General features: G+C 39.4%; 2 non-coding genes and 2 pseudogenes across 3 annotated transcripts; 3 read left to right on the top strand and 1 right to left on the bottom strand.

The window, feature by feature from the left end:
* Window positions 1-34,611: 34,611 nt before the first annotated feature.
* On the top strand, window positions 34,612-34,717 carry LOC148211294 (small nucleolar RNA R71). The gene has a single exon (XR_015791117.1). It is a non-coding gene; the product is annotated as a small nucleolar RNA R71 (small nucleolar RNA).
* A 7,942-nt stretch (window positions 34,718-42,659) lies between these two features.
* Window positions 42,660-44,192, top strand: LOC148211293 (uncharacterized; annotated as a pseudogene).
* A 3,344-nt stretch (window positions 44,193-47,536) lies between these two features.
* On the top strand, window positions 47,537-47,623 carry TRNAS-AGA (transfer RNA serine (anticodon AGA)). The gene has a single exon. It is a non-coding gene; the product is annotated as a tRNA-Ser (tRNA).
* A 4,611-nt stretch (window positions 47,624-52,234) lies between these two features.
* LOC111022891 (pre-mRNA-splicing factor SLU7-like) lies at window positions 52,235-57,007 on the bottom strand (annotated as a pseudogene). The gene is made up of 10 exons (XR_015790735.1): window positions 56,579-57,007; window positions 56,258-56,421; window positions 56,067-56,179; window positions 55,007-55,423; window positions 54,767-54,902; window positions 54,356-54,655; window positions 53,329-53,545; window positions 52,943-53,046; window positions 52,646-52,714; window positions 52,235-52,512 (listed from the first exon to the last, which is right to left on the bottom strand). The product of XR_015790735.1 is annotated as a pre-mRNA-splicing factor SLU7-like (transcript).
* Between the last annotated feature and the right edge of the window lie 15,082 nt (window positions 57,008-72,089).

Below are 72,089 nucleotides of genomic sequence, written 5' to 3'. Positions count from 1 at the left end.
AGTTTGGAGAGCATAAGAGAGGGAAAGAGAGAATCTGGAGATATCTAGGAGATGGAAATAAAATCTTAATAAGATTATATTCTTTAATTATGATAATAATCTATCTCTTAATTAAATCAAATTCTTCGATCAATCGATCCATATCCAATCATCTTCATATCTCCTAACCAGAAATTCTCAATCATAAAGGTTAACCACGCCTTTATCATGATTTCTGAGAATAAGTAGCTAGAAAATATCAAAAGATCGAACAAGAGAGATACCTAAATCTGATTTTATTAATAGATAGGTTAAGAATCATAAGAAAATAATGTAACCTTAGAGCGATATTAGATCCATCTTCGCTTCCACCCCCAGACTCATAGAGGAGTTTACTCCATGAAAGAGAAGAGAGAAGAAAAGAAGAGTCGGAAAGGCTCTGATACCATTGAGGGTTGAGGGCAAGTGCTATTTATAGAAGAGAACCAATAATTGCCATTAAAGGTTTTCAAAAACCTTTAATAAAATAAGAAATAATTTTCGAAGGTCTTCAAAATACTTTCAATAAAAAATAATACAATTTTCAAAGGTTTTTGGAATTTGTTGATAAATGTGTAGCTTTTCGAAGGTTTTTAATAACCTTCGATAAGAAGTGCATAATTTTTTAAGGTTTTCTAAAAACCTCAAGTCATATATTTTTCAAAAGCTTTAAATCTTTGTTGATAAATATATTATTTTTCAAAAGTTTTCAATAACCTTTGATAAAATGGCTCACTGTTCTTGTAGTGATTAGTTCAAATCCATTGGAAAAAATGGATCGTAAAAAAAAAAAAATCAAATTGTCATTTTTGGATGTATCAGAGAACTCTACGGCTTCAAGACCTAATAGGAAAAAAAAAGATTACTAAAGGTGGTGGAAGATATGCAAGAGTTAGTAGTACAGTTATATATTATATAAACTATATATTAACTAAGCTGTACAAGATTCATGAAAACTGTAATCTACTAACATGACTAATCTCGTAATATTATTGACTCGTAAGTCAATAAAATTTATGTATGATTTTTCCCTATTTACTCTCTTCTCCATCCATCCAACCTCCCTCCTTCATACTTTTTAGCTAATCACATGTCCTAAACAGAACTTGGATGTAGAATAAAAAAGAAAACACACGAAAAAATAAGATAGAAAAGAAAGACTTCTCCTACAAGGACCATTTCCGCTTTGGAATTGTTTGTCGAGGGTCTATCTACACTAATTTTTTGAAATGCTTGCTAGTACATTAACGAAGCTTAGTACACTTGTTATTTTGCTTTATTCCACCTGGTATTTTATTTACAACTTGTTATTAGCAGGATGTTGGAGCCTCAATCTAACTCCCTTCTGACTAGTTCATTCACTCAAGCTTAGTTAATGTCTTGGGTCCAACCTGATGGAGCATTTCCCCTTATTTTTCATTGTTAGCTACTATTTAAGTTAGTTACAAGAGAAATTTCATAAATATGTATTTTTCTTCTCTAAATTCAGATCGTGTGAGTTGAGGGTGAGTTGAATCAAGTATCCATGCTCTTGAAGAGTCGTAAACACTTGGATTTTCCAATTGATGTGAGAGAAGCCCATTGTCGCAATGTCATCGCGATGCAAGCGGTCGACATCCACTCCTAAAGAGTCTCTTACGAGAAAATATTTAGAGTCACCACCAACCATCGGTGAGGGTGTGGTTGGTCACCTAAAAAAGAAAACGGTTTGAGAAAATAGATTTTGGTTCAAGAGTCGATTGAGTGTAGGAAGATGACACTTTTGCCGATTAGTGGGTTCGACTAGGGCTCACACTCGGACGTACTTCCCACCTCGAGAGAACACTCAAAATTCCAAGGCTGCCTCTGAGTCCGGGTAGCCTACTTGGCATCCACTCAGCCGTGAGCGAGGCTCTAGAGAACTAATCTCCCAACGTGCTTTTCTCGAGTAGCGGATCCAACTATCTCCCATTCGGACGTACTTCCTGCCTTGTAAGAACACTCAAAGATTCAAGGCTACCCCTGAGTCCGGACAGCCCATGTAGCATCTACTAAGCTGTGAGCGAGCCTCAGGAGAACTGATGTCTCAAGGCACTTTCCCCAAGTAGTGGATCCGACAAGGGCTCCTACTCGGATGCACTTCCTGCCTTGAGGAAACACTCAAAGTTCCAAGACTGCCCCTAAGTCCAGATAGCCCACGCGGCATCTACTCAGCCGTGGGCGAGCTTCTGGAGAACTGATGTCTCAAGGCACTTTTTCTGAGTAGTGTGACACTTTTCCTAGTAGTGGATCCGACTAGGGCTCCCGCTGGGACGTACTTCACATTTTGAGAGAACACTCAAAGTTCCAAGGCTGCCTCTGAGTCCGGATAGCCCATGCGGCATCCACTCAGCCGTGAGCAAGACTCTAGAGAACTGATGTCCCAAGTAGCGGATCCAACTAGGGCTCCCACTCGAACGTGCTTCTTGCCTTGTAGGATCGCTCAAAGTTCCAAGGCTACCACTAAGTCCGGATGGTGGGATTTTAAACTATATGACATACTTTATGCAACATATATAACTGATTAAGTATACATTCACAATGCATAATAATTAAATAGCAAAATAAACCGGTTTTTGGCTTCCCATAAAAAATTAAACAAAAGCACAAAAAAAAAAAAACAGTGGACCCAGCATCTAGGCATTGCCCCTTCTGTTGTAGGCTCGAGCTCTCAGGTTTCTACAGCTCTGACGAGCCTAGGCACCGCTGCCCAACATCGAGGCGCTATTCGCCCGATTTCTCCGATTTGTCTTCACTTCTCTAGTACTCTTTCACAGCAACTCCTTGCCACAAACGACGCGGACTTACAGACTCGATTTACAGAATTAAACGCACAAAACAACGGGCCCTTACATTGATCGAATCAACGAAAAAACTGTAAATCTAATGCCAAAAACCGAAAACATATATTTGCAAACTACATACATCAAATGCAAAGCAAAAATCTCACCATTATTTTCTATGTAATTCAAAACAAAATCGAAAGCAGAGCCTAGGCTCTGATACCAATTGATGGGATCGAATCCCGCAGTGGAAGCGCATGAACGCGTGCGCTTCGATATTGTTTTGGAGTTACAATAAAGAAAAAACATAAGCATGATTAAAAGGAAACAATGCAACATACCTTTGAAGACACTTCTTCAGTGTAGACACCACCACCACCAAAAAGTCTTCATCGTTATCCTTTGGATGTTAAAAACTCGGTTTGTGGGAACCGTCTTAAAACTGAGAAGGGGATCGAGAGATTGAGAGAGAGAGGTTGAGAGTTTCTGAAACTCATTCAACCGACGACCAGTGGACCAAAAGAAAAGAGGAGAACCTCCATTTTATAAAGGAGGAAGAGTGAGGACTCCCCCACTCACCACCTCCCTACTTTCCACCATAATGGTGGGAAATAACCCGGTTATGGTCCGACCAATAACCAGAAGTCTCTCTCGGCCAATGAGAGGGTGGGGCCCCTTGTTCAAGTCCCGGAGTCAGCATTTAAGGGAACACTCATCTACTTCCCTAAACTCGGGGAGGAGTGAATTCCATCTTGTGAAGTTCTGTTCCCAGCTCCCCACTCGGTCTCGTCCCCAAAATGGTAGGAATGTTGAGTCGGCGACTCATGCCACTCTCACCCATATAGATCAAAGAACGAGCCCTCACGGGCAGGAGTCCATAACTCACTCAGGATTGAGAATGAGTTGCCTGGTCATCCTAAGAAATGGCAATCTATTAGTTAACGGTGTTACACCTAAAGATTGCCTATTTCGCGGTCCGGTCTTATACAAACTCATTGTACAGGATACCCCCACTCGCATGTCTCCACACGAACGACCTGGATCGAGTCGTCTGTAACCTTTACAGAGTGGGCCGTATCCATAGTGTTGCCAGGATAAGGTACCCAGCCTCATCCATATACTATAGACCGTTTAGGTTATTCACGGGATATTATCCACTTGTATATCAGGGTATATCAAATATATAACTCGTATATCAGGGGTATATCAAATATATCTAGTATATCAAATATATACCCAGTACATATACTGTCCCGGTTACACTAAAATAACCTCGGATGTTTAGTTTATTGGATTTTGGACAATTGACTGGGCGTTTATGCTGAACGCACGCACTAAGCGTGGTAACAATTATATAGATGCAAGCGCACACCTGTCAGAGTAATATAAAATGGATGAAGTATCCAAGTATCGATCCTCAAGGACTTCTAAATAATTTCCAAACTCTAAAGTTTTAAAGAATAGTGAATGTTGAAATGAGTGATTCTTGTAAAATGGGAAGTGGTCACAAATAATGGTTTTGGATTTGGGATTTGGACTTATAATGATAAAACCTAGCCCGAATTACTTCAAGTTAGCCAACAAAGAATCAAGGACATGCTAAGGATAATATGCATTTTACTTTAGAAACCAACGACTACGCTTCTCACTTGACTTATGTCTAAGCAAGTTCAAAGTCCTAAGACATTCCCTAATATGTCTATTATGAGAGATATCTTAGTTTTAGGATGGAAATAGTCGCAACCTCGGGTTAAGGTCCTATGTCTAGGCTACTTAAGCGGAACCCTTATGTCTAAGGCGCTCCTCTCCTCGGTTTAACCACTCAACAATGCAAATAAGCAACCTTTTCAGTATTGACTTGTTAAGACTTACAGTGGCCTTCTCTAAATCCTAACTTTTTGGGAAAACATGTTGAGCAATGAATGGAAAGCAAAAACACTAATTCTTAGCAACCCTTTTAGACATAAAAGGCTAACTATCCATAACCGGGCTAGAGACGGGAATTTAGAAAGACATATTGAAGAAAATACAGCAAGTAAAATGGTTGAATGTGGAATGCATGTGTGAAAAACAAAAGTTAACTAACGGAGAGTTTTTATCGGGATTGAGAGCTTCGCCCTTCTCTTTCAAGCAAGGGGGAGTGTCACGTGCTCTTTCCTCCAAAAACACAACTCTCTTAACTAAAAATAAAGTAAAGGCAAAGAGAAGAGAAGCAAAGTGCTGGATTTTTATATATTTGAATAAGTAGAAAATAACTAAGTACAAATGGAAACAAAACAAAGCTCAATAAAGGAATGTAAAGTACTCGGGATTTAAAAACCAAAAGCAACTAATGAAAGCAACTCAAAAGTACTTAGAAAGCAACAAAGAAACACTAAAAAATGATCAAGAGAAGGAAGCAAGGCTTGATGATTTTGGTGGAGAAGTTGCTGGAATTTATAGCTGTGCAGAATTGGTTAGGTAGGTCCTAAAACGATGGTGAATCACCCATTTCCAACTCTTTTGATTGACCAAATCGTGCTCAAACTGATAGTGGAACACTTCTTCTACACGTATGCATCGGTTGGAACCACCAAAACGCATTGGAAGACGCGTTTCATTAAGGGCAAAGTTGGAAGAAAACCAGTTTTTCTGCAGGCTTCCCAGGCGCCTGGCGCCTCCCATGTAGGTTTTTCCGTCTTTTTGCTTCTTTTGATTAATTTGCACTCCCAAATGGTCCTAAAATGTCATAAATACAATATAAGCCAACCACAAACCATAATATATGAATTTTGCATGAATTGGAACTCAAACGACCGAGAAAAATCCGAAACAAAGCTGAAACATAGTAAAAACAGCATCTAAAACCTTCTTTTTACGCATGTAAACAAGCGTAATCAGCAATGCTATGAATTCAACAACAAATTTATTGAATAAAACTTTATTGAATATACATTTGTTTTTACAAAATACAAACTATGAGTTTAGGGCAACACACCCAACACTAGGGTCAAGAGGAATCATGGAGAAGAAGAAATGCTAAGCGAGTGGTCCCACTTCAAGGACAAGCCTATCGAGAAGCCATCGCATGCAAGCACCGCCAGGCGAATGCCCCTACACGCGCGCGCCCCTACCATGCACGCCAACGTGCCGCAAGAACCTCGCAGTGCTTCCCCTGTCGCGCACGTAAGCGCCCCGCTAACCTCACAGCGCCAGCCCTTTGCGCGCACAGCCTGCCGTACGCGCCTGCACGTTAACGCTCCTCAAGCTCAAATGCCCGCACGCCCCTGCCGCCACTGATGTCCACTCCCGCGCATGCCCACAGAGCACATGCTGCCACCCACGCCTGCACCCCATGGCCTGCCGCCCGCACCTGCACGCCAGCACCTCGACAAGTTCAAGCGCCTGCGCACCTCTGCCGCCACCAGCGTCCAAGCCCCCGCGCACCACACGATCATCAGCGCCCCTACTGCCCCAGCGCCAACACCTGCGCGCACCGGATACCCGCCAGCGCCCATCGCCCAGCACCCTAGCGCGCACTCTAGCACCAGCACCATGTTCGCACGTCCAGCGCGCCACCCCAGCACCCAGCGCTCCAGATCGTCACCCACGCGCGGCCCATCGTGCTAGCCTTGCCCCCGCGCGCGCCCAGCCATGCGTTGTCGCCCAATCAATCCTAAATAAGGAAAAGATTTCCTTATTATTTTGGATTATTTGATGGGATTTTATTTTGTTTTATTTCTTTTTATTTAAGAATTTTAAATTTCATCTTTAGGAAAGTTTTAGATATTTTAGGAATTTATCATTTTTTAATTTTTTTTTAAATTTTGTTATTTTCCTTAAATGGTCAAGGACCTTGGCCTATATATAGGCGTGTACCCCCTTATTGTTGAGGCACTTATCTTTTGAATGACATTTTGAATAAAAACTTAGAGAGTTTTTCCCTTGCCTTGTGCAAGCCCCTCTCCCTCAAATTTCGAATCCCTTTATGTGGTTGAACTTAGGCTTTCGTATTTGAACCCCTTAGAGCATGCTTGTTTGATTGGTCATCAAACTTGTGGAGTGTTTTCGGCTTCGAGCATAGTGAGTAATCTGTCTGCTCAAGGTAATGACTGCAAAGGTAATCCCTCTAACCCTTAGCCTTTCGGGTTGAACAAACTCTACGATTGGGTTCAAGTGGCTTATGGCTCGAGTAGCTCAATACGGTTGGGTTGTCGCGTATCATTTGTTATCAGAGCTTAGGCTCTAGACCGGGATATATGTTTATTTTCTGTCTTTAAATTTCTTGTCATTGTCTTTACATTCCTTTATTCGAAAATCTCATAAAAAGATTCATTGTTCTTTTATCTTCCGCATTGCCATTCGATCTATCATTCTTGCAAAGAATTCTTGATTTTGAAAGTACTTTAAAGTGCCCAAAACTTGTTTTTTTGTGTTTTGAACCTCAAAAGCTTTCCAATGAACCAAGTTTCACTTTAATCTGAGCCCCATAGCCAAAGTTATCAATTTTTCTTCGAACCCCAGATTTTGAGAGAAACCTGCAAAGAGCAAAAATCGAGAGCCAACTTCTAAAACCCATAACTTTTTGCTCAAAAGTCCAAATTGAGTGAAATCAGTGTCATTCGAAAGATCTCTGAGCTAGCTTTCTAGAGAACCCAGAATCAATAATTTCAACCTGTGGTTTGGAAGTTATCAAGTTTTCGTCCGCACTATTTTTCTAGAAATCCTCCAGCCGTTGAGAAAATCGAGTCCCAACTTCGACGATTGATATCTTGCTGATTTTCTTTGCTGAATATAGTCAAATCAGGTATAAAAATAAAGATTTTTGAAAGAGCTTTCCAAGGACATATAGATCGCCGCCATCTGAGGTCTGTAGCAGAAGTGATCAGCGAAAAAAGAGAAGGTGTCCAAGTAGAAAACTTTCCTAATTTGAAGCTGGACAAATTTTGGAGAAAATCTTTGGGCCATCAAATCTTGTCCAAATCGATTCATTTTTGGCAAGTAATCCTAAAATTATTTATATGTTTATTTAAAAATATTGTTGGATTATTTTGACCAATTTGGACAACGCAAAAGAAGGAGGACAACCACATAACCCACTGGGCCACCAGAGAGAGACCTTTTGTGTAGCCCCAGAATTTTGTTGGTAAGTGTTATTTTGTGTGTGTTTGCACTACAAATTGGATTTTTGTAGATCTTTGTAGTTATTTTTTACTTCATTGATTTATTTGCATAGTCTCCTTTGTTTATGTTTGACATCAATTTTTATATTGTTGTTGAGTCCATAGAACCGAGAGCATTAGGCTCAAGGTATATTCTATCTTGTCTTGTTTATAACTTGTCTCATACTTCTTCAATACCATTTGGTATCATTTGGTATCTTTTGTTTCTTAGTATCATTTGGTCTTGTTTGTTGCCATTTGATTCTTGTATTTGCATCGTCTGTACCATTGACACCCTTTGTCAAAAAAAAAAAAAATAGAGAATACTTTTGCCAAGTTGCTTGTAGGCTTATACTCACTTACTTCAAGACCGATTTGTCACGAGCATTCGAGTGAGCATCTCCAAAGGGTATCCACGCCAACACCCACCCTACCAAAAGAGAGGAAGCCGAGAGGATAAGTACGAGAGTGAGAGTAAATTTTGCTTTGTTTATACTAACCTTTACTTGTGTAGTGATGACAACAAGAGGGAAGTCTCATGACTCGCAAGAAGAAAGAGACAAGGCCTATGTGAGTGATGAAAGACTTAAAGAAGCTAAAATCCAAACCTTTGCAAGGTTCACACAACGACTAGAAGATCTTACCGAATCCTTATAAATGATGAACACACGAGTTCAAGGATTGGAAAGGCCACAAAGAATGCCACACCAAAAGAGACCAATGAGTCCAAGAGAGATATTTGACGGTTCCCAAGAGGAAGATGTAGGTACTTTAAATGAATATTTTGCTCATGAAAAACCTTTTCATGTAGGTCCCCAAAGAAGAGCATACAATGGCCAAGGAAGAGGAAGATTCCAACAACACCGAGAGAGGCCAAGAAGGGAAAACTACCTTGGGAGCATCAAGTTGAAAATCCCAACCTTCCATGGAAAGTCTACACCCGAAGAGTTCGAATCATGGGAGAAGGAAAATGAGTTAGTGTTTGCTTGCCACAACTATGATGATGGCAAAAAAGTAATTCTCGCAATCACTCATTTTAAGGATTATGCACTAACTTGGTGGGATAAAGTGATGTCTCTTAGAAGGAAGAGCCATGAAGGACCCATAGATTCTTGGATAGAATATAAGGCACTCGTGAAAAGGAGATTTGTGCCACCACACTACCATAAAGCAAATTCAAGGAAACTTAATAAGCTCTATCACGACACCAAGGGAGTTGAACACTATTACAAGGAGATGGACATGTTGATGAGCCGTTTGCAACTAGAGGAAGATGAAGAGACCACCATGGTCCGATTCTTGGATGGTCTTAATCCGGACATAGCCGACAAAATTGACTTGCAACACTATGAAGACAATGGAGGAACTTTTACACCTCGCCGTCAAAATAGAAGAGCAAAACCAATGAAGGGCTAAAAGGTATGTTAAATCTACCCCCAAGTCCACTAGTAGCAAAATGGAGAACAAATCCCTAGAGTCGAAACCGAAGGTTAATTATGAAAAGGGAGAGTCATCCAAATCCAAAACCCTACCCGAAATTCCCAAGACTAGGACTAGTGATATTAAATGTTTTAAGTGTCACGGAGTAGGCCACATAAGCCGAAATTGCCCTAATCAAAGAGCCATGATACTTAAAGAGGGAGAACTAGTCACGAACGATGAGGAGGAGGAGAAAGTAGAGTTGAGGAGAGGAAAGAAGAAAGTAGTCAAAAGGAGGAAATAGAGGAGGATTCCAAGGATATAGCCTTAGTGGCTAGGAGGAACCTCAATGTGCAATTTAGGGAAGAACTCTTACAGGTACAAAGAGAGAACTTATTCCATACTAGGTGCATAGTAAACTCCACCCCGTTTAGTGTTATCATTGATAGTGGGAGTTGCACTAATGTTACTAGAAGTACACATGGATGAGCTAAAATTGGAGGAAAAAAGGTTGGAGGGCGAGAAAAAGGAAGTTCTTGAACTTCAAAAGAAAAAGAAGGAAAAGGCCCCAAGAAAGAATGAGAAAGCTGTGACCCTTATGGCTAGAAAAGATGAAATAGAGTGAGCTCTATGTGCCACAAGATTGCTTCTTCTATATTTTAATGAAGGTAATGGTCATTGTTAGGGTTGACTTTTTACTGTAGGAACATGTGTCGGTAGCTCTGTTTGACCACGTTTTTGACCCCTTTCCCATCATTATTTGCCAAAAAGAATCACATATTCTTAAAGTAGAACATGCATAGATTATTTATGCCTAAAAGTCAAACTATGGTACTTTAGGAAAGATATGAGAAAAATGAGGTCAAAGTTGGAAGAAAATAACAGAAATCTGTTTTTGCAGAATTGCGCCTGTCCAATTTTTGGAGAACAAAATGTCAAAACGCACGTTTTGATTAATGAAGGGCAAGGAGGACATTTCCCTCATGTTCAAAACCGTGAGTCCAAGTCCAAGTGAGGTGGTTAGGTGAATCTCAACCAATTTCCACCTAAAATTTAGGGAAGTTTCAATCAACCTATGGTGCTATAAAAGGAAGCCATCCCTCCATCAACAAATCATCCCTTTCAAGCTTCATTTCATCTTCTTTTAGTTGCCCTTTAGTTGTAGAACACGTTTTAAGGGTTTATGTTTATATTCTAGTTGTTAATTTCTTTGTTTCTCATGCTTTTGCATTTTGTATTGCTTTTAATTCAAGTTCTTACTTCCATTATTTGTTCATTCTGTTCTTTTAAAGCTCTTTAGCGAGTTTCAACTCCCCTCACGCTCGAGAGAGAAGAGGGTCAAGCTAGAATTCATTGTACGACTTATTAATTCATTTAAATTCAATGAAAAATACTTTCTGTATGCTTTCGTGCATTTACTTTCCTTTAATTATGTTTTAAATTAGTTATCAACCTCTTTGTGGAATGCCTTAGTCAAAATGATTTGATTTTCAACACGCTCGGGATTTACCCAGAATTGAGCCTAGCATTTTTTGGGGTTTGTTTCTAAAAACTTTTCTTTACGTCTTTTTTCCATTTAGGCATAAGTGCATAAAACATGGTCCTAGACATAGGCCCTCTGACCCATAATGCAAGTGAGTTGGTAGATATTCTCTAGGATTGTAATCACACATAGGCATATGATTGTAGGTTACCCTAGTGTCTGAGGATGAACTAAGATTAAAAATGTTTCCTTTTTCTCTCAAGGATGGTGCAAGGACATGGCAAACGCGCTATAAACAAATTTTATCAACATGTGGGCAAAACTAAAGGAGAAATTTTTGGCAAAGTACAACACTTTGACCAGGAACACAGGTCCTTCGAGAATACATTGTGTCTTTCCGACAAAAGGAGAATGAAGTAGTTCAGAAGCTTGTGAGCGTTTTAAGAAGTTACTGAGAAGATGCCCAAGCCATGGATTTCCTGCATGTGTGCAGATTGAATAGTTCTATAGAGGATTGGATCGTTCATCGAGAATGATGTTAAACATCGCAGCTAATGGCTCGTTGTTAGAAAACTCGATTAATGAGATCATTGATATCTTAAACAAGATGACAGACATTAATGGCTACGGCGAAGTAGGAAGGTCATGACCAAAGAAGCAAGTATCAACCATAGTTTTTGGGTTGGACACAGTAGCTTCAATGCAAGCCCAAACAACGGCTATGAACCAGATGTTAAAGCAACTAACAATGGAGAAGGACACCAAAACCGCCACTTCGGCGATGCTTGAACCCTCTCTTGTTTTACAAATTTCAGATATATCTTGTGTCTATTGTGGTGATAACCACTTGTATGAGAATTGTCAAGCTAATCCAGTGTCTATTTTCTATGTAGGTCAAGGTGCCCAGCGGAATTTCAATCCATATTCAAACACTTACAACCCTAGATGGAGGCACCATCCAAACTTTTCATAGAGTAACCAAGGAGTATCTAGTAGAAGTGTGCAAGCACCTGCTCAACAATACAAGCAAAACCACCCTCCTCCTGGTTTTCCTACTGAACCTGCGTTACCGTCGCAACAATACAATCAACAACGAGCTCAAAATACTACTCGGCAAGGTGGTAACAACGCACGTTTTGAGGCCGTGATGAAAGAATTCATGACAAAAAGTGAAGCTACAACAAACGAGTTCATGACAAGAACTGATGTTGCGATAAGAAACTTGGAGATACAAGTGGAGCAGATAGCAACTGACCAAAAATCTAGACCACAAGGTACACCGTCTGGACACACTGAGAATCCGAAGCGAGATCGTAAGGGAAAGGAGCACTGTAAGGCGGCTATCACGAGAGGCGGACTGAGTTATGAAGGACCCTCACTTCCAACTGAAGGAACTGATGCAGTTACACCTGTTCCTGCATCCACCTCCAATCCACAAAGAGAAGACAAAGCAAAACTCGTAAGTTCAGAATAAAAAGGTAAGAAGGCGGATAAAGGTAAGCAAGTAGTGCACAACACTAAAGATTCCTCCACCTTTCCCCCAAATGCTAGTTAAAAAAAAAATCAGGATAATCATTTTAAGAAGTTTTTTGGGATTCTAAAACAGTTGCATATAAATATACCTCTCATAGATGCTTTAGAACAAATGCCTAACTAGACCAAGTTTTTGAAAGACATCATATCTAGGCGTAGGAAGTTAGGAGAACATGAGACGGTAGCCCTAAAAAAGTGTAGCAGTGATACTCTACGGAATCCATTGCCTGTTAATTGTAAGGACCCAGGTCGTTTTACTATCCCTTGCTTAATAGGTGGTAAGAACTTAGACAGAGCATTATGTGACTTAGGAGCAAGCATTAATCTTATGTCTCTTTCTGTCTTTAAAGAGTTAGATATAGGAGAAGCTTGTCCCACTACTGTCACTTTACAACTAGCTGATAGGTCCATAAAGAAATCGGGAAGGAAAAATAGAAGATGTGCTTGTTAAAGTCGATAAGTTTATTTTTTCCGTCGATTTCATAATTTTAAATTGTGAAGCAGATCTTGAGGTGCCGATCATTCTAGGGAGGTCGTTTTTAGCAACTCGAGACATAGTATACAATGTTCAAAAATGAGAGATCATGATGAAGGTCAATGATGAGCAGGTAATCTTCAATGTCCTTGATACGATACGTCTCCCGGATGAAGTGGAAGACTGCTCTGCAATAGGGGCAATAATGGAGGAACTCCAGGAAATGATTGTGGAAGACTTAGAAGCTGATTTAGAGGCCGCAGAAAAAGAAGCCAAAATTGCACCTGCCGCAATTTTGCCCCAATTTGAGCGTTTTGAGTTTTTGCAGCCAACTATAGCGGATTTAAAGACCTTGCAACCTTCCATCATTGAACCTCCATAATTTGAGAAGAAACCCCTTCCTTCTCATTTAAAATATGCTTATTTGGGTTTAAATGATACTTTGTTGGTTATCATTTCTTATGATACTTTGCCAGTTATCATTTCTTATGATACTTTGCCAGTTATCATTTCTTATGATACTTTGCCAGTTATCATTTCTTCTTACTTAACTAATGAACATGAATCTTTTCTTTTGCAGATTTTATCTAAGTATAAGAGGGCTATTGGATGGACCATAGCAGACATTAGAGGAGGAATTAGCCCTACATTTTGCATGCATAAAATCATCCTAGAAGAAGGAGCCACCAATTCTATCGAGTGCCAAATGAGGCTTAACCCCAAAATGAATGTGGTGGTCAAGAAGGAGATCATAAAATGGTTAGACACCGGGGTGATCTACCCCATTTCTGATAGCAACTGGGTTAGCTCGGTTCAATGCGTTCCTAAGAAGGGTGGTATGATGGTGATTACAAATGATGACAACGAGTTGATTCCAACGAAGACGGTGACTGGTTGGAGAGTGTGTATGGACTACCATCACCTAAATAAGGTAACTCGAAAAGACCATTTTCCATTACCCTTTATTTACCAAATGCTTGATCGTCTTGCAGGGAAGCAGTGCTATTGCTTCCTAGACGGGTATTCTTGTTACAACCAGATTACAATAGCACTGGAGGACAAAGAAAAGACACTTTCACGTGTCCCTACGGGACATTTGCGTTCCGGAGCATGTCGTTCGATCTGTGTAACGCTCCCACCACTTTCCAAAGATGCATGACCGCTATTTTTCAGACATGATAGAAAGCACGGTAGAGATATTCACGGATGACTTTTTATATGTTTGGTGAATCTTTTGAAATTTGTTTACAAAATCTAGAGGAAGTTTTAAAAAGATGTGAAGAAACTAACCTTGTGCTTAATTGGGAGAAGTGCCATTTTATGGTACGTGAAGGTATAGTCCTAGGTCACAGAATTTCAGAAAAATGAATTGAGGTCGATAGGGCTAAAATGAAGGGATGTGAATCCCGAAGCGGAAGCGGACTTTCGTTGCTGATTTTCGGGATACAAAATCGAATTTTACAGAGGAGGAAAATACAGAGGAAACCATTACCTTTGAAGAACGTTTCTTCAACTTTTTCCCAATGAACACCACCAAAATATCTTCCTCGCTATCCTCTTGGGTCCCGGGATCGTGCTCGTGGTAGCACCTTAATAGAAGAGAGGAAGAGTTTGAGAGAATTTTGAGAGAGAGATGTGGGAGTTTCTTCCTCGGTCTGTTCTGTAACATTCTCCTTCTTCTGCTTCTCCAACACTTGGAGAGGAAGAAGAAGGGTGACATGGGGAAACTCCCCACGTCACAACTCCTCCCACTCCCCTGCAATTTTGCAGGGGAGTTAATATTAATAATAATATTATTAATATTATTAATATTAATATTAATATATATATAATATATATATAATAATAATTAAAATATATATAATAATTAATATATATATATATAATTAATTAATTAATCAAATTAATTAATATAATTAATTATTAATCCAATTAATAATTAATAAATATATATATACATAAATAATTAACACTTAATTATTTATAAAATTAGAATCATATTCTAAAACATTTCTCTCGTATAACCTATAGTTCTAATGTACATCTTATGCACATTATTTTTAACCTATAGTTTTAATATGAATCTTATTCATATTAATTTTATTTGAATCTCATTCAAATAATTTCTCTTATAATATATAGTTTTAATTTATAATTAACTATATATTATAATATATCAATATACATATCATCCCTTAAGTAATTTAAACAATTCAAATTCTTCCAAAAACTTGATCCTCGTTTTACCCGTTATGAGCTAGCAAGGGGACCTAATGGACCTACAGATCCGAAGCTCCAACGATGCAAGATTAATCGGTCAAACTCATTGACCGAGTTAATCTAGATTCGTTAACTACGGGTCATTCCACTAAAGACCTGCAGTTGCACTCTTCTCACTGCAGAATGTTTTCGTGTCCATGGATATACGACCATTAATGACGAGTCAATCCTTCACGAGTGTTCGTAACTCAAGTTGGGTCAAATTACCGTTTTACCCCTGAGTTACATCTTACTCCTTAAACACCACTGCTCCTCTAATGAACAACCCGGTTATGGTCCAACCAATAACCGGAAGTCCCTCTCGGCCAATGAGAGGGTGGGGCCCCTTGTTCAAGTCCCGGAGTCAGCATTTAAGGGAACACTCATCTACTCCCCTAAAGTCGGAGAGGAGTGAATTCCATCTTGTGAAGTTATGTTCCCAGCTCCCCACTCGGTCTCGTCCCCAAAATGGTAGGAATGTTGAGTCGGCGACTCATGCCACTCTCACCCATACAGATCAAAGAACGAGCCCTCACGGGCAGGAGTCCATAACTCACTCAGGATTGAGAATGAGTTGCCTGGTCATCCTAAGAAATGACAATCTATTAGTTAACGGTGTTACACCTAAAGATTGCCTATTTCGCGGTCCAGTCTTATACAAACTCATTGTACAGGATACCCCCACTCGCATGTCTCCACACGAACGACCTGGATCGAGTCGTCTGTAACCTTTACAGAGTGGGCCGTATCCATAGTGTTGCCAGGATAAGATACCCAGCCTTATCCATATACTACAGACCCTTTAGGTTATTCACGGGATATTATCCATTCATATATCAGGGGTATATGAAATATATACCCCGTATATCAACTATATACCCAGTATATATACTGTCCCGATTACATCAAAAATAACCTTGGATGTTTAGTTTATTGGATTTTGGACAATGCAAAGCTATGATTCAACAACAAATTTATTGAATAAAACTTTATTAAATAGACATTTGTTTTTACAAAATACAAACTACGAGTTTAGGGCAACACACCCAACATAAAATAGATGTGATTTCCAAACTACCCCCTCCCACTACTGTAAAAGGTGTTAGAAGTTTGTTAGGACATGCGGGTTTCTACCGCCGTTTTATAAAAGATTTTGCGAAAATTTCTAAACCTTTGTGTCAGTTGTTGGAAGTGGATCAACCCTTTGTTTTTTATGAACATTGTTCGAAAGCTTTTCAGAGACTTAAGAATGCACTTAGCTCAGCACCTATCATAATTGAACCAGATTGGAACTTGCCATTTGAACAAATGTGTGATGCAAGTGATTTTGTTGTAGGTGTGATGTTGGGTCAACGAAAAGGTAAGTTCTTCATCCTGTTTATTATGCAAGTAAAACTTTGAATAGTAGTAAGTTAAATTATACTATGATTGAGAAAGAACTTTTGCCTGTCGTTTTCGCATTTAATAAGTTTTGTTCATATTTGATTGGGACTAAAGTGATAGTGTTTACTGATCATTCTGCACTTAAATACTTGTTTGCTAAAAAAGAAGCTAAGCCTAGGTTAATTAGATGGATATTATTGCTATAAGAGTTTGACTTAGATATAAAAGATAATAAAGAAACAGAAAACCAAGTAGCGAATCATTTATCTAGGTTAGAATCTTCTTTGCAGCATGATAGTTGTGACATTAGAGACCATTTTATTGATGAGCATCTATTAGCTATTTCTGAAGTCCTTGGTATGCTGATTATGCAAACTATCTAGTTAGCAATATAATTCCTAATGACTTGAGTAAGCACCAGATAAAGAAGTTCTTTCATGATGTTAGGTTTCATAAATGGGACGAACCTTTCTTGTTTAAACTAAGACCTGACAATATTCTTCGAAGGTGTGTCGCTGATCATGAACCGAAGGAGATTCAGTAGGTGTGCCACAAATCACCATATGGTGGACATTTTGCTGGACGTAAGACTGCGGCAAAGGTTCTCCAAAGTGGTTTCTTTTGGCCGTCCCTATTTCGAGATGCTTACATATTCGCTCAAGGTTGTGACCGTTGTCAATGATCAGGTAACTTAACACGGAAACATGAGATGCCCTTAAACCCAATATTGGAAGTTGAACTTTTCGATGTTTGGGGCATCGACTTCATGGGCCCGTTCCCACCTTCATTTGGTAAGAATTACATTCTCTTGGCTGTTGATTATGTCTCGAAATGGGATGAGGCTTTGACACCCTACTAACGATGCCAAGGTAGTTTCTCTCTTCTTGCAAAAGTTTATCTTTACTAGATATGGTACACCTAGATGCTTGATTAGTGATGAGGGTACACACTTTTTAAATAGAACAGTGAGTAATTTGTTGAAAAAGTATAACATTCACCATAAGATTGCTACTGGATATCACCCTCAAACTAATGGATTAACGGAGGTATCAAATAGAGCAATAAAGTCAATTTTAGAGACGACTGTGAATGTGAATACGAAGGATTAAACTATTAAAGCTGATGATGCTTTGTGGGCATATAGAACTGCTTATAAAACTCTGTTAGACATGTCCCCATAGCGTATTGCTTTTGGTAAAGCATGTAATATTCCGTTAGAGCTAGAACATAGAGCATATTAGGCTACGAGGAAACTAAATTTTGATTATGTTGCTGCAGGTGAAGCGACATTGCTCCAATTACATGAGTTGGATGAGTTTACTCAGTTTTCTTATGAGAATGCCAAGATGTATAAAGAGCAAACCAAAAAGTGGCATGATAAAAAGATAATGGACAAGAATTTAGAACCTAGAAACTTAGTTTTGCTATTTAACTTCAGATTAAAATTGTTTCCAGGTAAGCTTAAGTTTAGATGGTTGGGCCCATTCATAGTTGAACATGTTTATCCACATGGAGCGGTAGATTTAAAGGGCTCCGAAGGTAATACCTTTAAGGTAAATGGGCATCAGGTCTAGAAATATTATAGTGAGTATATTGAAAGAGGTAAAACCTCTGTATTACTGAAGGACCTGTGAAAAAACAGTGGAAATAGTCCCTTGGACAGTTTGGGGGGCGTTTTTATGTAACATATTTTTTGTCTTCTTTTTGCGAAATTTATACATTTTCTTTAGGGCTTTTTTTGTGTAGATTCCAAATCTAATTTTTGTTTTTGCATTTGAATTGTGCAGGATCAAGATCCGACCCTAGTCAAAATTGTGCCAGGCACAATTTAAGAGAAAAAAAAATCGATTTTTTAGTTATGGATTAGGGCCTTCGTGGGCTTTATGTGGGTTTTGTTTAAATGAGACTTTGGGTTGTTTTTAAAATAAAAAAGAGTCCCAATTTTAATCCCAATTATATTTTTAATATGTTTTAAAACATAAAACAAAAAGCACTGGATTTCAAATTCCCCCCATTCACGATTTTCACCAAGATTTTCTCACTTGTTTTCAAATCTTCTATCAAGAAATCTCAAAGCATCTCAAAGTTTCTCTCATCTTTCTCTTTTTCAGCACACTTAGGGTTTATTGGAGGGATTTTTCATTGTTGATCGTGAAGCAAGCTCGAGAACCATGGAAGGTTCATCTTCCTTCAAGCCATATGACATAGAGAAGGAGAAGAAGAAAGTGTTGTTGCCTCCACCAACTAAACCGGGTATGATTCCTCTTGAAACTTCTAGGATTTCTCATGAAAAGCTAGTTTTTGATCCTAGAGACAAAAGAAGAAAATATGAGGAAGCTATAAGAATGAAAGCTAGGGGAAATCTATCCATAGGTGGTACAAATTTTGAAAAATTAATATGGAATCTAATGATGTTAGGGTTAATAAAGAGGGTCATGGTGAGAAGAAATTAGTAGGAGTTAGTAAAGTCTATCTTCGAAAAAATCAATCTTTAGAGAAAAAAGGTGTTGTTTTAGATGAGGAAATTGGTAAACTTCATAAGAGAGCGGAGATGTTCGGTAAGAATAAAGAAATAAGGGATAAAGAGAATGAGAGAGTTTATGCTAAATATGAGGAACTAAACATAAAATGGCAAGAATTCATGGAAAACTCGAAGAAAGTGAGTTAGGAGATTCAGCTTGAGTTAAATAGCATGAGTATGCGTCATAGGATGAATATTTCTCAAGATAACCCCGTTTCTGAGTCTTTATAACTGTCTATCCCTCCCCCTCTTTCCACTACTGTTGTTTTGCATGTTGAAGGTCAAGAACATGTTAGTGGAGATTGAGAACACAACACGGAGCGCTTGAAGCATTCAAATTAGGCCACTGTCGAAATTCAGTGCCAAATTACGCCTGACGCAATTTTGGATGAGACTCCCCTGGCCGCTCTACAAGGTATTTTGTCCCCATCGTTTCCAGATCTTATCTTGACTAAAAAGCCCCTATGTAGAACAGGAAAGGACAACGTCGAAAATTGTTGAAATTTTGGTGGCGTTGAATGAAGCAAGGGGAGAGGATCCATTGGAGGATAATGGAAATAGTGAGGCACCACAAGGACAATTGAATATTGATGGAGAGGATGAAGTTCTTGGAGAATTACCCCAAGAAGTGCATGGAGATGAGTTTGAAGAGGAGGAAGACAATGATGATATCTCTCAATATGAAGTGAGAGAGAGTACGAACTCCGGTGTAGGAATCTTAGCAAGATGATGAGGAGCCCCCTACACAAGAGCAAGAAGGAACATCCGGTCCTATGGATGTCCCTAGTGAGGCCTTGGAGGAATCATCTTCCTCTTCTTCACTAGGCAAGACCCCATCTTTGTCGAGTTTGAATGTTTCTGACCCAAATTTTGTTGCTACTGCAGAGACTTCAGATGAGGAGGTGAGCTTGACCAAAGTGGTGAAGAAAACACAAAAGAAGAAGAAAGTGGCAGAAATTGCGCCTGGCGCAATTTCTCGTCCTAGGACCCGATCTGCTATAGCACCTTTGGCTGCCCAGAAAGTAGCCAAGGCTGGTACATCTAAAAAAGCCAAGAGGGCTAGGGTGCCTAAAGGCGCAGAAGAGCCACTTGAAGAGACCAACAAAGAGGAACCTAATTCTACAGAACAAACACTATCAAGAGTAAAACGGGTGAGATTGGTGGTGCGAAGGCCCAACTTCACAGCACGTGAAGTCCTACTTGGGAGGGGCTTTGATGAAGCACAAGAGCCCGTGCTGGAATATGTTAGGAGGAGGCTTGTGGAGAATGGTTGGGAGTCGTTGTTTGCCCCAACTCACCTTCCATTATTAATTGTCACTATGATTTGTTGGATGTTTTTAATGCATTAGGTAATGAGATTTTGGTGCATCCATCGGACGAGCAAGTGGAGGAGGCGCGTAGGCTTATTTGTAGGCCACACAAGACTTGGACCGTCTCAACCACGGGGAAGCTTTCCTTAAAGGCCCTTGACATCAATGAGCAAGTGACGGTTTGGACGTATGTGGTGAAGAACCGATTGATCCCCACTTCTCACGATTCCTCCATTAAGCACAATAGGCGATGATGGTGTACATCCTCATGAATGAGATACGAAGTTGCTCCGAGAAAATGGTAGGTCCTCTTGTTTTTCCTGGACTAATAACTGAGTTATGCGTGCAGGTGGGAGTAGAGGCCGATGATGCGAAAGTAGTGACTCCCAAAAAGCCGAACACATCCCTAAGAAGAGTTCCGGGATATTCGCTTATTCGAGAGGGAGATTCTCCCATTACCGCCGCAGATCCTGAGACCCGAGGAGTGGTGACTAGGGAGCAATATGACGAGCTTAGGCATAAGTACGAGCTTCTTTTGGTTACTCAACATGCCACTTGTGCTTTCCTAGAGAAGGTATACAGTGATGAAACACCTTCTTTCCCCGATGAGCTTGCGGCCATTTACCATCCTCTTCCCGTCTTCCTACCGATTCCACAGACGATGAGTCTTCCGATGATGAATAGGGGAGTATCTCCCTCTCTTTGCTTTGATATTTGGATCTTGATTTTGTTTGTTAGGTTGTGTAGTTGTTTTTTTTATTCTTTTAGTTTGCATGATAGGTTGTCTAAGCTTAGTTTTTGTTTTAGGTTAGTTGTTGCGATGTTGTGCTATTAGGAATGTTTGTAAATTGTGTTTTTGCATATGTTTAAAGTTCAAACTTGCATACTTCCTTGTTCTAGCTACTAGCTTGTCTTTAGCTTCTTCAATGCATCTTTTCTAACCTCTCAACATGTTCATCTTTTTAATGAAATGCTTTCCTTTGTTCTTTGTTTTTGTATCATGTCGATGAGGATTCTTAAGATCATGAATAGGTTATATTTCCTAGTTTTATGATTAAGCCATAAGTCATTTTCCATTCTTTTTGTTTTGGTTATAAAACTGTGCTCTGCGTCTTTTTATTTTGAAACATTAACTTGCTTTGGAAGTCCTTGTCCTTTTTGTGCCAAAATTTTTCATTTTTCAAAATTTCTTTCCCTAGTGAGGGGACAGTGTATGTCTTTTTATTTTAAAGAAAATGTTTTTTTATATTTCGAAAAAGAATCGACAAGAAAATGCAAGCAATAAAAGAGTCTTATGCAAAAAGAATCATATGCAAGAAATTTTTTTTCGAAAGAAAGAGTATGAAAAAGAGTACAAAAGAATAAAAGCTAGTAAAAAAAAGTCTTGAGAGATAATAAGAGTGGGGGAAAGAAAAGAAAGATAAGAATGGTAAGAAACATGAGAGGAAAGAAAACGCACTTAGTTTCGCGAGTCCCATTATAGACATTCATTTATCTTTAATGGGTGGCGTTATCATCTTGGAGGGTAGTAGCCTACATATTAAGGTGACTTCCTGAAAACCATTGTCGACATCATTTTATGCCAGGTTGCTACCTAACATGTTTCTATGAGTGGCTGTGGTTTGAAACCGATGTTAGTGTGTTGAGAACCTCAGGGGCTAGTAGCCGCTCCACTTGATGTAAAACATTTTGTATCAAAACGGGAGTGTGCATATTCCTTGGTTTTGTAAAAGAGTTTTGTGTTTTAGAAAAGAAGAGGATTTAGAATCATTTTTATTTTCAAAACAAAGGATGGTTTATGATTTGTTGGCTTGAGATTAAAGTTAGGACGTTTATCTTGTGGAGCCTTCCCTGAGACTTATATGATTCATTTACTTAGAAACTTTGAATTGTTGATCATTCATATTTCTAGAATGTTGATTGTTATAGATTTGTTGTTGTTGTTTTTGCTTGAGGACAAGCAAATGGCTAAGTTTGGAGCTGTGTTAGGGTTGACTTTTTACTGTAGAAAAATGTGTCGGTAGCCCTGTTTGACCACGTTTTTAACCCCTTTCCCATCATTATTTGCCAAAAAGGACCCCATATTCTTAAAGTAAAACATGCATAGAATATTTATGCATAAAAGTCAAACTATGGTATTTTAGGAAAAATATGAGAAAAATACGGTCAAAGTTGGAAGAAAATAACAGAAATCTGTTTTTGTAGAATTGCGCCTGGCACAAGGACGAAATGTCAAAACGCACGTTTTGATTAATGAAGGGCAAGGAGAACATTTCCCACATGTTTAAAACCTTGAGTCCAAGTCCAAGTGAGGTGGTTAGGTGAATCTCAACCCATTTCCACCTAAAATGGAGGGGAGTTTCAACCAACCTATGGTGATATAAAAGGAATCCATCCCTCCATCAGCAAATCATCTCTTCCAAGCTTAATTTCATCTTCTTTTAGTTGCTCTCTAGTCGTAGAACACGTTTTTAGGGTTTATGTTTATATTCTAGTTGTTCATTTCTTTGTTTTTCATGCCTTTACCTTTTGTATTGCTTTTAATTCAAGTTCTTACTTCCGTTCTTTGTTCATTCTGTTCTTTTAAAGATCTTTAGTGAGTTTCGACTCCCTTCATGCTCGAGAGAGAAGAGGGTCAAGCTAGAACTCATTGTACGACTTATTTATTCATTTAAATTCAATGAAAAATACTTTTTTTTTATGTTTTCTTGCATTTACTTTAATTATGTTCTAAATTAGTTATCAACCTATTTGTGGAATGCCTTAGTCGAAATGATTTGATTTTCATCACGCTCGGGATTTGCCCAGAATTTTGCCTGGCACTTTTTTGGGTTGGTTTCGAAAAACTTTTCTTTATGTCTTTTTTCCATTTGGCCAGTCGGAACTTGATTTATACACCAAAGCCAAACCTTGGAAAAAGTCTGTGAGGTAAAATAATAGGAAACCAATACAGGATGTGATATAGGCATAAGCGCATAAAACATGGTTCTAGACATAGGCCCTCTGACCCATAATGTAAGTGAGTTGGTAGATATTCTCTAGGATTGTAATCACACATAGGCATATAATTGTAGGTTACCCTAGTCTCTGCAGCAACCAAAAGCGATAGTGAAATAGTAGAACTCAGTTTCTCAAGAAAAGCCAGAATTACACCTGGTGCATTTTCCCAACAAAGTGTGTTTTCCATTTTTTGCATCAAAACTAAGGTAGAAAGCAAAGAGGCTGAGTTTTATTAAATTGCTTGTTAGTCAATACCCCAAACAACAACATTTCACCATTATTTTCTTCATAAACCACAAATGCATATTTGAACTATTCACTTCTGTAAAATTGGTTTGAAAAGCAACAAGTCCCTGAGGATTCGACCTTAGATCACTACCAAGTATTACTTGTGACCGTGTGTACTTGCACGAGTCTCAAATCTTTTTTAAGGTAGAGAAAGTCCCAACAATCTCCTAACTCAAGAAAGAAGAAATACTTTGCCTAGTACTTGTGTTGAGTTTTTACAGGAAATCGAGGAGACAATGTCCGAAGCCATGCCATATTTGGAAAGGAGAATGGAAGAAGAAGAAGGAGAGCAACAAGGAAGCAATTTTGAGCCGCCCACTCAAGGATCCCAAACACCTCAAGAGGCCGAGCCAAATGAGGAGACCCAACATGACAATCAAGTGCCATCTTTGAGAAGAAGGAAGAAAATGAAGTTTTTCAACTTCATCAAGGTAATAGTCCTACTATAGATGCTTATCATTTGACTAACTTGCTTTGTTTGGATGTAGGTAAACAACTTGATTCGAGGACGAATCCAATTCAAGAAAGAGGAGATGATGCGATCATATTTGGCCCAACACTCCAAGATGACACCTACACCAACAATGAAGAGGAACTAGAGGAAAGACCTTATAAACGAATGAGACTTCATTGGACACACCAACAAATTTTGACTATTTTGAAGGACAAGCCTATCGAAAGGCCACATGTACGCTAGCACTGTTAGGCACACGTCAACGTGCCGCAAGAACTTCGCAGCGCCTCCCCTGCCGCACACGCAAGCGCCCCACTAACCTCACAACGCCAGCCCTCTGCACGCACTGCCTACCGCCCCCACCTCCACGTCAATGCTCCTACACGTTCAAACGCCCGCGCGCCCCTGCTGCAACCAACGTCTACTCCCGCACACGTCTCACAACATCAATGCACCTACGCTTACACCCCATGACCTGCCGCCAGCACCCACACGCCAGCACCTCGGCACGCTCAAGCGCTCGCGTGCCCTTGCCGCCACCAGCATCCAAGCCCGCACATGCCACGTGCTCATCAGCGCTCCTGCTGGCCCAGCGCTAACACCTGCGCGCACCGCATATCCGCCAGCACCCATCACCTAATGCCCCAGCGCACACTCCAGCACCAGCGCCATGTCCGCACGCCCAACGCGCCCCATCCTAGTGCCCAACACTCCAGATCGCCGCAGACGCGCGCACCCGTCGTGCCAGCCCTGCCCCGTGCGCGCCCAGCCATGCCTTGTTGTCCAATCAATTACAAATAAGGAAAAGATTTCCTTATTATTTTAGATTAATTAGATAGTATTTGATTTTGTTTTATTTCTTTTTATTTAACAATTTTAAATTTCATCTTCAGACATGTTTTAGACATTTTAGAAATTTATCATTTTTTAATTTTCTTTTAAATTTTGTTATTTTCCTTAAATGGCCAAGGGCCTTGGCCTATATATAGGCGTGTACCCGCTCATTGTTGAGGCACTTATCTTTTGAATGACATTTTGAATAAAAACTTAGAGAGTTTTTCCCTTGCGTTCTTCAAACCCCTCCCTCAAATTTCGAATCCCTTTGTGTGGTTGAACTTAGGCTTTCGCATTGAAACCCCTTGGAGCTTGCTTGTTCGATTGGTCATCAAACTCGTGGAGTGTTTCCGGCCTCGAGCATAGTGAGTGATCTGTCTACTCAAGGTAATGACTGCAAAGCTAATCCCTTGAACCCTTAGCCTTTCAGGATGAACCAACTCTACGATTGGATTCAAGTGACTTGTGGCTCGAGTAGCTCAATACGCTTAGGTTATCGCGTATTAGCTCTAAAAAACATGCTTCTATTGGAATCTGTGTGTGGTGGCTAGGGCAACATACCCATTTTATATCGGGTTCCGATTTTAGGGCGGACGGCTAAAAATTGTACGGACACGATAATTCCCGTGTCTAGCTGTTACTGCGCAGTGAATCCATGCTCCAACTTTGGTTCACTCCAGCTTTTATTTGCTCTGCCTTGAAAATGCTTTATTCACTCTTATCTGGATTTAGCACTTCCTTGGTGTTTAGTCTTCTGCTTCCAAATCGATGCGTTTACACCAGAAATAAGAGCATTTAGTGCAATATTTAGCTACAACATTCAAGACCTGGGGCTTTTTTTGGCTCCGATTCCATTTTCTACTCTTTTCTATGCTAATTCTGCACCAAAAGCGACACACTTTAACAATTCTTTACGTAAAACTCTTTTATGGAGAGTTATCATACACCCAAACTTAAGATTTTGCTTGTCCCCAAGCAAGAACATGAACTTTTCTCTTTTTCATCAATGAAGAATGCCAGAATTCTGCACTTCAAGCAACCTGCCATATGCCTCAACCTTTCATTTTGATCAAGCTTGCTAGAACTTACATACTCTGCTAAGTACTTCAGCTGGAGCAAAGAAATGAAAGAAGCCTAAATTTGTTCACACTCCAGAAGACGCTAATTTCTATCCACCTCTAGCGTCCTTCTATTTCCCAATCTCAAGTTTAACTTCTCTTAGGGATTCCTTTCTCAAGCCTCTTTCACTAGCCTAAACCTTTAAACTTTGCACTACCAACTTAGGCTTCTTAACCATGGGCTACTAGCCCTTCCTAATCTTGCAGCCTCTTTATACTCTAGATCTAGGCTACTAGCCCATCCTTTATTGAGTTTTTTTAAGGGCTGAATTACAAGATTAAAAAGATTCATGGCTGTATACAAACACTAATAAAGGTATAAGAACTGAAAGTTCACTCTTCCAAACTTAAAAGGTTGCATTGTCTTTAATGTAGCAATGGCAATCTGGAAAGTAAAGCGTCAGCACTCCCCCAAACTTAAAGCGAATGTGAAATGAGAAATACAAGGATGTTCGCTATCAAGATATATACATGAGTGCGGAGGATTAATGCTAACAACTAAAGGGATTTAAAAGAAGAAGTTCATGCTAACTATACAAAGATAAGGGTTGGCTTTGAATAGATAACCATTGAAATTCTTCCCTAAGGTAAGTACTACCTGTGGCCAGTACTACGAGAGGGATGCTAGGGCATGGATAGGCAAACATGAACCAGAGGATGAACAAAAGAAAGCTAACACTCATTAAAATGCTCCAGCATCAACAGGGAAAAAATGCGCATTAGCAAGTTTTAGCATCAAGACTAAATACAGAGGTTTGGGCAACAAACAGATGTTGAGAACATACGATTTCTAACAACTACTTTCATTGATTTCAACAAACAGGGGTGGTATATTGGCTTAAATGTACAACAAAAACTACTTCAACAAAAACTTAAAGATAGAATTGAAATGCAAAAAACAATAAATTGAAGAAATTGAAATTCTAATCTAAAAACATTAAAGACAATGGGGGGGGGGGGGGGGGGGGGTTGAGCTTCCTTCTAAGCTACCTTCTTCCTCTGAAGAGTCGCCCGTGGGCTGATATTCCTCTTCAAAGCTGCCAGATTGCTCCAGCATCTTCAAACCAGCAGGGGGCAGTAGACGTAGACGGTGCCGCCTTTTTAATCGCTTCAGTGCTGCCAAAATTCCTACATCGCCCTTCTTTGCCTGATGGGCAAAGGCTGACTGCACCTCCTCCATATGCGTGAGCTACTTCTGGAGCTTCCCGAATTGGGCCATCATTTCATTGATGGTTGTTGCGGGCATTGCTCCAAGGCGAGTAGGGTCTTAGAGCATCAGACGCTCCAGCGTATACTTGTCTATCACCAATTTGTCTTTCATGAGCTCCTCGCCTTCAAGGACGGGGACATCTCTGCGGAGGCAGGGTCAGGCGATGAGGCTTGGAAAAAATAGACGACCAGATCTTTTTGCTGCACAATGGGCGATCTCCCGATGAATAAGCTGGCCAACGTCAATAGAATGCCCCTCCAAGATGCAAGCCAACAGAAGGACCATGTCCTTTGTAACAGACGAATCATGCGTTGTTGGCATGATTCGGCTCTTAACAAAGTAGAGCCACACATTTGCTTCAGTAGTGAGTTGACCAGACTTTAAGGAGCGGGCACATTTTTCTGTGATCTGCCAAGATGCGCCTTCTACTCCTACCAGCTACAGGGCATGATCAAGCTCTCTGATAGATGGTTGCTGGACAAACTCATTAAACTCGGCGTAGGGGTTGCTCGACAGCTTGAGGACCTTGTTGATTCGCTCAGGTGTCCAGTCCACTTCGACCTCCCGCACCACTGTGCGTCCCACTCTGTCAGCATCACAGTTGGCGTAAAACTCTCGCACTAGCCCCGTCAGCAGCGGCATAAAGGGCACACAGAAATGCTCCCATTTTAGCTTTGTTGCGCTCTCCTTGACAATCTGGGGCATATCCGCCTCTACAAAACCTTTCTCGTGGTAGAGACCCCTACTCTTAATGGCTTTGTAGCTATCCCACATTGCGGCGTCACGAACCTCTAGAAAGACGTTTGGCCGACAGGTACGATGTTGACACTCTTTGTGGAGCTTGGAGTTTGTGGTACCTGCAAAATAGATGGCCTGTTAATTCACCGTTTCCCCTTAGATGGGGAAACGGCCTTGACCGATTTCAATCTGGAAGCCGATGGCAGTTTCGAGGCTTTGGGCTTTTTGGCAGGTTAGGTCTGGGCAGTGAAGGGGAAAGGCGCTTTGTTTTGCAGGTTCTCGAGGCGGGGCAATCAGTAGGGGCGATTTTACGGAGCATCAGAGGGTGGATTTCCTCAACTACGATTGGGGTATGGGAGGTATTGATGGGAGTAGGATGAATCTAGGGTTGCGGGGTACGTGATTAAGTGGGTGGAAGGGGTAGTGGTTGGGTAGTGGAGGTTCATAGGGTGTTGGAGACTGAGAGGGGGGTGATGGTTTTAGCGGGGCTGAGAGGCGGGTGCTCAATAATGGGGGAACAGGGTTGTGTTTCATGTGCGGCTAGCGAGAGAGACGCGGTGAGGCCTGGGGCACTTACTTGAGGGCTGACAGCGGACAGAGGCGGTGGCGGAAGTTCCAAGTCGGCGTGGGTGTGCTCCGAGCTTTATGGCGTCTGTTGGGCTGGGCTTCTTTCAGCTGAGGCTTCCGACGGCGAAATCGCCTCCGTAGCTTCGTGAAACTCACCGTTCGACTCTTCACTGGCCGAGACTTCGAGCGCGACAGCTTTCTTTCGGTTGGCCTAATGATTAACTCGAGCCATGGCTACAATAGGGTTTTGGAGTTCTCACAAAGAAAAGAGAGAGGGCTCTTGGATGTTTAAGAGAGGAAGAGGAGACGGTTATAGAGCAGAGTGGGGGAAGAAAGTCGGTGAACATGGGTTTTAAAAAGGGAAGTGAGGAAAAAAAACGGGATTTGCATTTATCCCGAAAATCCACAATTCAAAATTTCCCTCCCAAATCAAAAGAAATCTTCCCCAAATCATCATAATTAATTTCTCTTCCCCATAATCTTGGAAAAGACTAACCTCTCTCTTCCAAATGATGTAGCCGTTTTTTGCCTTAAATAGTCCACCTGCACATCTGCCACGTTATAACTCTCCAAAAGAGAGCTATTTTAGTAAATAATTGGGTTAATTCGTGCATTAGCGTGAGGATCTTTATCCAAGAAGCATGCTAAAGTGAGGAATTGACTGGAAAAGTTAATTATCATATGCTAAATCCTCAAGTTGCTGAATTTATGCAAATTCTTGCTTGTTTCCCCTATTTTTGGTATATTTGTGCAGAATTTGGAGAAGTGACTGAGGAACAGTAGAATGCTAGAATTAGAGGAGAAATGTCGGAGCATTGTTGTGCGAGAGCATATCAATACTGGAGCATCACTTGCTGCAGCAATTCCTGGGTAGCGCAGAAACACGCGGGATTTTCACTTATGTCCGTACAACCCCCGTTTTATTGAGTTTTGCTCTAATTTTCAAGGGTTCTAGATAAGGGTTGTTTCACCATCATTCCCCAAGGGGGAATCGATCCCAGGAGAGAAAATACTCCAAATACAGTGCTGAAGTTGAGGATAGCAGACCCATTTCGAGGAAGAGTAGACGACAGGAAGGAGCTACTACTGGACCTTGCATGCTGGTGGTCTCCATCTGCGTTTTTCTCTCTTTCCCTGAAATGGGTTGTATTCTCCTTTCTTCCATTTTGTTTTCTTCGCCCATGTTGAGTTAAACCCCATCTTAGGGGAGATTTACATGCTGTAACTAACTTGATACTGAACCTCTAGCTGCTGCATCTATTTGTAAATAAAGTTGTTTTATTCATATTAATTTTATTTGAATCTCATTCAAATAATTTCTCTCATAATATATAGTTTTATTTATAATTAACTATATATTATAATGTATCAATATACATATAATCCCTTAAGTAATTTGAACAATTCAAATTCTTCCAAAAACTTGATCCTCGTTTTACCCGTTATGAGCTAGCAAGGGGACCTAATGGACCTACAGATCCGAAGCTCCAACGATGCAAGATTAATCGGTCAAACTCATTGACCGAGTTAATCTAGATTCGTTAACTAGGGGTCGTTCCACTAAAGACCCGCAGTTGCACTCTTCTCACTGCATAATGTTTTCGTGTCCATGGACATACGACCATTAATGACGAGTCAATCCTTCACGAGTGTTTGTAAATCAAGTTGGGTCAAATTATCGTTTTACCCCTGAGTTACATCTTACTCCTTAAACATCACTGCTCCTCTAATGAACAACCCTGTATGGTCCAACCAATAACCGGAAGTCCTTCTCGGCCAATGAGAGGGTGGGGCCCCTTGTTCAAGTCCCAGAGTCAGCATTTAAGGGAATACTCATCTACTCCCCTAAAGTCGGGGAGGAGTGAATTCCATCTTGTGAAGTTATGTTCCCAGCTCCCCACTCGGTCTCGTCCCCAAAATAGTAGGAATGTTGAGTCGGCGACTCGGGCCACTCTCACCCATATAGATCAAAGGACGAGCCCTCACGGGCAGGAGTCCATAACTCACTCAGGATTGAGAATGAGTTGCCTGGTCATCCTAAGAAATAGCAACCTATTAGCTAACGGTGTTACATCTAAAGATTGCCTATTTCATGGTCCGGTATTATACAAACTCATTGTATAGGATACCTCCACTCGCATGTCTCCACACGAATGACCTGGATCGAGTCGTCTGTAACCTTTACAGAGTGGGTCGTATCCATAGTGTTGCCAGGATAAGGTACCCAGCCTTATCCATATACTATAGACCATTTAGGTTATTCACGGGACATTATCCATTCATATATCAGGGGTATATCAAATATATACCCCGTATATCAACTATATACCCAGTATATATACTGTCCCGATTACATCATAAATAACCTTGGATGTTTAGTTTATTGGATTTTGGACAATGCAAAGCTATGATTCAACAACAAATTTATTAAATAAAACTTTATTAAATAGACATTTGTTTTTACAAAATACAAACTACGAGTTTAGGGCAACACACCCAACATCGGCTAGGTTTCTGACGAATCCAAGTAGGCATACTTTAGGTGCCGAGGTAATGCCTTAAGCTCCAAGACTGGCGGTTCTTCTACAGAAGGCTTCAGCAATTTGTACTCACGATGTGCCAGGTCTAAAGACTCATGTATACTCTTGGCTGATTTTTCTCTGTTATCTAAGTAAATAACCTTCGGGTCTTCCTCTATGTTGTCAAGGTCGCTTCCAGAGTCGACAACTTACAGATGCTCTAGCATGACTTTTGCTTCCAACTCTTCAATTAATGCCCCATCCAGGATCTTTAGCACGGAACACTCTTCTGATTCAGCTGGGAATTTGATTGAGTCGTATACTAAGAATTTAACTTCTTGATCTTGAACTCGCATCGTCAGCTCTCCCTTGTGAACTACCAGCGCTCTCCCCGTGGCAAGAAATGGCCTCCCAAGGATGATAAGGGACCTCCTTATCTGCATCATAATCTAAAATAATAAAGTCAGTAGGGAAGATGAATTTATCAACTTGTACCAAGACATCTTCAATTTTCCCTTTCCGAATGCGTGATGGATCGGTCCGCAAGTTTCAATGTCACTGTCGTAGGCCTTACTTCTCCTATACCCAGCTTGTTATAGAGAGGATAACGGCATGAGGTTGATTCTTACTCTCAGATCACATAATGTAACTGTTGGGACTTTCTCTACCTTTAAGAAGATTAGAGACTCGTGCAAGCACACACGGTCACAAGTAATACTCGAAAGTAATCCAAGGTCGAATCCTCAGTGACTTGTTACTTTTCAAAATCAAGTAATGCAGTGAAATGGTTCAAATATGCAATTGTGATTTAGGAAGAAAACAGTGGTGAAATGTTGTTGTTTGGGGTTTTAACTAACAAGCAATTTAATGAAACTCAATCTCCTTGTCTCCTACCTTAGTTTTGATGCAAAACATGGAAAACACACTATGTTGGAAAAATGCACCAGGGGCAATTCCTGACTTTTCTTGGGATTTGAGTTCTACTCTTTCACTACCGCTTTTGGTTGCTACAGAGGCTAGGGTAACCTACAATCATATTCCTATGTGTGATTACAATCCTGGAAAATATCTACCAACTCATTTGCATTATGGGTCAGAGGGCCTATGCCTAGGACCATATTTTATGCGCTTATTCCTAAGTCACATCCCATATTGGTTTCCTATTATTTTACCTAACCCATCTTTCCCAAGGTTAGGCTTTGGTGTATAAATCAAGTTCCCACTGGCCAAACGGAAAAAAGACGTAAAGAGAAGTTTTTAGAAACCAATCAAAAAAAGCGTCAGGCGCAATCTGACCAAAATCCCGAGCGTGTTGAAAATCAAATCATTTGACTAAGGCATTCCACAAGGAGGTTGATAACTAATTTAGAACATAATTAGATGAAAGTAAATGCACGAAAACATAAAGAAAGTATTTTTCATTGAATTTAAATGAATCAATAAGTCGTATAAGGAGTTCTAGCTTGACCCTCTTCTCTCTCGAGCGTGAGGGGAGTTGAAACTCGCTAAAGAACTTTAAAATAACAAAATGAACAAAGAATGGAAGAACGAACTCGAATTAAAAGCAATACGAAAGGTAAAAGCGTGAAAAATGAATAAATGAACAACTAGAACATGAACATAAACCTTAAAAACGTGTTCTACAACTAGAGAGCATCTAAAGAAGATGAAATGAAGCTTGGAATGGATGATTTGCTAATGGAGGGATGACTTCCTTTTATTGCACCATAGGTTGGTTGAAACTCGCCTCCATTTTAGGTGGAAAAGGGTTGAGATTCACCTAACCACCTCACTTGGACTTGGACTCACGATTTTGAACATGTGGGAAATGTCCTCCTCACCTTTCATTAATCAAAACGTGTGTTTGACATTTTGCCCTCCAAAAATGCGTCGGGCGCAATTCTGCAAAAATAAAATTCTGTTATTTTCTTCCAACTTTTTTTACCGCATTTATCTCATATTTTTCCAAAAGTACCATAGTTTGACTTTTATGCAAAAATAATCTATGCATGTTCTACTTTAAGAATATGTGGTCCTTTTTGGCAAATAATAATGGGAAAGGGATCAAAAACGTGGTTAAACAGGGCTACCGTCACATGTTTCTGCAGTAAAAATTCAACCATAATAGTAAGCCTTATTTTATGTCCTCTAATGGAAACGGGTATTGTGAAACTTCTAGGGTCCTTCATCTTCGCTGGAATTTTTCTCGTAGGATATTGCTGCAAGCCTTGGTCATCGCCACAGTCTCATACTCTCCCGACTTTCTCTTCTTGGTGAGTATCTCCTTTAGCAAGCTTACGTAATTCGACATATGTTCTAGAGCTTCCACCAAAGGTATGTTAACATGCAGTTGCTTCAACACATCTAAGAACTTCTTGAACTGAACGTTCTACTCTTTCTTCTGCAACCGCTTAGGATATGGTGGTGCCGGTCTATACTCTGCTGTAGCATCTGCATGCTCTGTCTACTTTCTTTTCTTGGGCACTATAGTCTGTGTTGATTCTGCTTTGGATGTGTTGATCTCTACTGGGGTGACCTTCTCACTATTATTGTCCTAAACTTTCATAGGTTGCTCCATAATTTGCACTGGTGGAGTGGGTAAAACTATCTCTACTGGTTCACTATTTTTCGCTATTTGAGATTCTCCTGATTCTTTCTGAGTAGGCTCACTCACTGACCCTGGAGCATTCAGATGTGTCGGAGGTAATGCTTTTCCACTACGCAGTGTGAGAGCTTTACATTGCTCCTTACCATCCCTCTTTCGTACTTCAGTGTCGCTTGACAATGCTCCAAAAAGTCTACTTTTCAAATGAGTTGCTAACTTGCCTACTTGCAGCTCCAGATTTCATAGTGATGCGGCCTGGCTCTGCATAGTAGCGTCATTATTGGCCATACATTGCTTCATCAACTTTTCCAGTGACGCAATCGTTCCTTCTACGGGCTTCAGAAATAGCACCTGGCCTTGATTCGCAAATCCTGGGGGATAATTTCCATTCTTCTGGTATGCTGGACCATTGGATGTGCCAACATTATTTCCTCCCTGATTTCCACTCCAACTGAAATTGGGGTGATTTCTCCAGCCAGGGTTATACGTGTTGGAATGTAGGTTGTTTCTGCTGTTTTGCGGATTGTCCAAATAGTAAACAAACTCTAGATCGCCAGGGCAATTATTATAATGATGATCTCCTTCGCAGAAGGAGCAAGAAATCCCCTGAATGTGGCTAACATTTGCCTTGCCAGCAGATTCTCCCACTGTACTCTACTGTGTCATCCTTCTCATCACTAAATCTGTCAGATTCTCAATTTTTAAATTCAGAGCAGAATATGATTCGTATTCGTTACGTCTCCTACCTCCTCTACCTTGAATAGCTCTAGGGTCTGAACATGAATGGTTGTTCGATGATATCCTTTCCAAGATATTGAATGCTTCAGCATAAGGTTTTGCTAGCAATGCATCATTCCATGGTGAGGGCATCAATGACTAGATGCGTAGCATCATCCAATCTATTGTAATATGTTTCAATCTGGATGCATCTTGGGATTCCATGGTGAGGGCATGTTTAAAGCAGTCGCTTGAAACGCTCCCATGACTCGCTCACTGATTCCCCAGCAAATTGCTGAAAGTTGTTAATATTGCTTCTGTACTTAGCGTTCTTGCTGGGTGGGAAGTACTTCATCAAGAATTTTTCGGTCAATTCATCCCAACTTGTAATGGATTCGGAAGGCAGCGACTCCAACCAAGTCCTGACTTCATCTATAAGAGAGTAGGGGAACAACTTAAGCCACAGCATTTCCTTGCTGCATTCTTCATCCTTAAACGAATTGCATACCCCCATAAAAAAAAAAAAAAAACTTCAGATGTGAATGCGGGCCTTCAGTAGGATGTCTGTGAAATTGGCCCACTGTCTGGAGATCTGAAACATTATCGGCTTGAGTTCGAACTTTGGGGCTGCAATTTCAGGCTCCATGATTACTGGGTTGAAATTATAGAAAGTCGAAGCTACATACGCCCTAATTTCTCTACAATGTCATCTGCTAGTAATACAACATTGAGAGGGGCACTGCTACCTCAAGGTCAGTAGTAACAAGAACCTCATCTACTTTTTCCTCAATCTTCACATTCGGTGGAATAGGTTGGCGCATATTTGGGTTCGGTGGATTCATATTTGCTTCAGCTTGGGTTCTTCTTTGTTCTCGTCGATTTCTATGGAAAGTTCGTTTTATCTCGTGATTGATAATATATTCCAAGCTCTCAAAATCGTTCATGTACCTACAACCACACAGAAATGTGAGAAAAAGAAAACTCTATTAAGCATTGTATCTACAAACACTATTGTTTAAAATAAAATCACTAAGGTCCCCGGCAACGACGCCAAAACTTGTTACGTCCACACAACCGTGCTGACAACACGTCCAAGTATACACAAAATGTTGATTGTAGTATGAAACAAGGTCGAATCCATAGGAACTTCAAATGATATTTGAAATGGTGTTCACAGATACCAAAAGCGTAAAATAAAGAAGTATAGATGTTGTTTTGCAACTTAAATAAGTAAACATAAAATGAACAAAGCAATAAACAAACCGCAACAGCAGACACACTTCGTAAAGCTGATAACAAAAAGAAGTACCAGCACAGAATATGAAAACGGGGAGATAATAGATCTGGAAAAGTGGTGGAGATTCACATGCATTCACAGACTTATCAACCTACCCTCTAGCTAACAACATTCACTAGTGCCCAACTCGACTTGGTTCCCTTCCGAGACCCTCGAATATGGAAACCCACAACTCCCATTGCTAAGTTTCCAAGAAATCAAAACAAGTTCTAGGCATGATTAGGGAACCTCATTCCTGATAGTCCACAAAATACAATAGAAAAGTGTTAATCACAAATGAAGCAAATCAGCAACCGCAAACCTTCCCGAGTCAATACCGAAGCTAGCAAACAGAAGAAAGTGGCTAACAATATTGAGTAAGATATAAGAAATAAACACATCTTCATTTACAAATGAGTAAAGTAGCTAGAGATTCAGTTTTACAGCAGTTACAGCAAGGGAATCTCCTCCGAAATAGAGTTTAGCTCATAAATGAAGAAGAAAATACAGTGGGTAGAAGAGGAAAACAACCCATCTTAGGGAGACATCAGAAAATCGAAGAAGAAGAAGTTGACAGCTCGAGACTGTCGTGGAATATCCCCTTCTAGCGTCAGCTTTCTGGCCTGAAAATGGAGAGAATCGTCCTCCTTGTCGTTTCAGCTCTAAAAAACATGCTTCTATTAGGATCTGTGTATGGCGGCTAGGGCAACATACCCCTTTTATATTGGGTTCCGATTTTAGGGCACCCAGCTAAAAATTATACGGACATGGTAATTCCCATGTCTGGGTTGTTACTGCGCAGTGAATCCATGCTCCAACTTTGCTTCGCTCCAGCATTTATCTCCTCTGCCTTGAAAATGTTTTGCTCACTCTTATCTAGATTTAGCACTCCCTTGGTGTCTTCTACTTCCAAACCTGTGCATTTACACCAGAAATAAGAACATTTAGTGCAATATTTAGCTACCGTATTCAAGACCTGGGGCTTTTAGCTCGGATTCAATTTTCTACTCTTTTCTATGCTAATTGGGCACCAAAACCGACATACTTTAACAATTCTTTCCATAAAATCACTCGAATAAACACTAGAAATAACTCTCTTATGGAGAGTTATCGGTATGCCAAACCTACAGATGAGTTTCGTCCACACGAAGTTCGTGATTTTTGCCTCAGTTATAGTGGTCAGTGGCTTGGCCTCTGCTCACTTGGTGAAATAATCCATAACTACTATAGCGAACTCTGTTTGGTCCTTTCTAGGTGGGAGGCCCAATGAGGTCGATCTCCCATTGGGCGAATGGCTAAGGATTGGAGATCGACATGAGGAGCTCGGGCGTCTTATTTATCGCTGCTGCAAACCTCTAGCACCGATTACATCTGCAAGCGAACTCCATGGTGTCTCGCCCCATGGTGTGCCAGTAGTAGCCCTGTCTCGGCCTCCTGCGTTATTGTCGCATACCCCTTCGTGGATCTCTCTTAGGGCATAGTTCGCCTCTCCAGATCTAGGCATCTCAGTAGTGGGAGAGAGAATCTTCGCTTGTATAGTACGTCGCCCCGGAGGATGTATCCTGCTGACTTGCGTCTCACCTTCTTGACTTCAACCTATTTTGGTAGGTCTTCACCCGAAGAAAGACCTTCATGGGATCCATCCAGGTCGAGGCCATTACCTCTATGCGCATTGCTTCCTGCTCCTGAACAGAGGTAGGGGTGAGCAAATGAACCCAAAAAATTGAACCAACCAACCAAAACCAACCAAACCAAAGTCGTGGTCGGTCGGTTTCCAAAGAGGATCGGTCGGTGGTCGGTTCTAGAATTCTAGAACCGACCTGGCATCAATTAACCCCTCATACCGACCAACCAACCAATGGTATACACTAACATTAAAAAAATATATTTTATTTATATTTATTCTTGTCCTATTCTTTAGGGTTTTGTGCCACCGCTCACCGAGCCCCCAAATCTGATTTTCATTCACAGCTCCCCAAAAATCTGATTTTCATTCACAGCCTCTCAAGTTTAATTTTCTTCACAACTCCCAAAAATCTTAGGTCTTTTCACCATCCACTCTTGCAGTAAAACTAACAGCTCTCACGCCTTGTGTAAGTATCTCTCCATTCGACCATCCTTAGCTTGATACTTCTCAGTGATTTAATTGACTACGAGCTGCGAATCGCCCCTGATGTCCAAACGCGTGGCCCACATGGCTTCTGCCATGCACAGGCCGGCTATCAGTGCTTCGTACTTTGCTTCATTGTTTGAAGCTGAGAAGTTGAACCTTACCGCGTACTCGAACTGATCTCTATTGGATGCCTGGAGGACTCCGACCCCACTACCTTTCTCGTTTGAGGACCCATCGACGTTGAGGACCTATCTGCTTAGGTTTTCTTTTCCCGAGATGGGGAATGGAGAGAGTTCTGCAATGAAGTCAACCGCCGCTTGACCCTTCGCTTGTTAGTGGTTTTGATAACAGTGGTGTCGAGCTCAGGTAGCTCTTGAGCTCGTCGAAAGCCACTTGGCATTTTGGGGCCACTCAAAGTGCTCTTTCTTCCGTATGACCTTGAAGACTGGCAGGCATTTATCTGTAGATCGTGACACGAAACAATTCAATGCAGCGATCCTCTCATTGAGACATTGGAGATGTTTTAGATTATGAGGCAGTTGCATGTCTAATACAGCTCGGATCTTCTCAGGGTTTGCCTCTATTCCGTGCTGGTTGATCATGAATCTTAGGAACTCGCCAAAAGAGACCCCGAACGCACATTTCTCCAGATTAAGTTTCATCTGATACTTTTGGAGGATTTCGAATGTCTCCATCAGGTCGGCTATGTGGGAGGTCGTCTTCTTGCTTTTTACCAACATGTCGTCCACATATACTTCCATGTTCCGACCTATCTGGTCGGTGAACATCTTATTGACCATGCATTGATAGGTCGTTCCATTGTTCTTTAGCCCAAAAGGCATTACTTTGTAGCAGTAGAGTCATTAGTCGGTGATGAACGAGGTGTGTTCTTGGTAGGGGGTGTGCATTTTTATTTGGTTATACCCTTGATAGGAATCCATGAAGCTCAAGATTTCGTGACCTGATGTTGTGTCGACCAGCTGGTTGATCCCTGGGAAGGGGAAGCTACCCTTTGGCAAGCCCTATTTAAGTTATTGAAGTCTATGCACATCCTCCATTTTTCGTTTGATTTTTTTATTAACACTACATTCGAGAGCCACACAGGGTAATTAACTTATTCGATATATTCAGCTTTCAAAAGTTTTTGGACTTCTTCTACAATAGCTGCGCTTCTTTCAGAGTTTACAAGTCGTCTTTTTTATTTTATAGGTCGCACATAAGGGTCTACATTGAGACGATGAACTATGATGTTGGGATCGATCACAGATATGTCTTCGTGTGACCAAGTGAATATGTCGATGTTGCTCTTCAAAAACTAGATGAGCTTTTCCCTCTCGGTGGCCCCCAGCTTTGTACCGATGCTTGCGCACTTCTTTGGGTCGAGCAATGGGACAAGCTCCAGGTCTTTCGTGGGCTCTCCATGGCTCTACTCGTCAAGTGACTTGGCTGTTTGGAGCTCAGGGCCCCCGGTGATGGCGTTGCAGGTCAGTTTGAGGGCCATCACATTGCATTCCCTCGAGGTCTTCTGTTCGCCTCGTATCGTCCCCACTTCCTTAAGAGTTCGGTATTTCTTTGCTTGATGAAGTGTAGATGGCACAGCCTACAGGTTGTGGATGATAGGTCGGTCGAATATTGCGTTGTACGCAGACCTGACTTCGACCACTACAAAATATGTCATCCTTGAGGTCTGGTGTTCTCCTACCCCTAAAGTTATGAGGAGGCCTATGCATCCCTTAGGCTTAAACAATTGCCCTGCAAAACCGATCAGCAGAGTGGGGCTAGGTCTAAGCTAACCTCGATCCCATCCCAAAGCAATGTAAGTAGAAAATGATAGAATGTTAGCTGAAACACCTCCATCAACCAGTATGCACCCCACTGTCACATGGTTGATTTGGGCTACTATGACCAAGGCATCATTGTGAGGGCTGTACATGACCTTCATATCTTCCTCCGGAAATGGGATCTAATAGGGGATGAGTTGTGTTCGCCCATACTTCATGGCGAGCTTCTCAAGCTAGTGCTTTGCGCTTGTTTCCCGTTTGGCCCCCACTTGGTCCTTAAGATCATTTTGACACGACCCATCCAAGAATACCTACTAGTTCAAGAACAGGCCGCGCCGACCATGGTCCCCACTTGGTGCGGAGTCTATAGTCTAATTTCTTCTAAACTTTTAAAGTAACTTTTACATTACATCTATTCTTACACCCTTTCTAGATACACTATTCATGATGTACCTACAAATGATATGCAATTTCTCAACGACTCTGGATGCCAGAAGCTGATCCACTATTTCTTTGAAACTCATATACAACTTGGGGAAAAAACAAAGGATAAAGAGTGAGCTGGAAAGCTTAGTGGGTGGTAAGTTAATATGAAAATAATATTGTAAAACTTCTTTCCATAAACAACTGAAGTTTTGAAGCTCTGCAAAACATACTTCAAAATAATAAACTTTTTCATTTAAATTTCGTAAATTTTGGGCCACTAAAAACTCAGTAAACTTTTTCATTATAAACTTGTAACAACACACATTTTCTAAATAAATTTGTAAAATCGTTCTCTTCAAACATAAACAGAGGTAGGAAAACACTTTCTAAAATCACTTTATAAAAACATATGAAATATCTTCTTTCAACCATAAAACAGCTTAAGAAAACTCAATACCACATATGTACCCATATTCTATTCTTGTTCTAGTCTACTGGCACAGAGTAATCTCAATACACACACCAGAATAATTCTATTTCTGGTTTACTGGCGTAGAGTAATCTCAATACACATAGCAGAATAATTCTATTTCTGGTCCACTGGCATAGAGTAATCTCAATACACACAATAGAATAATTCTCTCAATGCACGGAGTAAAATGGTCCTAAAGACTTTCTATTTCTGGGTATACAATAGAAACACATTCATATAGCATACGAGTAATCACCTGGATACAATAATATGGTGGTTTGAAAACTTATTTCTGTATAAAATTCTCAATCTGATAAATAGTTCTAAAATTCTTATTTTCTTCTTTCTAAGAGCTTCTCTTTCCTAAACCAGTTCTAAAATATTTATTTCTAACTTTCTCAAACCTTTCTTTCTAAGAACACTTCATAAAATTCTATTTCTCAAACTATTTTTGAAATCTTGATTTTATAAAAATTCTAAAACAATTTCTGAAATCTCTCGGTCTTAATAACATTTCATAAAAGTTTCTCAAATTCTTTATGAAATCTTTCTTTCTAAAATCTTTATACAATTCTCTAAAAACATAAAACATTTCTAATTCTTATTAAATACAGTTATTCTCAAAACATTTCTAACATCATTATTTCTAACAACATTCAATAAACTTCAAACATTTCTCTGGAATCATTATTTAGAAATTCTTAGAAACATTTCTAAATTCTCAGACAAACACATTTTATTTCGTTCTAATTTGAACATTTCTTAAATTTCAAATATTTTTCTAAATCATAGAACATTTCTCTAAATTCTAAAACATTTCTAAAATCTCAAACAATCAGAGTTATTTTCATTCTCAACAGAAATACTATAACATATATCATACATATAATTTCTCGAAATTCTATAATAGTAAATATCTAAAAACATTTCTGAAAATAATTACTCATAAATCCAATAATAATATCCAAAACGTATAATAAAATAATTACTCACAAATCCTTCAAACTGAGATATTCGCAACTTTTCTGACCTAAAATATCAATTTAATACCAAATTAATTCACTTAATTCCAACATAAACTTTATTTCAACTTAAATCATAATATCTTCAAAACAAACCAATTATCCAAATTCATAACCTCATTCTCTCTCTTCATTTAAAAATATCACTTATTCTCTTTTATATTACTCAGGAGTGTGACCCACAATTTACCAATCAATTTCACTTTCCCTCGATTCATTCACTTTAGCAACACCTTTAGTTTTACCCAATTCATTTTTCTTTTCTTATTTAATTTTTATCCCAAAATTCCTTTCTCTCTCTTCCAATAACAACCTTCATCTTCTTCTTCTTCTTTCTTCTCCATTAAAACCCACCAATTTTCTCCCGTTCTTCCTTCCTCCTCTTTCTTTTCTTTTTTTTTCCTCAACCAATAACCCATTTCCACTTGATTTGTGTTACATCTTCAATCCCCTTAACAAAACCCTTAAGCTTGGCCCTCATTATTTTTCATCTTCCTTCTTCAACAGCCCTAACAAATTCTTTGTCCAGTTTCTGCCATAAACCAAAAAATAAAAGCTACCTTCTCTGTAAAATTGATTAGTAAGGTCAAAATCTATTTCTTTAACTCTTTTAACCGGATTTTTGAATAAATAAAATGATGGAAGAACAAACCCACAACTAAGTTCCAATTTCCATTCATTCCAAATTTCTTTTCACAATAATCTCAAACATAACTAGTTACCAATTTCACTTCTTCCTCAAAAGATCTGAAAATCATTCCAAAATTAACAGAAATCTCCTTTTCTCCTCCTATTCTTTTCATTATTTTATGTTCTTTTGTTTTCTTTCCTTCTTTCTTTTATTTTCTTTCCTTTAAAGCCATTTGTTTTACACGTGCTCCAAAACCAAAATTTCCTTTCTTTTTTTTATTTCATTGGTGGTAAAGGACCATAATGTCCTCATAAACCAACTCAAGTAAAAATTCCAAATTCCAACTCAAGTAAAAATTCTAAATTTCTTCTTTACTTTTCTTTTTTATTTTTACAACTTAAATGATAAACGTGTCCTTACAATATTGATCACGGCAGGTCGGTTTGAGGGAGACCGCATCCTCTCCCTTTCCGTCCTTTCTCCTCTCGAGTTGCCTGCTTTCTTTCCTCCTCTGCTGGGAGCTCCCCCCCCCCCCCCCCCCAAACATGCTTCTTGAAATATCCCTTCTAGATGAGGCCCCCAATCGGCCTCTTCAAGTTGTAGCAGTCAGAGGTGTCGTGACCATGGTCCTTGTGAAAATGGTAGAACTTAAACCTGTTGCGCTTCTTAGGGTCTCGGTGCATGGGTTAGGCTCGGTAAGCAGGTCGAACTTCGAATCATGGATATTAGCGAGGATCTCAGCTACCGAGATGTTCAAAGGCATGAAGCGATCATACTACTCAGGTCGGCCGTGCTTCTGATCCTGCTTTTTCCGGGAGTTGCAGTCGTACTGTCGCCAGCATTGCAGCGACCTTCTGGTGCTATCCCGACCTCTTCTTTCGCGTGACGAGCTGGCTCTTGACGGGTCTTCCAAGAATTAGCTCACTGGCTTGCATAAACTTTCTAGCTCGCTCAATGCTAGCTTCGATAGTGAACTCAAACTTTTTAGCGAACGACCACTTTAACTGTTTGTGGCGTACTCCCGAAGCGAACGCTGAGCAGGCGAACTCCTCGTTGCATGATACCCTGATCTGTGCGGTGAGGAATCTTCTCACTTAATCCCTCAAGCTTTCCTCCGACTTCTGTCTTATATTGAATAGGCACTGAGCTGAATGCAGAGTCTCTTGTTGTGCTGCAAACTGGGCTATAAATGCCTTGTGGAGCTGTTTCCAAGAGGAAATGGAGTGAGCCAATAGCTGCCAGTACCATTTCCTCGCTGACCCTTGCAAAGTCACAGAGAATGAGATACATGATTAAACGACAATGAGATACATGATGGGGATCACATTTCAATACTCTAGTCAGCTTTATCGAGACAATTGTAGAGGATGGGTCAACTTCTGAACAAAAATATGAAGCAAAGGTTCTAATAAATTCGATTCAGACATTTGATTTCATTTTTCATATGCATCTTATGAAAGTTGTATTGGTAATCACAAATGAATTGTCTCAAGCACTATAGAGTAAAGATCAAGATATCGTGAGTGTAGTGAATTTGGTCAGGATTTGTAAAGAAAAATTACAAACAATGAGAGAATTAAGTTGGGATTCAATACTAGATCAAGTTTCTAATTTTTGTGATAAGCATGATATTGAAATGCTTGAGATGAATGCTATGTTTTCAATTCGAGAGAGGAAAAGACGAAAATCTCAGCCAATCACAAATATGCACCATTACCGTGTTGAGGTTTCTTACACGATCATTGATATGCAACTTCAAGAGCCGAACAATCATTTTACCGAAACAAGTACAGATCTGCTTCTTTGTGTAGCATGCCTGAATCCGAGCAACTCATTTGCTGCTTTTGAAAGACAAAACTTATTCGTCTCGCTCAGTTTTATTCTAGAGATTTTTCAACTACTGATCTTGTTGTTCTTGAGGACCAGCTTCAAATTACGTCATTGATATGCGTTCAGATACTATATTTGTTGAACTAACAAATATCAGTGATCTTGCACTAAACATGGTGAGGACAACTAAAGATAAAGTTTATCCATTCTTATCACATGCATTGATAAAGATTTATTTGATAAAATAGATAATGAAGTTATTATGCAGCGATTTCATAATATGAAAACTCATAGAAGACAATTATGATGTATTAAATTATAGCTCATTTCATTTATGATTTTGTAGAATTACTTTTTTTTTTTTACTTCAAAGAATTACTTATTAAATTAGTATAAAGCTTCCTGAACAAAATTTCTAGATCCGCCTGTTCTCTGGCTCAACAAAATTAAGCTAGTTCAAACTTTGTCTTTGCAAAAGATGAGGGGTGGTTGAGGGGCCAGAAAAGGGAGAACGATGAGGTTTTTGTTTGTAAAAACGGCTTGCGAGAATCCTCAAGTTCTCCATGACTTTTTTCTGCCATTTCCTATTACTCACCATATTCCCTCCAACAAGTCTAAGCATCATATTGTATACTTGAGTCTTTCTTTATACTTCTACTAGAAATGTATCAGATTGGTAAACTACCTCTATAGTTACAGAATTATAATTTTAATCAATATTGCTTCCATAGCTTGCAGAATGCAAGCAGAGGAGGACATGGATCTTCCAAAAACAAGATCGGAACAGTCTCATCTATCTTCTCTTAATTTTTATGTGTGCAACTTCACTGCCTTTTCTAGTCTTTTAACTGTTCATATTTGTTGGGTCAATCTTTAAATTTAGATTCTATTGATGGACGTGTCTATTACGTCTCTAAATTTTAAAAGTTCAATTACGTCTCTAAATTTTGAGTTGTGACTTTACGTAGATCTTGCTGTTAGCTAAATAATAATGTGACATACCTTTGACTCAATACGGTAGACAAATGGTAGAAGGAGGCAGAGAGTTGAACATATTAGAGTGGCATGATTTGTAAAAGAATTGATATGCTAAAGGAGCTCTCTCTCTATATGCTTTTCTTTCTATATATGTATGAAGATCTTTAACTGCTCACGTCCAAAGTAAAGTTTTGAATTCAAGTAGCCGTAGTGCTGTGTACAAGTTCTCTAGTGTAATCGCTGTGTTTCATGGTTTTGTTTTCATTCTATAAGCGAAGAGAAATTCTCTCTTTCTATATTAGATTGCAATGGAATTAGTTGCTACGGATTTCCTATTAAAAAAAAAAGAGAAGAAGAAAAAGGAATCAGCTGCGAATGGTTGGAAATTTCCTTAGTTAAGCTTCTTCGACTATGTTGGGTAAGTTTGTTAAAGAAACAATAATTGAAAAGGGTGTGATAAGTGCCAAAACGAGCATAGTTCAGCGGTAATTGACATATACTTCCAATCAAGAGGTTGTGAGTTCGATCCCCAACTTTCCATACTCACGAGTTGTACTTGAAAAGAAACTTCTAAAAAAAGAAAAGGGTGTGATAAGTGTTGAAAAATGCTTTACAATTCCTTTTGGGATCTTTGTAAAAAAATTTCGTTTCCACTTGTTTTGCCATTACTAAACCCTTCTGTAATTATGGAATCACTCGCATAGTCGCCAATTGGTGGCTGGAGATTTCTCTATCTCCTTTTTATTCTCTGGTTTTGGTAATGAAAGTATATCAGGGGAAAAAAAGAGGAAAAAAAAGTTCTTAGGTAAAGGTTTACTAGCTAAGATTCTACCACGTATCTAATCTTGTTCTTTGTTGAGACCGAGTAGAAATGTTGACACTTTTCATTTCAATAATTTTCTTATATTTTGTTGCATCTGAAGTGCAATTCCAACAACAATTTTCAAACATATAATTATAATTCAAAATTGGGTAACTTGCATATTACCTTGTTTTAGCTCATATTTCTTATTAATCTTTAAATAAAATTTTCAAGTCTTTTTATCTGATTCCTATGCCACTGTTAATGTTACGGGCTACATATTAATTATAATTCAAAGTTCAATAAGGAAATTAAAATTTTTTAAAGTTTAGGAAGTAAATAGATTCCATCATCAAATTTAGGGACTTAATTGTAATGTAATCTTTTTTTTTCTTTATCTTTTTTCTGTTAAAATTATTAGAATTAAAAATTCAACAAGGAAACTAGAACTTTTTTGCTGTACTTTTATCTGATTTCTAGAGAAAAGCCAATAGTTGGTATTGTGCATTCATAGCTGTTAGGCCAAATTTGGGAAATTTGAATTATGACGACTTATCATTCACAGTAGTTGACATTCCAGGTCTCATAAAGGGTGCACATGTAAATCGTGGACTCGGGCACACATTCTTGCATCACATCGAACGCATGAGGGTTCTGGCGTATGTGCTAGACTTGGTTTCTGCATTAGGCGGTAGAAAAGGGATATCCATGAGAGTATATGTACCCGATACACATTAATATAAACTATATTGTTCCTTTGAAATTTAATTTATCTTAAATTTGAACATTTCAAACTTTTTTTAATTTTTTCCAACGTAATTGATCAATGAATTTTAAAGTAAGAAGGGACTTTATGAACATACCGATTATAAGCTCCAATGATACAAAATCAATTAATTATTTTATTAATTAATTAACCTTCTTTCATAACCTAATGCTACTCCACTATAAATTAATCTGGAAGTTGCATTCTTATGTATTGTAAGAAATTTTTCTTATGCTTTTATAGATTTGAATAGCTTGAATTGCTACAGCTGACTTATGTATATGCATTTACATTTGACACTATATATACCGTTATTTTTTCTGGAACTGTTCATTCAAGTTCGATCAAATCAATGGCTCATTCATCATTAGAAGAATAAGAAGACTAACTAGGCAAAACCAAGATCAGAATGGATCAGAAGCTTGGTCACTGGTTCCACCGACTAGAATATTAGAGTGATTCAGTCGATAAAGAGGTGCGCTTGAAGTGGGGGGTGTGCTGTCCGTATTGGGCCCTTCCCCATAAGGCCCCACCGTCGGGGCATAAGCGCCCTCTTGCTACCCATATACGAGATACCGTCTTAGCCTTCCCTGACCTGGATCGCTCCCCCACCTGTTGCGTTCATGATCGGCCTACTCAACTGTGTATCGATCGAAAGAGTGTCAGGGTAAGTTTCTCTAAACAAGTTCTTCTAAAAACGAAAACATGACAACTGAAGAAACCAGAAGCGAAATAAAAATCCTTGTCAAGTAGTTGCTCTTTGGAATCTGACGATATATGCATTATTGATTTTATATACTAGTCTCCCATGTTACTGCAGGGCTTAAACTGAACAAAAAATGAAAGAATAGTGTATAATAAAGTAAGTGTTAACTATCTCAAGTCATCTTGGGGATGTAGCTCAGCTGGTAGAGCGCTCACTTAGCATCGAGAGATACGGGGATCGATACCCCGCATCTCCACTTTTTCTTGTTAATTTTACATCCCCTTGATTAAAAATTAATACAAGTTTTATGTTTAATGAACAGTACACAATTTTCAACCATGTGGGCGTGCCGGAGTGGTTATCGGGCATGACTAGAAATCATGTGGGCTTTGCCCGCGCAGGTTAGGTTTGAATCCTGCCGTTCACGGCTTATTTATTTTATATTTTTCTTGCTTCTGACTTTTTTTGTTAAGACTTTTAATTATAGACTTATCCTCCTCTTCCTTTATCCTACGCTTTTACCCCTTCAAATATATTTTTATTGCTTCTGACTTTTTTTTTAAGACTTTTAATTATAGACTTATCCTCCCCTTCCTCTGTCCTACGCTTTTACCCCTTCAAACTTCGACCACCCCACTTTGAACACCTCATCGATTTGGCTAAATTTATTTTACCTCATTTTATTTAATATTTTGGTTAAATCGAGTTGGACCAAATGACTTACCATTCTAATCTTGTTGTCAAGAACACGAAATTGAAAAGGAAAATTTGTTTCATTATTATTGGCTAGTGAGTATTATTGATAAGAATCCATTCTTTTACTTATATTTAAATTTCCTTTTTTATTCGATAAAAATTTGGTTAAAAAACACATTTGGTCTCTAAACTTTGATGTAACGATTTAGTTCCTGAACTTTCAAAAGTAACAATTTAGTCCATGTACTTTGAAATTAGTTACATTTTAGTCGTTAAAATTTTGGTTAGATTTAACGGAAGTGTGACGTGGTTGTACGTGTGTACAAATTAAATGGACAATTGTATAACCGGTTGGTTCAATCCCAAAACGATTCAAATTTGGACCGGTTGAGAACTTAAAAAATATATATATATATATATATATATATAATGAAAAATGTCCTCTCTTTCACGACTTCTTCTTAGCATATTCTCCGGCACTATCTTCCGCACCCTGAAGCCCCCAACCCTCTCTTCCTCCTCTCCGCCGCCATGATACAGAAGTTTGTCGCTGGCGTCAACCCCACCCCTGCCGACGGGGGTGGTTTAGATAAAAGATAAATTACAAATGAGCAGTGGTTCCAATTCTCCCATTTGATAACAACATAACCCTTCCCTTCCCCCTCTCATTTCCTAATGTTGGGTTTTCACTCCTCTCCTCTCCCCTTGTTCTATTTTTTTCCCTTTCAATCCCTCTTCTTCTCAATTGACCCACAGAGATGGTTTGATTGAAAATTCTCTCAATTTTGTGAGTTTTCTTTAATTTTTTTCTTGATTTTCTCAAAAGAAGAAGATCCAGAAGACGAAGGAGATTGCAGTGGCAATAGCGAAATCCTCCACTTTTAAATCCAATCATGGCGGCACCGAATCGGTACAGCGCAGAAAGAGGGGCAGACCTCGCAAGGTTGTGATGAAGCACAAAACGAAGAGAAGAACGAGGAACTTTTGCCGTCAGAAGTTGCAAAAATACCGCCGGAGAAGAAAGTTAAAACCACCGAAGATGAGCAACCGCCGCCGCCCACTGTGGAAGGAGGTGAAAAACAAGAACCAAATGAGAAGCAGAGGAAGGAGGAGGAAGAGAGATGAAAGGGAAGACATTTTCATTTTATAACATTTGTAGTTCTAAACTGGTTCAAATTTGAATCCAACCGATACGCCGTTAAAGTCGAGAGAGAAGTCTCTAAAGCCGCTATGGTCTGGGCTCTCACTCACGTCGTCCGTCCTGGCAAAGTGGGCGGGGCAATCATATGCTCGGCGAGGAAAGCGCTTGACGAACCTGGTCTCCAACCGGCACAGAAATTTGCCCAGCACAAGTCGTAAACTTCGGATCTTATGTTCCTTTCGTCAAAGGGTGACTGAGAGAGAATTTGGGCCTGGCGTGCATCCGGTTCGGTCAACAATAAGGTACAAAGCGGATTTCAAAAATGGGCTTGAAGTTCCATTATCGTTAGGTCGAAGATCTCTACTAGGTTTAGTGCACTTTGGTAGTTGCGAATGTTGCCGTCACAGCGAAGAAAGGCCGAATGGAAGGGGGCAGTCAGCTGGCTGCTTCTTGGCCACGCCCCCCTGCAACTAGATACGAGATACTTGATCTAAATTCGAAAATAGGAAATTGCATACCATTCGCCGATATACGTATAGGAACATGGGTACATGATATAGAATGTCATCCAGGTCAAAGCGCAAAGCTGAGATTGAACCAACCGCCTGCATAGTTGTCCATTTAATTTGCACACATGTACATCCACGTCACGCTTTCGTTTAATCTAACCAAAATTTTAACAGCAGGGACTAAAATATAACAAATTTAAAAGTACAGGAATTAAATTGTTACTTTTGAAAGTTCAGGGACTAAATCGTTAGTTTATTCAAAGTTCAGGGACCAAATGTATTTTTTAACCTAAAAATTTTAAGTCACTTTTTCTATTTTAAAATAGATGCAAATTTCTTCTTCTCCCCCTCCCTTTTTTGTTAAATTTTATTTCAAGGATGAAATTGGATGGTGTATTGCCTTGAAACCATGTCAACTTAAACTTATAATTTTTTTTAATGTTTTTCTATATTAATTAGGGACTTTAAAAGACAAGCTATAGGAATATGTTAGTATTATGAATATATATTTGTTTACACTAATGTATTCCTATAATTTATTCGTGGACTACCACTTATCTTAAAGTTTCAAGTTTGAGTCTTACGTTGATTGTTGCTCAATCCAGGCAACAAGACTTGATTATAAATATTGTGCCCATCATATAAAACTATGACAATTCACAAAGTTTTTTTTTAGTGCAACATGTGGGGTGGGGGATCAAACTCACCTTTAGGTTGGAGGTATATGTCAATTACCGCTGAGTTATACTCGCTTTTGCAATTCACAATTGTTATAGTTTATGTTATGAGATTTAGAATGTATTTGGGAGTGATTTTGACATGACCAAAATCACTTTTGTCATTGTCAAAATCACTTCTCTTTCTATTGATCATATTTGGAAAATTAGAAATTTGATTTTAGGAAAGCTTAAAATCACTTTAAATGAGTTTTAAGGTATCACTTTCATGGTGATTTTGGAAAATATAATTAATTCTATTTAAATCTCTTTTTTCAAAATCACTTATTCTACCATCACTCCCAAACACATCATTAGTTTCAGAGCTTGAACACCAAGTGTTCAGATCGGCTATCGTTAGGGGTGTCCAACAAGATCGACGAAGAGGGGGCCGAGCAAGTGTACAAGGAGTTAAAATCGAGAGTGCACGGGTTCCCATCTTTCGTGTCTGTGATGTTATGGAAGAGGGTGTTGCAGAACTTAAAAGCTGGTCTTAAGAACCTTGTGAATGGTGAAACATCTTATAGACTTAAAAGGTAGATGAGATTATTGTTGATTAGGTGCTTGGAACTTTAGAGGGGTTATTGTAGAAGAATAGACATATTTATTTAGGTAATTTGCTCAAAGTCCCATGGATTTTGTAAAAATTAATAAAAGATGCTTTTTAATGACAAGTCAGCACCAAGAAATGAAGGCAAACAATTAGAACAATTCTGCACTACATCAAATGAAGCCATTACAGAATGCTTTTGTGCTGACTTTTCTCAACTTGGGATGCTAATGCCAAGAGGGAGCTTAAATAATTATTTCTCCATTATATTCTTTCGAAAGTTTCAAATATTTTCTGTCTTTTTTATTATGACAAAATGGCTTATTTCAATGAGACTGTGCAGTACAAGAACTAAAATCCAACTCTAGTTTAAAACTAAATGCAATTCTCTGAAGGAGAAAAATCGAAACATACATGTGGAACCCATTTTAAGTTTTCAGTTCAACTCAAAGGGCAATTTTTGAAACAATTGAAGCATATAAAAAGCTATTATTGAACCAATAAATAAATAATGAAAAATACTAACCTTTATTCACAATGATTTAGAGTTTGTTTATACTATAGTAGACAAATAGAAAATGACCATTGTCTTCCCAAAAAAAAAAAAAAAAAAACAAACCAGTATCAGTTGATCTAGTTACCAATTTTCACATAAATTTCTATTATTTTGACGGATGGGACGAGGGCCCACAAAGAGGAAAAGAAAAAAGGAAACTTTTTCTTATAAAAAAATAATAATAATGATAAACACTTGTCAAAATTTGAATGATGAGCAACAAATTTTTTCTTCTTTACGAAAATATATGAATTTTATTAACAATCTATACCTATTATCATATGAATGAATACGAATTTCAATAACAAATGACAACAATTTAATTCAGGATTCGATGTGGCCAAGTTAAACAACACTTTCCTAATTTTAAAGAAATTATTTCTTTTGACAGTATTGTAGCTGTAGGGGCACGATGAAATTTCATTTTTTATATAGTACAAAAATGGAAAATACTATAGTTTTGGAAGTATTTCAAAGATTATGGTAACTTTTGTCTATATAAATTTCATCTTTTTATCACATCAAAAGTACATCTTTCAAAACACGATTTTAAAGTTGCTCTTTTTTTCTAAAAGCTTTCGTCAACTAGGATTCTAAAATCATGAAGACCTTCAATACGTGATTTTATTTTTTGGATTTGTGAGTTTTTATGTTTAGTAAAGAACTCTCATAAAAGTTGGCTACGAATCAGAGGCAATGAAAAATTAGTAAAAGAGAAGAAAATTACTCATACTTTAGGACCTTAGGTAAAAGAAAAACCATACGATGCCAAAGGTTGAAAAAGTAATACTACGAAAGAACTCTGTTTCTCACATTTCGTGAAGTTTCCATGCTTGAAATTGAGATTAAAAATGTACAATTAATTCGTAAATACAGTTGCTGGAAGATGATTGATGAGAGAAAGAAGATGATGATGTTTGATGAAAAAGAGAGAGGGTGTTTCACAAGAAAAATGACACTTCAATAAATTTTTCTCGACATATCAACATTCCATACATCAAATATGGAACCAAAAATATTAAAAAGGAAATACCCAGACTAAATAATATTTACAATACATGAAGGTTAAGTTAATGAAGAAAATCCTTCATGGGATCATCGTGGTGTGTCTTCTTCATTCTATATGCCTCCATGTCCTCCGGAGTTACCTGCATAAATCCACTATGTTGAGCCACACAAAGAACAAATCTAACTTGTGGAGCCACACAAACAACAAAAATCTAACTTGCAATTCAAACTTTGCAACCGAACTATTGACTAAAGCAAGAAAATATCACATACCTCGTCATTCCATCTCACGTTGTATTTACGTTTTCTTTCGTTCCTCTCTTCCTTCTTTCTTTCGTCCTCCTGTAGAGATGGAAAACACCATTTTCATACAAATTATAAGGCTTTGGAAGAAGCTGGGCTAGAAGAGCCAATTAATTTTCAATCAAACTAAATCAGACGATAATATTGTAACGCATTCAAAGTAACAAAATCATATGACAACATATGATATTATTAACCCATTCAAAGTAACAAAATCATATGACAACATATGATATTATTATTGAGAGGGGCGATTAAATTTCTTACCTTCTTGAGGGCTTCAAAAAGTTTCTTCGGGTCGAGAACAAGATCATCGGGTACCTCATTTCCCCAAGTAGCCAACTTTCTCTCTTCTGCTGGGGCTGGTGTATCTGTACTGATGTTAAAAAGACCATTCAAAAGTTACATATCTTGAAAATGGAACAACATAATTTTATTCTAAATATCCAAAGCAAGCAGGCGTATATATGGTGCAACTGACACAAATTAGCTCAAGGTCTCAATTATTCATGCCGCTTTCAGTGGATAAATAATATTTGCAACATCAAAAGGATTACCACATTCAGGAAGGCATTCCGAACTCAATTTTTTAAAAATTATAATATCTGTTCCCAAGTACTTAAAAATTATAATATAGGTTCCCAAGTACTAACCTTCGGAAGTTGCTTTACGAGCAATATTAGACTTCATCAAGTCTGCTGCTGCTTCAGCAGCCTCAATTCCAGCCACACCAGTGCAATAACTGTTTCGGATGATTTGCCTACAACATTTATAGCCCCACTGATGATCCTTCCACCATGAACCCCATACACTCGTGTGGTTGTTTATGAAAACATCTTCCTCATATTTACTTTTGGGAAGGGTCATCTCCTTCAAGGGGAAAAAAGAATAAGAAAATAATAGGAAAGGGAAAAAGAATAATCAGGAGAGAGTAAGCATCCTTCACAATCCATCGGTAATTATAACCCTAAGTACTCTCACACGTCCAAAACATGCAGTGACTAGAAGAAAATCAGAAAAATGAGATGAGCAAAATACAGAACCATGAACATGTTTTTCCAAAAGTAAAACAATTAGAGAAACTCAAAAATAGCATTGCTAAATCAGAACTAATAAGTATTATTGCCTGATGAATGATGAATTTTAGAGTGACTTCACAGTACCATGAACATTTTTTTCCAAAAGTGGATCACTGGATCCCAACATGATGGCTAAAAAATGAAATTCTCGAATTCTCGAACAGATAAAATTATACATGAACTTAAAACGTGAACAACAGCACAATCATGAAGTACTTATCGGGGCATACAACACATACAATGAATTCAAGCAGAGGTGCAGATCTCCGGAACTCCATGCGTTATCATAATGCCCTCTCATTAGTAGAACACAACCAATCATGCCGTTTCAAAATTGTAACAGGCATTTTCTTATCCACTTGATCACTCCCCCCAATCCACGTGCACGCATGAACAAACAGAAACAGGAGAAAATTTTTACTCTTCTTTCCATACTTCTAAATAATCATGTCTAATAAAGTGTGGAAGCATGATACAGAAAATAAAATATAGTTACTGTCATAGTCATACTGATCTCAACATTCAAACTACTAATTATTTCCAGGTATAAATATTCTTAGAGAAGGGAAATAAAAAGAACATGTTCGGATAGATTTAATACCAGGCCTCTAACAATTCTGCCAGCACGGTCATATTCAACTTGCCTCTCGCTCTGTCCCAGTAAAAGTTCCCGAGGCAGCTTTTCCTCGGCAGCTGCATTCCCATACTTCTCCATAATAGCATCCTTTGTATGTGACTTCAATTTCTCTTTAATAACCTTGTAGTTCTTATAGAGAAGTTCGGCTTGTGATGGAGCAGCTTGCAGATGGATATCTTGGCCTTTGTCAAATGCTTCCCAAGCATGCACATTGAGTTGCTTGAAATCCAAAGCTTGCCCACTGATTCTGTTTTGGTTATCGCCCTACTATAACAAAGATGATCGACATATTAGAATCATGCTACATTAATAACTATTACTTTGTTGAAATTTAGAGCAAATAGAAACTTTGTGATCCCATGTTCTGAAACATACTCCATAGAATTTCTCGTTTGGATCAGCATCAGGAAGAGGATCTTCACGCATGGACCGAGTTTTGGGATCATAATGTGCAGAATTGACATCAAGATTTAAAAGATATTTTGCTGTGTCCTCTCGAATACGCAAGTTTCTAAGATGTGAAGAAATAGTTAGCAGCATTAAGAAATTCTAGAAAAGAACTAAGCAGGGGAGACATGAATGGTTAAACAAACATATAAACATTACAAGACATACCTTACAGTTCCTGTGCTTCCACCACCCGTCGTGCGAACACGCTTCTCAACTTTTGCAAAGTCCATTTGTTTACTTTCGTCAACCTTTGCCTCGTCAACCTTCAAATCATCTTCATCCTCATCTTCATCACTAACTTCAGCAGCATCCTCACTCTGCTTATTATTTTTCCCTTCCAATTCTTTAAGTTGTTGTTCTTTCAAAAATTTTCTCCTTGCTTCATCTCTAGCTTCATACCTCTCAATGACACGAGCATAGGTTGCTGGATCATAACCATTCCAACGATCTCTTTTTCCATCATAATCTAGTTCAAATGTCTCTATCTTCTAATCTGGTGCTATGTGCATGTTAGTCCATTTCGCTCCTGTCTTTCGGGGCCTTTCCATACATAACTTTGCCTCATGTGTCATTGCTCCACAACTATACAAGCAATAGAATATACGCGACATATAAGTCACAAGGAAGCTAAATTAAATAACAGGATATGCTTGAAAAATATTACAAACAACAGGTGAGAAAGATTAATATAAAGGGAATTTCCACTGCATATATCACCACAAAACCCCTAAACTGAGTTAAGATTATAGTTCCAAACCTATTATACTTTAGACCTGTATTGTCGAGGGAGGTGCACTCCATAATGTAAAGAATACTCATCTCCAATATATTCATTCCATTCCATCCAAAAGCAAAAGCGCATATATATCAACCAAAGTTCATAAATTGACACTGTACAAGTTCAGTGACACCATGACCAATTTAAGCTACATCCTCGTGCATAGAAGGAAATCAAAGAACAAAATATCTTTAAAATAATTAAATTTAAAGCCTAACATTCTAGCAAGTGGACTACAAGACATAGAGCAGTCTAAATAACTAGCTTTTTTGGACAAAAAAACACGTGCCTAGTACATGATCCATTCTCAAACCTTAAAATTGTAAATGAGTTTCTGGTACAGTCACAATCCCATGATTATGAATGAACTATGCACACGTCCATGCCAAGAGCCATAGGCCGAGGAGTACACATAACGGTGAACAAGGAGAGATTCATCCGACTTACTTTTCACATGCACCCTTCTTGTACTTGTCTGCCTGATGTATTTTTGCGCCTCTATCATACCAAGATTTTGTATAATTCGGATCTGATTTCCATTTCCTTTGATGTTTTAAACTCTGGAATAAAATCAAAACAACTTAAATCATCATGAACCAACATAAAATCTAGAAAGTGGGGAAGAGAGAGAAACTTACTGGTCTCTCAGCATTAAGATACCAAGGTGCAGAGGACATATATTGAGGAATATGAGGGTTGATTTCTTTCCCATCTTCATCAACCTCAGCCGGCGCAAGCCCTGCTTTACGTGCTTCCTCCAATTCAAGTTGCTTGCGATGATCCTCCCTAGATTTGAAAGCACCTGCAAAAAAATATTAAGGACATCCAGAATTGGCTTTGGTTCAATAATGCACAAACCACAAAACACGGGCGAACAAGAAAGGTGAGACTATGTTCATAATCCTACATTCCTACGATACTTATTTTTTTAGGTAAAATTGTCGCATTGGAAATAATACCTGATGCAGTAGCCATCTTCAACAGGAACAGAAGGGATATTGGAGAGAAACACCGAAGTTATCGTGAACCCTAGCCAACGAAGACGAGAAGACGAAGGTCAGTGATATAGTCGTGGCAACGGTTAGCCGTAGGTTACCGAAGAAGAAGTTCGCCGCCGTCGCCTCAGTGTGCCGTGGGAGTCGCTTGAATGGCTGTCGGTCAAGGAGGAATCGGGGAGATATTTGCGATTAGGGTTTTGAAATCCAAGATTCTTTTAAGATTTTAGTGAGTTCGCCGGATTTGCTACTGCACCGTCGCCGTCGTGTTGCGCCGCCGCCTAACGGAGACGCTGACGTCGAATTTCGTGAACAGGTAAGAGAGAACAAGAGAGAGGGTGATATTTTCTTGGAGAGAGAATGAGATGAAAAATAAGAGAAGGTTAGGATTGGGATTATGGAAATTTGATTTTCATTAAATCTTCCCACTTTATGCAATTTTAGATTGGGATTTCGGATTATGCCCTTTTAAATTGGGATAATGGAACGATTTTAATTAAATATTTAATCATTCCGTTTTGTATTTGAACAGTTTTTTTTTTTAATTTTTTTCCATTTTAAATTAGTACTTGATTTTTCAAATTTCAAAATTTTGTAATCGATTCTTTAAATGAAAAAGTTAAAGATTTTTTCATATTAGATTTAAATAAAAAGAAGATTGTGATGTTTAAGGTGAAAGATTTATGGAGGAAATCAAAATTGTACAAAAATTTTTCGCTTATAAAATTTCAAGGGTTTACTTTTTCTACTCGTTAAAGTTTAAGGGTTTAATTTTTATAATTAAAAGTTTATGGGTGAAATTGCAACCATTATCATATTTCGGGGTGGGTGGTTTATGAAATTTACCCTTTTTTTTCTGTATCAAGAATTTAGTATTTGTCTACTGAGATTGTTTTGATGGTATTTATGATGTCCGTATGTGAGAACCCACTAGGTAGTTTATCAAACGCTAAACCTATAACCCAAACATAGATTTCGTTCTTGTTAGTCTATTTAATCTTAATGGTTATGATATTTTGTGTTTTCTAAAATATGTTTAATGTAGAAGTAATTGATTTTTAATTTTACAGAACAATCATTCTAAATATTCTATTATGTCAACCTTGTGTAAATATAAAACTCTTTTCAAGCGAACGACATATACGTACAAAATGAGATGCTGAGATGTTGGGAAACTTAGTGAGTGGTAAATTGATAAGAAAATAATCTCATAAAAATTCTTTCATTAACCGCTAGAATTCAAGCTTTTAAAAAATATTATAAAACTAAAATAATGTTATAAACTTCATGAAAATCGAGTGAACTTTCTCATAATAAACTTGTAATCACAATAAATTTCATAAACTAAACTAAAGTAATAAACCTTTTCATTGAAGTTCATATGTTTGAGTAACTAAAACTCAGTAAACATCCTCGTAATAAATTCATAATAACCATTTCTTTCTTAGCAAATAAAAAGAGCAACGCTTCCAAGCCCAGGATTTGGCCCTAATTGTCGTGGCATTTCCTTGCTTCCCCTACGACCTAGTTACGCCAACTTCTCAATCTGCTCTAAAAGCACATTCTAAAACATGTAAAACATTATTCTTCAAACATAACAACCTAGAGAAAACTTAACACCACACATGTACCTATATTTTATTCTAGTCTACTGACGCAGAGTAATCTTAATACACACAGCAGAATAATTTTTTCAATGTACGGAGTCAAATGGTCCCAAAAACCTTTCAATTTCTTGGTATACTATAGAAACACATTGTCATAGCGTACGGGTAATCACCTAGATACAATTAATAATAATTTGAAAACTTTTTTCTGCATAAAATTCTTCTTTCTAAGAACTTTCTAAATTTCTTAAATCATTTATAAAATCTCTTTCTAAAACATTCATAAAACTCTAAAATCATTTATGAAGTCTCTTTCTAAATAACCTTTCATAACTTTCTCAAACATTTTTCTAAATCATAAAGTATTTCTAAAATTTTCAAACAAACACAACTTCTTTCATTCTTAGAAGAAATGGTAAAACATACATAACATATACAACTCATTATCTTCCACAGATCCTTCAATCTGAGTTGTCATCTACTCCAATTTCTGCCTGACTTGAAATATCAACCCAATACCACATTAATTCTCACTTAATTCCAAATCTAAAATTCAACTATTCTTATTTTCGACATAAATCACATTATTTTCCACATTAATCCACATATCCAATTTAATAACTCATTCTCTCTCCTCATTAAAACTCACTTCTTTTAACTCTTACAAGTAGGATCCATTTTTTATTACAACATATGGGGTGAGGTATCGAACTCACAATCTCTTGATTGGAGATATATGTCAATTACACTAAGCTATGCTCACTAAAAATACTACGTAAATCGCGTCCACCAAACTCTAGATGTTAAAGATATTAGGTGAGTGCTAGATCCACTAAACCAAAATTGGGAATGGTTATTGTTTATTATATATTAATATAGTACTATTTTATTTTTTCTTTAAAATTCAACGTTCCTTTAGTCGTCTTGAAGAGACGATCACAGATGCGCGCCAATCCATGTCTTAATTTTTAAAAAAAATCAGACGTGGCATCAATAGAGCGCCACGTCCTATAGTCGTCTCTCGAACAAATGACCAAATGCTGAAAATGGCATGGTCGTCTCTTTAAGAGACGACTAAGTGGCGGAATAAACATTAGTTTTGAAATAAGTTTGAAAAAGTTCGTGGTTGTGCCGTCATGTTCGGCCGCCGCCTAACGGAGACGCTGACACCGGATTTCGTGGATGTGCCACCGCTTCTCGTGTCGCCGGAGTTTGTGAAGAGGTAAGAGAGAACCAGAGAGAAAAAGAGAGGGTGGTGGTGGCGACTATATTATTAGAGAGAGAATGAGATGAAAAATAAGAGAAGGTTAGAGCTATTTCGTTGGAAACTCCGATTCCTTTTTAGATTGAATATGCATTTTGAGAGATTCATTTTTTAAAATTGTTTTCAGATTCTGATCCAAATAGAAATTCTGAAAAAACGTTTTTAGGGTGCGTTTCGTATTGAATACCAGAGTTGTATTCTTTGTATTTCAGATATGTGTTCGGTAGCAGATTTGGTAATTGAATATAATTTAAAAAATTGTTCAATGTGTGTTTAATAATATATTCGTAAAATAGAAGAATACAAATTAAATTTTAGTTTAATCTAAGCTTATATTAATTAATTTATTAACATTTTTTTATTAATTTATTAACCTCTTGAATTTTGTATAATTATTATTTTACAAAGGTTATATAATTTATGATACATTATATTTTTACATGTTTTAATTTTATAATATGAAGTAATATATTTTATCAATTTTTTTATCATTTGTAATGTAATTTTACATCTTAAAAATTTCAAATTTTGAACCGGAAAACATAAAACAGTCGTTTTCAAAATTTCTACTGTTTGGATCACAGAATCCGAAGACAATTTTTAAAAATGAATTTTCAAAATCATGTCAAACGCATATTTACTGAATCCATTTGATAGAATCTAAGTTTCCAACCAAACAGACGCTTATGTTTTTAGTGCTTTCAGATTCATAATTTGAAATTATTAAGATAAATAATTACATTAAAAAGGATAAAAGCTTTGACAATATATTACTTCATATTATAGACTCATTTTATATTTGTTAAAATTAAAACACGTAGAATATAATGTATTCTAAATTATATAACCTTGTAAAATAATAATTGTACAAAACTCATAAAAAAATGTTAATAAAATAATGAATATAACTTTAGCTTAAACTAAATATTTAGTTTGTAACTTCTAGTTTACAAATATATTACTAGACAAAAATATTTTTTAAATTGGTATTCAATTACCAAATTTGCTACCAAACACATATCTGAAAATACCTTGTTTTCAAAATTTTATTTTTTGATTGTCAACCAAACGAACCCAGGAATTTTGGGTAGTGTTTAAAGGAGGACTGGAAATTGGATTCTTTCCCTTTTGTTAATTCAATTTGGATTTTTAACCACTTTTCTAAAATTTCTTATCCGTTACCCTCTTCTCTAATTTTTTGCCTATTTTTATTTTTTGACTTTGTAAAATTATCAAAATATTCTCATTATTTAAAAAAGAAAATTCCTCACCATCTTTATTTCCTCAATCAATCTCTCACAATAATCAATTACAAACCTAAAAAAATCTAACTTCAATTACGAATTAAAAAAATCTAACTCAAATAGTTAATTACGTATTTAATATGGAAAAAATCAAGATACGACATGTAAAATCCCGTTGAGTTGACCTTTGTAGCTTGGCTTCTTTCGAATTAAATTCATAGAAAAAAAACCCATAAAACATCACTAGCAGACACCCAAAAGAAATCGGGATATTGACTAATTTGACCCAAAAAAAAGTTTTAGTTTGTATTTTAAATAATTAAAAATGATCCGAACTTACATTTATGCCCTTGATGACAAATTAGGGACGTGGAAGTACAAAATACCCTTTCTTGTGTTCCTATTTCTTCCAACTCTATTTTTTTTTGCTATTTTCTTTCAAATTTCTTGAGTTTTTGTTTATAACAATGAATCAATCTTTCAAATCCAAACTTTGGTGTGTTGTTCTGACGAAGTCGAAAAGGGTTCATGATTCGTTGAAATTAAAATAGAAATAAATCTCAGATTTCAATCATAAATCTGTAGCCCTTGCTTTTTTTTTTTTTTAATTTGGGGCTGTTGAAATTAAATTCCATAAATATCGGGCTTGAATCTCATGCGAAATTACATAAATCTCGCCCAAAATTCATAAATCTCACTATACTTAAAAAAGATGATGCATTGTTTGATGGCTTCGTAAGCGTCCCACTATTATGCTATACTTAAATCTTGGTTGAAATTTATGTAATCTTGGCCCTCAATTTTATTATTATTTTTTAATATGGCTTCATTGAAATTAAATGGGCATAAATATCGGGCTTGAATCTCGGTGAAATTGCATAATCGTTGGGATTCATGTAATCTTGGCCCTCAATTTTATTATTATTTTTTAATATGCGTTCATTGAAATTAAATGGACATAAATCTCGGGCTAGAATCTCGGTGAAATTGTATAATCTCGATTGGGATTCATGTAATCTTGACCCTCAATTTTATTATTATTTTTTAATTTGGGTTCCTTGAAATTAAATGGGAATGAATCTCAGATAGAATTCATGCAATCTCAAACCAATAATTTTGTTTACGGATAATATATATTACAAACGAGTGGCCAAAAATAGAATCCAAAAATAGAATTCAAAACTCTGATTACTTAATCAAAACTCAAACAAATTTTACCTGCCGAAAAATAAGGAAACGGGCAAAAATAGAAGCCAAAACTCATAAATTTTTGTCGAGAATGAACATCTGCTTTATTTCTCAGGCATGAATTCGCCTGGGAAATAAAGCAGAGGCCAAAATGAGAGTCTTAAACTCGAGCAAGGCCTCTGTCTTATTTTCCGGGCATGATCTTGCCTAGGAAAATTTCCCGAGAAATTATTCAAGGGCCAAACTCGGGTTCGAACTCACCCGAGTTATGAAATTCGCCCGAAAACATCGGTTCACGGGTGAGTTTCCATAACTTGAGTTGAGTTTTCAAATTAATCATACTAATGAGGAGTAAAATCCACTAAGACAGAATATTTTCTACAAAATAATTCAATTATAAGCATTACAACGGGTTGTTTTTCAATTTTTATCCATTTCTAATTTTCAAAAATAAAAATACTAAGCTTCATTCCACAGGCATCAAACTTGGGTGCTCGATTATAAATGGTGAGTTTGAATCAGTCCAGCCAGATACTAATTTGCTAGTGGAAATGACAATTAAAATAATATATTCAATTTTAAACTTGTTTGAGATACCCAAAGTGTAAAAACTCGTCGAATTCCGAGAAAATTTCATAAAAACTCGGGTGAGTTTTCTTCAAACTCTCCCGAGGTCTATAGCTTTCTTTAACGCTGTAATGAATACAAAATGAGGAATGGTTTGGTACATTTACTTCTACTGACGTGCCAGAAAAAACTAACCTATTGAGCGGTGAGTTATTTGACGAAAATGGAAACTTGGCTCGATCATTTGGATCAATTTCTCAAAGAAACCAGGATAAAAAATATATATATAAAAGAAAGCCCGTAAAAAACAAATGGGAAAGCAAGAAAAAGCAAATCTAAATTTGACAATCACATAATTAGCCACCTAAATCAAAGAAAGCCCGAAAAATCAAGGAAAAAAAAAAGCATATCCACGATGAAACGACAAAAAAAGGAAAAACAAATGCATGTATCGCGGACCGTAATCCTGCTCCGGGATTGTTCTACCCAAGTCGAGATTATGTAATCCCGGTCGGGATATTCATGCAATTTTTTTTCTTTTTCTTTTTATTATTTTGGGCATGCAATCTTGCCATCTTTTGAAATTAAGTCTAATTTATTCAATCTTGCTTAGATTCACGGAAATTCATGCAATTTTCATTTTTTTTAAGTATTTTGACATGCAATATTGCCTTTTTTTTTAAATTAAATCTCATATTTATTCAATCTTGCACAGATTCATTGAAATTCATGCAATTTCTTTTTTTTTAATTATTATTTTGGACATGCAATCTTACCCTCTTTTGATATTAAATTTCGGATTGATTCAATCTTGTCCGGTGTTGGAGGTGAGTTTCATCATACACGTGGCTTATATTGATTGGTTGATGAGTGTTGCACGTGGAATTTATTGATAAATCTCAAGTTTCATTGCCTCGGTTTCATGTGTTATAACTCAGCTGACACCTTGCATGATCGAGTTGACCAAGCCTCTTGGAAACACGTTCCCATTTACTGGTTGAATTTATCATCTTCACTTCGGCTCAGTCCTAGGTCCCCGACAGACTCAACGACAACGTGTCGTGGTTCACGGCTACCTTAAAGAGTCGTTGAGGCCTTATCGGGAACATTGTAAGAGAAGTCGTCTCTAAATAGAACCCATTCGATCTGTTTTGATGTATGCAAATACTAAATTCTCTCTCGAGTTTAGTCCGACCAGCTACTGATTTTTGAGTGTGTTCTGTTTTGCAGGTGACTGACTAGTGTATTTCCAGCTCACCCGTTGAGGTATTCTCAGGTTGGCAGTGTTGGTCAAATTTCTGATCAGACATCGTGATTTATGGAATCTTGACCAATTTTTTAATTAAAATCTTCACACTTATAATTTTAGGTTGAGATAAGGAAATTCGATTTTCATTAAATATTTAATTATTCCATTTTTTAATTTCAACATGTTTTATAGATTTTTTCCATATTAAATTAGTACTTGATTTTTCAAATTTCAAAAGTTGAGATTTTAATTTCTAATTTGTAATTGATTATTTAAATTAAAAAGTTAAGATTTTTTTTCATATTATACTCAAATTAAAAAGAGATTGTGATGTTTAGGGGAGAGATTTATGGAGCGAATCAAAATTGTGGAGAATTTTGTTTTTTTGAAAAAACATGAATATTTTAGTGATTCTACGAGGCGAAAGTGAAAAAGGGTAAAAAATAAATTATGGAAGAGTTAAATAAGGGGTCAAAAATTCAAATAGAATTATGGGAGGGGTAAAAAATCCCAATTTTCCAAGGATGATTGAGTAAGTGGGTAGATGAGGGGAGAAAATAAGATGGCAAAGTTTTTATTTTATTTTATTGTATTATTTTTTTTTACAGTATAAGAAAATTTTTGTCCAAAGAAATGTATTCACTTTTTTTTTCTTCATAAATGAGGTAGTTTGTCTGGGGAAGAGAATACCCTAGACACGTGGAGGACCCCTATTGGTGCTCTAAGATGACTCATGAGTCATGCCCAGCTCGGACGGTCGAGATCACCACTACTGGCGTTGGCTGACGCTAAGTATGAGGGCCGAGGTGAATCTGGCCGAGGTCCGACCTACCGAGAAGCTCGGTGGGGGCCGATGCGAACTACTGTCAGCGGCATAATTATTGGGCATAATCGTCGGTCCCGAGATTACCGAGTGTAACCGACGATCCCGAGATTACCGGGTGTATCCGTTGCGAGATTAGCGAGACTACCACCCATAAGTAGAGGACTTCACTCCACGATCAGGTACGATGATTTCTGGCCTCGAACTAAACTGGGAATCCGACCTATACTGACTTGATCGTCGGAGTGCTCACCTTTTTGTGCAGGTCCGCCCAAGTGTTCAGATCGGTCCGGAGGCCGAGTTCGAGCTGCAATCTGAAATACGCTATTGTGCATATCCTTGCATAAACATTTGGCGCCGTCTGTGGGGACTGACAATCTAAGTCATCCCAATCTTTTTAAACCATTACGCGAGCGAAAATGGTTCAACCCGCAAACTCGACCAATACAGCGGATCAGAGGACCCTAGCTGCTAGCGATGCCCACCAGAGGGAGGTCGGAGCAGCAGCGGTAGAGGGGCAAGGTCACGACGGCCTAGCAACAGAACCCCTCCGCAGGTCGGCACGGATCACCGCGCCTGCCCTACCGCCTGCGCACCCGAGGACGTCTAAGGCCACCCATGGCCGAGGTGGGACCTCTAAGAAGGGCGCCCGAAGTCCAGCCCCGGCTCCAACAAGTGAGAACTTTGATGCACTCCAGAGAGAGATGGAGGCAATGCGCGCACAAATGCGGTCCATGGAGGAAATGTATAACGAAATGATACTAGCCGCAGGCGCAGGGTCCCGATCTGAAAATCGAGTGACGCGCGTGGACGTACGCAAGCAAAGGGATTCCCACCTCGACCCAGCCGAGGAGGAACGTCCCGAAGACAACGAGAGCGAGGGGTACACTCGCCAGAGGGGAGACCTCCGTGAGCATCTCAACAGAAAGAAAGGCTCGTCTCTCCGAAAAGGGCAGTCACCATCCCGCTCACACAGGAGCTCCAACCAGCAGGCTGAATCCTCTCACAATCCCGCAGGGGTGATCACAAGGGAGGAGTTTGACCAGCTGAGGGGCAAGCTCGATGCTCAGGTGGAGGCCTTAAAGGCCAAATGTGAGCAAAAAGAGGATTCACTGAACGATGGCGACTTGGGAGAATCGCCCTTCACCTCAGACGTTTTGGAAGCACCAATCCCTCCGAAGTTCAAAGCTCCTACCGTGAAGCCTTATGACGGGACGAAGGACCCCAAGAACTATGTTGAGGTCTTTGAAGGCCTCATGGACTTCCAAGCGGCATCAGACGCAATCAAATGTCGCGCCTTTCAGATCGCGCTTACTGGCAGCGCGCGATTGTGGTATCGGAGACTGCCAGCTAGGTCGATCTCGACCTACTCTCAGCTGAGAAGGGAGTTCCTCGCCCAGTTCTCTTCTCGGCACTATGACAAAAAGACAGCGACCCATCTCGCCACCATCAGACAGAAGGAGGGTGAGACGCTGCGGGAATATGTCACCAGATTCCAGGAGGAGCAGTTGAAGGTCGCACACTACTCCGATGACTCGGCCATGTGCTATTTCCTCACCGGTCTAGCCGACGAAGCCCTCATGGTGAAACTTGGAGATGAGGCCCCGGCCACCTTCGCCGAGGTGCTTCAGAAGGCGAAGAAAGTCATCGATGGACAGGAGCTCCTCCGAACCAAAATCGGCCGACCGGAACGAAAGATCGGCCGGGGCAGAAATAGAAAAGATGTAGAAAGGGCAGATCCCAAGTCCAAGGACAAGGGATCCTTTTCCAGCGGCCGAGCTGAGTATCGAAGGGCGCAGAGCGGACCTACCAGGAGCCGACCTTACGAGCGCTTCACCCCGACCACGATTCCAATTTCCGAGATCCTAACGAACATCGAGGAGTCTGGAATGGAAAAACTGCTCAAGCGCCCTGAGAAGCTTCGGGGAGCCCCGGAGAGGCGCAACAAGGACAAGTATTGCCGCTTCCATCGGGAGCACGGCCACAACACGTCGGACTGCTAGGAGTTGAAGCGCCAAATTGAGGATCTAATTCAAGATGGCTACTTCAAGAAATTTGTGGGAAAGCCCAGGACCAGCTCAGCAGAGAAAAAGGAAGAGCGAAAGCGTTCGAGGACGCCGCCCCGGCGCACTGACCGACCTGCGGTCATCAATACCATTTTCGGAGGGCCAAGCGGGGGTCAGTCCGGACATAAAAGAAAGGAGTTAGCTCGTGCAGCCAGGCGCGAGGTGTGCGTCATCAGGGAGCAGGGGCTGACCTGCCCAATCACCTTCGACGGTGCAGACTTGGAGGAGGTCCACCTGCCCCACAATGATGCACTTGTGATCGCTCCCTTGATTGATCATGTGGTGGTCAGGAGAGTGCTGGTAGACGGGGGCGCATCCGCTAACATCTTGTCCTTACCGACCTACCTCGCCTTGGGATGGACGAGGTCGCAATTGAAGAAAAGCCCGACACCACTGGTTGGGTTCTCTGGAGAATCGGTCATCCCAGAGGGTTGCATCGACTTGCCGGTCACGTTGGGGCAGGATCTAACTCGGGTCACTCAAATGGCCGAGTTCGTGGTAATTGACGGTAGATCGGCCTATAACGCCATCTTTGGGAGACCCATCATCCACTTATTTCGGGCCATTCCCTCAACACTTCATCAAGGTTTGAAGTATCCCAACCCCAATGGCGTGGGCACGGTCCGAGGAGAACAGACCACTTCGAGGGAGTGTTATGCCTCCGCACTCAAAGGCTCATCGGTCTGCGCCCTCGAAACTCTCGCCGGTAGGGATGAGATGCTCGAGTTCGAGGCCGACCTACCGAGGAAGGAGTTTGCCGCACCCACTGAGGAGCTCGAGTTTGTTCCTCTGCTCAGTCCCGAGAAGCAGGTAAGCATAGGAACCAAGCTTGGGGCCACCGACAGAGAGGAGCTAATCCACTTCCTCAGATCCAACTCGGACGTCTTGGCGTGGTCCCATGAGGACATGTCTGGCATTGACCCGCGAATTATGACGCATCGCCTCAGCATAGATCCATCATTCCGACCTGTGAAACAAAAGAGAAGACCTATAAACAAGGAGAGAAGTGATGTAATTGTTGAGGAAGTTAGCAAACTTTTGAAAGCTGAATACATAAGAGAAATTTCGTATCCCGAGTGGCTCTCCAATGTTGTATTAGTTAAAAAATCTAACGGCAAGTGGAGAATGTGCGTAGATTTTACGAACTTAAATAAGGCATGCCCGAAAGATTGCTTCCCACTGCCGAGGATTGATCAGCTCGTGGACGCCACAGCCGGGCACGAACTGCTCACCTTCATGGACGCCTACCTGGGTACAACCAAATCAACATGCATGTCCCTGATCAAGGTCATACCGCTTTCATAACAGACCAAGGTCTGTACTGCTACAAGGTCATGCCCTTCGGGTTAAAGAACGCAGGAGCGACCTACCAGAGAATGGTGAACAAAATGTTCGCCAAGCAGATCGGCTGGAATATGGAAGTGTATGTGGACGACATGCTTGTCAAGAGCAAGCAGTCTAAGTCGCATCTCTCCGATCTGACCGAAGCCTTTGAGGTTCTGAGGGCATATCAAATGAAGCTCAACCCCGCTAAATGTGCCTTTGGAGTCTCTTCGGGAAAATTCCTTGGCTTCATGGTGAACAACCGGGGAATCGAGGCCAACCCCGAAAAGATTAAAGCCGTGATCGAGATGGAGGCACCTAAGACGCTGAAGCAGCTTCAGTGCCTCAATGGCAGGATTGCGGCCCTGAACCGGTTTGTTTCAAGATCGACAGATAAGTGCCTTCCTTTCTTCAAAGTCCTACGAAAGAAAGGGCCGTTTGAATGGACAGCGGAGTGCGAGCAAGCATTTCAGCAATTGAAGAGCTACCTCTGTTCGGCACCTTTGCTCGCCAAGCCTATGCCGGGGGACAAGCTCCAATTGTACTTAGCAGTGTCAGACAGTGCCGTCAGCTCGGCCCTAATCAGGCAAGAGGAAGCGCGGCGAAACCCGGTCTACTACACAAGCAAGGCTATGACCGTAGCCGAGACTAGATACCCTCAGATGGAGAAGTTGGCTCTCGCTTTAGTCACCTCGGCCCGACGGCTTAGACCATACTTCCAAGCCCATTCGGTGGTGGTGCTCACCAACTTGCCCCTAAAAAGCATCTTCCATAAGCCAGAAGCTTCTGGACGCCTAATTGACTCGGCGTTTATGCTGAACGCACCCACTAAGCGTGGTAACAATTATATAGATGCAAGCGCACACCTGTCAGAGTAATATAAAATGGATGGAGTATCCAAGTATCGATCCTCAAGGACTTCTAAATAATTTCCAAACTCTAAAGTTTTAAAGAATAGTGAATGTTGAAATGAGTGATTCTTGTAAAATGGGAAGTGGTCACAAATAATGGTTTTGGATTTGGGATTTGGACTTATAATGATAAAACCTAGCCCGAATTACTTCAAGTTAGCCAACAAAGAATCAAGGACATGCTAAGGATAATATGCATTTTACTTTAGAAACCAACGACTACGCTTCTCACTTGACTTATGTCTAAGCAAGTTCAAAGTCCTAAGACATTCCCTAATATGTCTATTATGAGAGATATCTTAGTTTTAGGATGGAAATAGTCGCAACCTCGGGTTAAGGTCCTATGTCTAGGCTACTTAAGCGGAACCCTTATGTCTAAGGCGCTCCTCTCCTCGGTTTAACCACTCAACAATGCAAATAAGCAACCTTTTCAGTATTGACTTGTTAAGACTTACAGTGGCCTTCTCTAAATCCTAACTTTTTGGGAAAACATGTTGAGCAATGAATGGAAAGCAAAAACACTACTTCTTAGCAACCCTTTTTAGACATAAAAGGCTAACTATCCATAACCGGGCTAGAGACGGGAATTTAGAAAGACATATTGAAGAAAATACAGCGAGTAAAATGGTTGAATGTGGAATGCATGTGTGAAAAACAAAAGTTAACTAACGGAGAGTTTTTATCGGGATTGAGAGCTTCGCCCTTCTCTTTCAAGCAAGGGGGAGTGTCACGTGCTCTTTCCTCCAAAAACACAACTCTCTTAACTAAAAATAAAGTAAAGGCAAAGGGAAGATAAGCAAAGTGCTGCATTTTTATATATTTGAATAAGTAGAAAATGACTAAGTACAAATGGAAACAAAACAAGCTCAATAAAGGAATGTAAAGTGCTCGGGATTTAAAAACCAAAAGTAACTAATGAAAGCAACTCAAAAGTACTTAGAAAGCAACAAAGAAACACTAAAAATGATCAAGAGAAGGAAGCAAGGCTTGATGAATTTGGTGGAAAAGTTGCTGGAATTTATAGCTGTGCAGAATTGGTTAGGTAGGTCCTAAAACGATGGTGAATCACCCATTTCCAACTCTTTTGACTGACCAAATCGTGCTCAAACTGATAGTGGAACACTTCTTCTACACGTATGCATCGGTTGGAACCACCAAAACGCATTGGAAGACGCGTTTCATTAAGGGCAAAGTTGGAAGAAAACCAGTTTTTCTGCAGGCTTCCCAGGCGCCTAGCGCCTCCCATGTAGGTTTTTCCGTCTTTTTGCTTCTTTTGATTAATTTGCACTCCCAAATGGTCCTAAAATGTCATAAATATAATATAAGCCAACCACAAACCATAATATATGAATTTTGCATGAATTGGAACTCAAACGACCGAGAAAAATCCGAAACAAAGCTGAAACATAGTAAAAACAGCATCTAAAACCTTCTTTTTACGCATGTAAACAAGCGTAATCACTAATGAAGTGGGCAATGGAGCTAAGTGAGTACGACATCCAGTTCGAACCCAGAACTGTGTTGAAAGGACAAGCAGCGACAGATTTCATAGCCGAGCTCACACCACCTTCCGAGCTGAACGAGTCCGACCTACCGTGGACAGTCTATGTCGACGGATCCTCCAATGAGAAGGGGTGCGGAGCCGGGGTCCTCTTGCTCAGACCAGGAGGCGAGCGATTTGAGTATGCCTTGCGGTTCGGCTTCCGGACTTCTAACAACGAGGCTGAGTATGAAGCATTTATTGCCGGCCTGCGAATCGCTAGAGCATTGGGGGCCTCTTGTGTTAAGGTCTTCAGTGACTCCCAGCTGGTTGTGAGCCAGATCAAGGAAGAGTACCAATCCAAAGACTCCCGAATGGAGAAGTATTTAGACAAGGTCAGATCGTACCTCGCCCAGTTTCGAACTTACGAAGTAAGCCGGGTTCCGCGAGCAGAAAATTCTAATGCGGACGCCTTGGCCAAGTTAGCATCGGCGTACGAGACCGACCTGGCCAAGTCGGTCCCCGTCGAGATCTTAGATAATCCCTCGATCTCAGAGCCAGATCTGCTGGAGATTGGCGCTCCAGAATCCTTATGGATGGACCCGATTGCGGACTTCATCAGGGGCAATTCACCACAAGACCCCAAGGAGCGCAGAAAGTTGGCAAGGCGAGCAGCTCGGTTCGTGGTCCGAGGTGGAGCATTGTACCGACGCGGCTTTTCCCTGCCCCTATTGAGATGCCTAACCCCTGAAGAAGGCCTGTACGTCCTCAGAGAGATCCACGAAGGAGTGTGCGGCAATCACTCAGGCGCCCGATCGCTGTCAGCCAAAGTGATCCGACAAGGATACTATTGGCCGACCCTTAGCCAGGACGCCAAGAAGTTTGTTAGAACTTGCGACAATTGCCAACGCTACGGAACCATAATCCACCAACCTCCCGAGCTGCTCACCCCCATCTCGGCCCCGTGGCCATTCGCGCAGTGGGGGGTAGATATCATTGGTCCTTTCCCTTTGGGCAAGGGCCAGACCAAGTTCGCTGTGGTTGCTGTGGATTACTTCACCAAGTGGGCCGAGGCCGAGGCGCTCTCACACATAATGGAATCTAGAGTCACATCCTTCGTATGGACAAATATCATATGTCGCTTTGGTATACCGCAGGCCATTGTGACAGACAATGGGAAGCAGTTTGACAACGCCAAGTTCAAAGACTTTTGCAGCAAGCTTGGCATAAGTCACCTTAGTTCGTCCCCCGCACATCCGCAAGCAAATGGGCAGGTGGAGGTAGTCAACAAGATCATCAAGCGAGACATCAAACTTAGACTGGACTCCAAGAAAGGCAGGTGGGCCGAGGAGCTACCAGAGGTTCTATGGTCGTACCGGACCACCCAAAGAGAATCGACGGGTGAGACCCCGTTCTCCCTGGCCTTCGGCTCCGAAGCTGTAGTCCCGGTTGAGATCGGCATGTCATCTGACAGAGTAGAGCATTACAAGCCTACGACAAATGAGGAAGAGCTGCTCCTCAACCTCGACTTGTTGGAAGAAAGAAGAGCAATGGCCCAGCTACGTCTGGCGGGATATCAGGGCAGAATGGCCAGACATTACAATGCCTGCGTTCGACCTCGGGCCTTTCAGGTCGGACATCTGGTCTTAAGGAGGGTCCAAACACATGTGGGTGCCCTTGATCCGGCCTGGGAGGGCCCGTTTGAGGTCAAGGGCATAGTCCGACCAGGGACGTACGTATTGGCCGATCTGCA

The sequence above is a fragment of the Momordica charantia genome, assembly GCF_013281855.1.
Source record: "Momordica charantia cultivar OHB3-1 chromosome 5 unlocalized genomic scaffold, Mcharantia_2.0 BLBB01000005.1, whole genome shotgun sequence".
NCBI lineage: Eukaryota > Viridiplantae > Streptophyta > Magnoliopsida > Cucurbitales > Cucurbitaceae > Momordica > Momordica charantia.
This window is presented reverse-complemented; position numbering and strand designations above follow the sequence as displayed.